The sequence below is a fragment of the Lithobates pipiens genome, unplaced genomic scaffold (genome assembly GCF_037356315.1).
Source record: "Lithobates pipiens isolate NorthernLeopardFrog02 unplaced genomic scaffold, aLitPip1_a1.2 Scaffold_25, whole genome shotgun sequence".
In the NCBI taxonomy this organism is placed as follows: Eukaryota; Metazoa; Chordata; class Amphibia; order Anura; family Ranidae; genus Lithobates; species Lithobates pipiens.
The window spans coordinates 244,047,342-244,119,430 of record NW_027507787.1 but is presented as its reverse complement, the minus strand read 5'-3'; the positions used below and the strand labels follow the sequence as shown (position 1 = coordinate 244,119,430).

Here is a 72,089-nt window from a genome sequence, read left to right as displayed (position 1 = left end):
ATGTATGGCACTATGGACACTGATGGGTGGCACTGCTGGGTGGCACTTTTATTAATAACTGGCTGGTACTGGCAGGGGGCAGGTGGGCACTGATAAGTTGGCCGTGATCGGGACTGATGTCCCAATCATGGCCGCCGGTGATCGGCTTTTTTTTTCTCTCCTTGCGCTGTCAGCGTGAGGAGGAAAAATAGCCGATTACCGGCTCTGTTTTGTCACATGATCAGCTGTCATTGGCTGACAGCTGATCACGTGATAAGGGGTCGGGATCGACCCCTTGCTCGGATCCGTGATCAGGCGAGTCTCATAGACTCGCCGATCACAGAGCGCGCTGCGCGCGCCCCTCAGGGGGCGCGCAGGCCGCTCGTGCACGGGACGACGTCAATAGACGTCGTCCCGCTAAGCAGGTCCGCGCTGTAGCCGTCATTTGGCTATAGCGCGGATCTCTAGTGGTTAAAGTGGTTGTAAACCCTGTAAAAAAAATAAATAAATAAAACCTGCAAGACAAAGGCATAATGAGCAAATATTCATAGCATACTAGCTCATTATTATTATTATACACAATTTTATATAGCGCCAACACAATTACAGTACAGTTCAATACAAAAGGTACAGGAGGGCCCGGCTCGTAGAGCTTACATTCTAAAGGGAGGGGGTGGTGGTACAAAAGGTAATAGCTGCAGAGAATGATTTGATGGGGGGTGGCTCGGGGGCAGTTAGGTGGGTGTGGGATAGGCTTCCCTGAATAAATGAGTTTTCAGGGATCTCCTAAAGATGGACAGGGTAGGGCAGGGGTTGACAAATTTGCTTGGAACCTAGGAGCCAGCTTAAAAAGTTAGGAGCCAGGTCCGTGACGACAATCCGGACCTGTCCCTGGCCTGACATGGAGACGAGTGAGGGGAAGATAGCAGCGCCGTCGCCGCCCCCCCGTCTCCAAGTCATTGCCCATAGCTCTTAGAGGGACATTTTATTTTTTTCAAATGACAATTTTTTTTTCAATTGCATTTTAGTGTAAATATGAGATGTGAGGTCTCTCTGACCCCAGATCTCATATTTAAGAGGACCTGTCATGCTTTTTCTATTACAAGGGATTTTTACATTCCTTATAATAAGAATAAAAGTGACACAACATTTTTTTTAAAAGAACAGTGGAAAAAAAAAAAGTTAAAATAAAGCAGAAAAAATAATAATTTTTAAACGCGCCCTGTCCTGCCCGCATATAAAAATCGGTGTTCGAACCACACATAGGAGGTAGCGCCGTGATCGGTAGAGCGAGAGCAATAATTCTACCCCAGACCTCCTCTGTAACTCAAAACGTGCAACCTGTAGAATTTTTTTAAACGTCGCCTATGGAGATTTTAAAGGGTAAAAGTTTGTCGCCATTCCATGAGCGGGTGCAATTTTGAAGCGTGACATGTTGGGTATCAATTTACTCGGCGTAACATTATCTTTCACAATATAAAAAATAATTGGGCTAACTTTACTGTTGTCTTATTTTTTTATTAACTAAATTATTTTTCCCAACAAAAGTGCGCTTGTAAGTCCGCTGCACAAATACGGTGTGACAGACAGTATTGCAACAACCACCATTTTATTCTCTAGGGTGTTAGAATAAAAAATATATATAATGTTTAGGGGGTTCTAAATAAAGGGAAGAAGAGGCAGGTAATATAATACAGGCAGAGGAATCTTCATTAACATTGCTGGTTTGTCATACCAACGGCGACCACAAGAGGGCGCCAGATTCCATAAGGAATCATAGGACCGCAGAAGGCCTCAAAGCCGCGGCCTAAATTTTCGGCCGCCGGCGGAACGGCCCGACGCGATCACGCTGGGGGGGTCCACAGACACAGGATACCCCCAGCTGTGCTGCCCCAGGCGCGAGGTCGCTATTTCTAGTCGCCAATGCGACCTGGCGACCGGGTTTTGTCGAGCCCTGGGGTAGGGGCTGTTTGGATATACTGGGGCAGGGAGTTCCAGAGGATGGGAGAGGGTCTGGAGAAGTCTTGAAGGCGAGCATGAGAGGAGGTAACAAGGGAGCTCATTATGAATTACTTACCTGAGATGGAAGCCCTCGCAGCGGTCCTTATTCACTGCTCCGGCGGCTGGCGACATCTCTCCAGGGGGGTCACTCCTGGGCTTGCACGTGGGAGCTTTTGGTAAGGCCTTGCTACAGTTTACGTAAAGCTGAGTTCCAATTTTTATCTTTCAAAAAGTGTCTCTCAGCACTAAACCTTTCATCTGATTTCTAAGACCTCTTTCACACCAGGGCGTTTTGCAGGCGCTATAGCGTTAGAAATAGCACCTGCAAAAGGCCCTAAAGAAGCTGCACCATTGTGTGTAGTGTGAAAGCCCCGAGGGCTTTCACACTACAGCGGTGCGCTGGCAGGACGTCAGAAAAAAGTCCTGCCAGCAGCTTCTTTGGAGCGGTGAAGGAGCGGTGTGTTTACCGCTCCTCCACCGCTGCTGCCCATTTAAATCAATGGGGCAGCGCTGTAATGCCGCTGGCAAAACGCCGCTATTGCCGGCGGTTTTAACCCTTTCGCGGCCCCTAGCGGGGGGTAAAAGCGCCCCGCTAGCGGCCGAAATGCGCCGCAAATCCGGCGGTAAAACGCTGCTAAAAATAGCGCGTTTTACCACCGACGCAAGGTGCGGTGTGGTGGGAAAGGGGTCTCAATTGCTGCATTTCTACATTTTAAAAGCCAATATAAAGGAATAGTAGTGGTAAAAAAAAGTACTTGTGGATTTAATTAACCCTTTTTTGGGTTAATTCTCCTTTAAAAGGGGCGTGGCAGGGGGCGTGCCCTATGTCTACATACATTTGTTAGTAGGTGTCCCTCATTCCCATCTCAAAATGTTGGGAGGTGTGCACCCCCCCCCCCCCCCCCCCCCCTTAAAGCAGAAGTTCCACTTTTGGGTAGAACTCCGCTTTAAAGAGGGATTCCACCTACAAAAAAAATATTAAAAGCCAGCAGCTATAAATACTACAGCTGCTGACTTTTAATAAATGGACACTCACCTGTCCCGGGGTCCAGCGATGCCGAGGCCGATCGATCGCTCGGCTCTCGGCTGCTGCCGCCACCATTCTAGGTGAGGGAATCAGGAAGTGAAGCGAATCGGCTTCACTTCCCGATTCCCTACTGCGCATGCGCGAGTCGCGCAGCGCAAAAGGAATTGTCCGCGCTGTCACTGGGACCCGTGTGTGCGGCAGGACAGGAAGAGGCATAGACTCCCACGGGAGTCTATGCCCGGAAGTGGGTGTAAATACCTGTCTTTGAGGTATCTCCACCCCCTCCCCCCTGTAAGGTGCCAATTGTGACACCGGAGGGGGGGAGGGTTCCGATCAGCGGAAGTTCCACTTTAGGGTGGAACCCCGCTTTAAGTGCGCATGTGCCGATGACGTCAGCACATGCAAATGCAGGGATATCTCCTAAACCGTGCAGGTTTAGGAGATATCCAATGTAGCTACAGGTAAGCCTAACTATAATAGGCTTGCCTGTAGTATAAAGTGTTCGTAAAGGGTTTACAGCAACTTTAATGCATAGAATGATAAAGATAAGATAAAAACAGGGGCGAACTGACCATTCGGGCACTCGGGCACTGCCCGAGGGCCCCATGCCACTAAGGGGCCCCGTCAGGGTTGCCAGCCTCAATAAAAGCAGGGACAGTATGTAAAAATCTGTGTTTTTTTTTAAATCCCAAGATTATAGCTGCTCCAGTACCTTTTCAGTGTGTGTATATGTATTCTGTGTGTGTATATTGTGTGTGTATATTGTGTGTCTGTGTGTGTATACTGTATGTGTGTGTGTGTGTGTGTATAGTGTGTGGCCCCATAATCTATTGCCTGGGGGTCCTATAATCTTCTATTGCCCAGGGGCCCCATAATCTCCTATTGCCCGGAGGCCCCATATTCTTCTATTGCCCGGAGGCCCCATAATCTCCTATTGCCCGGAGGCCCCATAATCTCCTATTGCTCGGGGGCCCCATAATCTCCTATTGCCCGGAGGCCCCATAATCTCCTATTGCCCGGGGACCCCATAATCTCCTATTGCCCGGGGACCCCATAATCTCCTATTTCCTGGGGGCCCCATAATCTCCTATTTCCTGGGGGCCCCATGAGTTGTCAGTCCGCCCCTGGATAAAAAGAAATCGGTGTCAGATTCTTGTCAGTTACATGGGGACAACAGAGCAGAGAGACGCTTGACAGACAATACAGCTGATAGCTGGACTCTGGTCTGGGCTATTTGCAGGAGTCATCCACTGCGACATTTCCAGAGGGATTTCCACATCGGAGCTGCTCTGGCGGCAGCCAATAGTTCTGGTGAGTTTGCAATTCACTCGATGGTGGCGGTTTATTCATTTTGAACACTCCTGCTGTACACCTTTCATTTCACTGGAATGGTGACATCACCAGGGGCGGACTGACCATTGGGCCACTCGGGCACTGCCCGAGGGCCCCATGCCACTAGGGGGCCCTATCAGGGTTGCCAGCCTCAGTAAAAACAGGGACAGTGTGTAAAAATTTGTTTTTTTTTTTTTTTTAAATCTGTCTCTGAAATGTCCCTTACCGACATCCTTTTGGTCTAAAAATCCCGAGATTATAGCTGCCCCGCCTCTCCAGTACCTTCTCAGCCAATAGAAACATGTCTGTGTATACTGTGTGATTGTATACTGTGTGTGTGTTTGTGTATATTGTGTGATTGTATACTGTGTGTGTGTTTGTGTATACTGTGTGGCTCCATAATCTCTGCTTGCCCTGGGGCCCCATGAGTTCTCAGTCCGCCCCTGGACATCACATTCATAATTTTTATCTTTTCATATATTTGGACAATTTTTTTTTTTTTTTATTTGGTACTACGTGTACTTAATTATAGACTATTTTATATATATATATTTATTATTATTATTATTATTATTATTATTATTATTTTTTTTTTTTTTATTGGCTATACTACTTATGTGTTAGCTGCCTCTTGGTATTATATTTTTATACACGGCTCAGATTTTATGCACTTTATCTGATAAAAAAGAAAAAAATCTTCATGCGTTTAGAACAACTTAAAGAGGAAGTAAACCCTGATGGTATACACATTACTGAGGACAGAAAAAAGAAGGGGAATAGCCAGTGGGTTTATATGCGGTTAGCTCATTACCGCATCTATATTGGTCTTAAGAGATATATATACATACATATATATATATATATATATATATATATATATATATATATATATATATATATATATATATTTATATATATATATATATATATATACCTTGGGATTTGTGTTTTTTTTTTTTTTGTTTTTTTATCTCTATAGATTGGCACATACTTTGCACAGGAGCACTTTGTAAGCATTCATTTAGATATATGTAGCAACATTCAGCACTTTATCTGAAGGGGATTTGCACATCTTGTATTCCTTTTTATGATATTATTTATATGATATTTATACACCAGCTTTGTTTTGCACGGTGCACTTTATTATTACTAGGCAGGTATAAGTACAATTGTCTGCAGTATTAGATATTGATTTACTATAATATTGAAGATCGTCACCATCATTTATCTGAACCTGGGTAATTTATGCTGTTTTGTACACTTACATTATTGAATATTGTCACTATTCTTTATGACTTATTTATCTAAGAGAATGACACAGTTACTGGCTTTTTGCAGATCTATCCCCTCTGGGCAGCGCAACATCATTATCTCCTTGAAGGTACCACTGTGCCGGTTCTTATTCTTACTGACCATAAGAATCTTACATTCTTGTACATTCTTGTCTGAGGCTAAGCGACTCTCTCCCAGAAGTGCGCGATGGGCTCTTTTCTTGTTGAGCTTTAATTACATTGTCTCATTCTTACCCGGTACTAAGAATGTAAGGGCTGATACCTTGTCACGACAATTTTCCTCCACTTCCAAGTCGGAGTCGGTTCCGGTTCCTATGATTCCTCCTGATCGTATCTTGGCTACGGTTCGCACCAGTCTTACTTCTCCTTTGGGTGACAAAATTCTTGCTACTCAGGTCCATGCTCCTCCTGAGAAACCTTGTGACCGCTGCTTTGTCCCAGAGAGTCTCCGTACTGCAGTGCTCCAGATTTACCATTCTCCCAAGGCAGCTGGCCATCCTGGGAAGAATCAACTCATTTGGGCCATTTCCCAACAATTCTGGTGGTCTAGTCTACGGGCTGATGTTACTGCCTCCGTAGCTGCCTGTCCCGTGTGTGCTCAGAGTAAGACTCCACGACACCTTCCAGTGGGCCTCCTACAACCCATACCCAATGGAGAGAGGCCCTGGATTCACCTGTCTATGCATTTCATTGTGGAGTTGCCCAACTCCCAAGGCAACACTGTTATCCTTATGGTGGTTGACCGGTTCTCAAAGATGTCCCATTGTATTCCACTTAAGAAGTTGCCCACCTCTAAGGAACTGGCTTCCATTTTTGCTCGGGAGATCTTTCGCTTACATGGGCTACCCAATATGATTGTCTCGGATAGGGGCAGTCAGTTTGTCTCCCGGTTCTGGCGAGCCTTTTGTGCACAGTTAGGAATCCAGCTTGCGTTCTCTTCTGCGTATCACCCGCAGTCTAATGGGGCTGCAGAATGAGCCAATCAGTCCTTGGAGCAATTCCTACGTTGCTATATTTCTGACCACCATAACAACTGGTCAGACCTATTACCATGGGCAGAGTTTGCTCACAACAGTGCCTTGAATTCTGCCTCCCAATTGTCTCCATTTATGGCGAATTATGGTTTCCCACCTTCCATGTTGCCTGACTCATTTGTTCCGCAGAGTATTCCTGCATTAGAGGAGCATCTCCGTGGTCTTCGTTCGACTTGGGTACAAGTCCAGGAGGCTTTGCGTCATGCTAATGATACGTACAGACTCCATGCTGACCGCAGACGCCTGCCTGCGCCTTCCTACCAGGTTGGGGACAGGGTCTGGCTGTCATCTCGCAACCTCCGGCTTCATGTTCCCACACTGCAGTTTGTACCTCGGTTTATTGGGCCTTTCTGTATCCTTCACAGGATTAAGCCAGTGGCTTACGCATTGGACCTTCCTCCTAGTACATAGTTACATAGTTACATAGTTACATAGTTAGCCAGGTTGAAAAAAGACACAAGTCCATCCAGTTCAACCTTAAAAACAAATAAATAAAATAAAAAATAATCGTACAATCCAGATACCCAATTTTATGCCCACAATTGATCCAGAGGAAGGCGAAAAAAACCCCCAGCAGAGCATGCTCCAATTTACTACAGCAGGGGAAAAAAATTCCCTGGATCAACTTTACCTATGTTAGTACCTAGTTATATTATGTACCATCAGGAAAGTATCCAAGCCTTTCTTAAAGCAATCTACTGAACTGGCCAGAACCACCTCTGGTGGGAGTCTATTCCACATTTTCACTGCCCTAACTGTGAAGAAACCTTTCCGTACTTGAAGCTGAAATCTCTTTTCCTCTAGACGTAAAGAGTGCCCCCGTGTCCTCTGGGTTGACCGTACAGAGAACAACTCAACACCAAGTTCACTATATGGACCCCTAATATATTTGAACATGTTAATCATATCCCCCCTTAATCTCCTCTTCTCAAGAGTGAATAAATTTAGTTCCTCTAATCTCTCCTCATAGCTGAGTTCCTCCATGCCTCTTATCCGTTTGGTTGCCCTTCTCTGCACTTTCTCCAGTTCCCCGATATCCTTTTTGAGAACTGGTGCCCAAAACTGAACGGCATATTCCAGGTGAGGTCTTACTAATGATTTGAACAGGGGCAAAATTATATCTCTTTCTCTGGAGTCCATACCTCTCTTAATACAAGAAAGGACTTTGCTCGCTTTGCAAACAGCAGCTTGGCATTGCATGTTGTTATTGAGCTTATGGTCTACCAAAACCCCCAGATCCTTCTCCACTATGGATTCCCCCAGTTGTACTCCCCCTAGCATGTATGATGCATGCATATTCTTAGGCCCCAAGTGCATAACTTTACATTTATCAACATTAAACCTCATCTGCCACATAGTCGCCCAATTAGACAGTGTATTGAGGTCGGCTTGTAAATTGGAGACATCCTGTAAAGACGTTATTCCACTGCATATCTTGGTGTCATCTGCAAAGACAGAAATATTACTTTTGATGCCAGACCCAATATCATTTATAAAGATGTTAAAAAGTAAGGGTCCCAACACTGAACCTTGGGGTACACCACTGATAACCTTAGACCATTCAGAGTAAGAGTCATTAACCACGACTCTTTGAATTCTGTCTTCTAGCCAATTTTCTATCCATTTACAAACTGATATTTCCAAACCTGTAGACTTTACCTTACACATGAGCCGTGTGTGCGGAACTGTATCGAATGCTTTTGCAAAATCCAAGTATACCACGTCCACCGCCACCCCTCTGTCCAAGGTTTTACTTACCTCCTCATAAAAAGAAATCAGATTTGTCTGACAACTTCTGTCTTTCATGAATCCATGCTGTCTGTTGCTTAAAGTGTTATTGTTCAGCAAGAACTCGTCGATGTGGTCTTTTATTAAACGCTCCAGTATCTTCCCAGCTATAGAAGTTAAGCTAACAGGTCTATAGTTACTTGGTAAAGACTTTGATCCCTTTTTAAATATAGGCACCACGTTCGCCCTGCGCCAATCCAGTGGGACTATTCCCGTCATTAATGAGTCCCTAAAAATTAGATACAATGGCTCTGAAATTACAGAGCTCAATTCTTTTAGGATCCGTGGGTGGATGCCATCAGGTCCAGGTGCTTTATCCACCTTTATTCTGTCTAAGTATTTCTGGACCATATCCCTTTTGAGCCATTGTGGATCATTTGGGGCTGTGTCACTACCACCCCCATTATGGACATGAGCTCCCCCATGCTCTTTTGTGTACACAGAGCTGAAGTATGCGCATCTCAAATGTGTTTCATGTCTCCTTATTGAAACGTTGGTCTGCAACCGATTTACCACCTCTGTGCCACGTCCTCACCCTATTCAGGTTGAGAACCATGAGGAGTATGAGGTACAATCCATTGTTGACTCCCGTAGGTTCTGTGGGCACATACAGTACTTGGTGCATTGGAAGGGGTACAGTCCGGAGGAACGCTCCTGGGTTTCATCCTCGGACGTACATGCCCCTGTCCTGAGTGTCCTCCTCCGCGAGTTCCATAGACGTTTTCCCCTCAAGCCCGGGGCCCTCCAAGGGAGAGGGGTCATTGAGGGGGGGGGGGTACTGTCAGGGCTGGCTTAGCTCTTCCTTCTCTGGGCTGGCTGCTCAGCTGTCCTCTAGTAGCCAGCTCTCATCTCTCTCCACAGGTACTCAGCTGTTCCTAATCCTGCTCATCTGACCTGCCTACTTAAAGCTGTCCAGCTCACTTCATCTCTGCCTTCGCCTTGGTCACATCACAAGAAACCATCTCCTGCGGTTCTGTTTTAAGACTGGTTTGCTGACATCCCTTCTGGCTCCTTATCCTGCTTGCTGTTGCTCCACTTGGATCCCTGGCTTCTGGCCTGGCTGATTACCCGATCTGGTTATTGAACTCTGGACTGACTGACTACTCGATCCAGTTACTGGACTCTGGCTATGCTTTAACTACGCTTACTCTATTTACCTTTTTATTTATTTTTATTTAATAAACAACTGTGATTTAATTGTACTTCTGTCTCGGTACAATTCATGGCTTCTGACATGTACGGGGAAAGAATTGAGACAGGCGGCCCCCACCTTGATTCTGGCATCACTTGGAATCTTTGGTGTTTTGGGCTGGAGCAGGAAAGAGCAAATTGCCTTTTTGCCTACCTCTGCAGTTCCTCCACTTCCTGCTGCGTTCTTTCTTAGCTTTTTGCTTATTTTGTCCCGATGGGCCTTCGAAAAAAATGTCTGTACCTTTCCCTTTTGGGTTTGACAGGAAATTTCTTGCCTTTCTTGAAGGACCTGGACAAAACATTATCAAGACCCAGCTCAAACAGTAAGGACCCTTCTAAGGGCAGACCATAACGTTTAGCCTTTGAAGTGAGGTCTTCTTCCCAGGCTTTAACCTAAATGGCTCTCCTGGCAGAGTTAATGAGGACGCCTGTCTTGGCTGATGCTTTTACTGCATCTGCCAGGAAGGCTACAGCCTTCCCTATTACTGAGAGGGAATCCAGAACTTATAGAGACTTATTACATTGTGAGAGGTGCTTATTAAGCCTCCCTATCCAGAAGTCTGCATTCCTGGCAACGCAGGTGGGGTCATAGCGGAGGAATTGGCCTCCCAAGCCTTTCTCAACAATGATTCTGATTTTTGATCCATAGCAGCTCGGATGTTTCCTGTGTCCTCAAAGAAGAGGTCAGGCCTTTTTGTCACCTGGGAGAGAGCGGCGTCCAATTTTGGGACCTTTAGGAATTTTTATGCTTCCTCCTCTTTGAAGGAGAATCTTCTCTTTCAAGTTTAAGGTTTGACCAGGCTCCTCTTAGGAGACTGCCATTCCTGAAGCACTAAATCCTTCAGGGACTGGTGTATGGGAAACACCCTTGACTGCTTTTTAACCAACCCCCTATACATCTTATGTCATGCCAAGGTTTCCTTAGTTGGTTCAGGGATCTCTTCAGTGGCATAAATCACTTGAAGGAGTCCCTGGAAGTCCTCTAGACCAAAGAGATGTCTGTTTAGTTTGACACCTTCCACGTCACTATCCAGGCCCCTATTGGTCTCTTCCTCTGAACTGGGCTCTGATTTCCTGATTTTCTGCTTCTTCTATCTCATCCTCCTCCCTAGCCTAAGCTAGGGGAAGGCCCTGAGAGTTTGGTAAAAAAGCTCTCCTGAGAGGAGGGGACTCTCTTTAGGGGGGGATCTCCTCAGCATCTGCCACCTGCCGCTTCAAGCGTCTCACAGGTCGCCCCAGGGTGTGGTGCAGGCGGTCTGAGTGTTACTAAGGTTTCCCCGCCGTTGCACGCCGCTCAGCAGGGGAGAACACTTCTTTGCTCCAAGCATCGCCAGAGGTGCGAAAAGATTGTATAGTGGCCAGCTTTTCTGTTAAAACAGATTTCAGAAAATCTTCCCGAGGCCTCTTTCCCAGCCAGTCTGTTAATACAATGGTAGCAAAATGGCTTGGTGTGAGATTTAGATAATCTTTCTCCGCAGTTACCGCACTTTTTAGTGGCACTAGTGCTAGCGGATATAGAAGGTGGTTTGTCAGCGACCTCCTGAGAGTCTGCAAGAGAGGAGGAGATAAAGGAAACATCACTCTTCCGGCCCCCTTCAGTGATGGCTGCAGGCCCAATTCCCCAGAGGTGGGAGCCAAGGGGTTTCCCACGGACTACTAAAGACCGGTGTCACTCTGCATAATAGGAAAAAAACACAATTGCCAGGCCCCGACTTGTGCTTGCCTGTCGCCACCTGTGCTGCCTTGTCATCCTCTTTTTTTCCCATGAGGTCGTTAACAGCAGACTCTTTGCAGCTCGATGGGTCCTGAGAGAACACAGGGAAGCTCCAGCCTCCACAGCCACGCGGGTTCGGCATCTCCTGCATGCTTTATTTCCCCTTCCTGTGTGGCGCCGGGCGTGCTCCGCCTCCTTCCTGCCCCGTCCAGAAGTCCCGGTTTCAGAGCGAGGCTTGGAGCGAAGAAGTGTCCTCCCCCTGGTGTCTTACTTCCTCTGGGCTCTGGAAAAATGGCGCCTGCTGCACACAGGGGGAGGATAGGAGGAGACCCCAGCTGCTGAGCGGCGTGCAATGGCGGGGGGAACCTTATGCCGCGTACACACGATCAGATTGTCCGGCGTACTTAGTCCGCCGAAACGCATTTCAGCGGACAATTCGATCGCGTGTGGGCTTCAGCGGACTTTTCCAGCGTGAAGTCCGGCGGACTAAGAAAGTTTTTGTGCAGTCCAATCTTCCCCAGTCTTCCCGTTGGATTTGGGTTTCAGCGGACAATACGTTCGTCAGTATGCTAGTACGGCGGACTAAAAATGACGCATGCTCAGAGGCAAGTACGAAAAAGGAAGCTATTGGCTACTGGCTATTGAACTTCCTTTTTCTAGTCCCGTCGTACGTGCTGTACGTCATCACGCAAGCGAACATTGGACTTTCTGTGTGTCCGTGTGTGGCCAAGTCCGTTGGGTAGAAAGTCCGCCGGATTGTATGTCGGACTAAGTACGCCAGACAATTTGATCGCGTGTACGCGGCATTAGTAACACTCAGATGGCCTGCACCACACCCTGGGGTGACCTGTGAGAAGCTCAAAGCGGCAGATTAGTGCAGCTTTCACCGGCATTCCTGAACCCGGCTCACAGGGGGTACCATCCGACTCTCTGTTTTTAGTCTTCTGGTTAGAGATAAATTATGAATGTTTTGCTGTAGGAGAAACACAATCAATAATGAGGGACAAGGGGGAAGGTGGGGCCTTTTAACAGCTGTGAACTGATTGCGTTTCCTGTAGGGAGGAGCCTATCATCTCTGGCGTTGTCGTCATTAAAAAAAAAAAATGTCTGGCAACGAAAGGGTTAAAGGCCCTGGATCATCACAGCTGGGCAGATGGAAATTTTTCGATATTTGTTGTGTTGTTTGCAGTGACAACTTGTTGCATGAATTCATAAAAAAAAAGGAATAAAAATCCAATAGTAATAAAGCTGTCAGTCCTTAGGCTCTCCGAAATGACAATGTAACACTTATTTTGAAGAATGGCGTTGTTGCCTATTTTGGGAGATAATCTACATTTTCATCACTTGTGCACAGCTTGGGTTTGTAAACAGAAGCGATAGAAAATGTTGAAAGACTATTTCTTATAACAATAACAGAACCTTCCACATAATATCATAATGGCGGAATGAGTCGCGTGCGCGCTCCCAATCTGCAAAACTCAAATTATTCAAATGACTTCAACCTCTGGACGGTGATATATATCCCGGCCTTATTTTAAGCTGATTATTTGCTTTACATGTATTATATTGTATTTCTGGGACTCGTAATACAATATTGCTTTAACCGCTTCAGCCCCGGAAGATTTTACCCCCTTGAATGAATGAATGAATGAAATACTTATATAGCGCACAATGCGAACTGAATCGCCTCTAGGCTTCCTGACCAGAGCACTTTTTTTTGCGATTCAGCGCTGTGCCGCTTTAACTGACAATTGCGCGCTCGTGCGACATTGTACCCAAACCAAATTGACATCCTTTTTTTCCCCCACAAATAGAGCTTTCTTTTGGTGGTATTTGATCACCTCTGCGGTTTTTATTTTTTTCGCTATATACAAAAAAAGAGCGACAATTAAAAAAAAAAAAAAAAAAAGCAATATTTTTTACTTTTTGCTCCAATAAATATCCCCCAAAAAGTTTAGGCCGATATGTATTATTCTACATATTTTTGGTTAAAAAAAATCACAATAAGCGTATATTGATTGATTTGCGCTAGGGTTGTTCCGATACCACTTTTTTAAGACCAAGTACAAGTACCGATACTTTTCTTCAAGTACTCGCCGATACCGATTACCAATACTTTTTTTTTTATGTCATGTGACAGTTTTCGAAGCACAATACAGATTAGGTGGCACTGACATGCAGCACTGATGAGCACTGATAGGATTAGATGAGCACTGACAGATGGTGGGCACTGATGGGGGGCACTGACAGGTGGCGGGCACTGACAGATGGCACTGATGGCTGGCACTGACAGGTGGCGCTGATGGTGGGCACAGGCAGGTGGCTGGCACTGACAGATGGCACAGGCAGGTGGCTGGCACTGATGAGCGGCACTTATGGACATTGGACACTGATAGGTGCCATTTATGAGCTCTGAAGGGCTGCCTGCGACGGCCCATCTTGATACACCTTGCACTCGGCCGCATAAAAGCAGCAGCGGGCCATCTTGTTACACCCAGCCTGAACTATATGGGCTGGGTGTAACAAGATGTCAGCTACTGGCTTACTGTGGCCGAGTGCAGGGTGTACCAAGATGGGCGTCGGGATATCCAACCGCCGACGTTGACACAGAGCGTCACTGTTCCCGCCCGCTGACTTCCGGTTGCGCCGGGTCGTTTTCCCGGGTATCGGATCTGGCATCGGGAGCATTTGTGCGAGTACAGGTACTTGCACAAATGCTAGTTATCGGTATCGGGACAACCCTAGTTTGCGCAAAAGTTATAGCATCTACAAAATAGGGGATAGATTTATGGTATTTTTATTATAAATTTTTTTCAATTAGTAATGACGGCGATCTGCGATTTTTATCATCACTGCGACATTATGGCAGACACATCGGACACTTTTGACACAATTTTGGGTCCATTGTCATTTATACAGCGATCAGTGCTATAAAAATGCTCTGATTACTGTGTAAATGACACTGGCAGAGAAGGGGTTAAACACTAGGGGGCGATCAAGGGGTTCAGTGTGTCCTAGGGAGTGATTCTAACTGTGGGGGGATGGGCTACTACTCTCATGACAGCGATCACTGCTCCCGATGACAGGGAGCAGTAGATCTCTGTCTTGTCACTAGGCAGAATGGACACGGAGCGGAACGGAGCACGAGGCGTGCGCGCGCACCCACAATGCTGCTTCATACCTGTGCGCCCATTTGCGCAGCCGTGCCATTGTGCCGATGTATATAGTCGTGTGCTGGTTGGCAAGCGGTTCATCATAAACATTCGAAATCCTGTTTTATCCGGTTTGTTTAACCACTTGACCACCGGGCACTTAAACCTTAGGCCGCGTACACACGCGGGGACTGTTCGCCCAACTTTGTCCGTCAAACAGTTTCAGCAAACAGTCCGCTCAAAATTAGCATGGACGGACATGGCCACACACGACGAACGAACAGTTTGCTGAAACCGTGCGCGATGACGTGAACGGCACGTACGACGGGACGAAAAATACGACGTCCTATACACTGCATTATAACTTTCGGCGTGTAAATCCTTTCTGAGCATGCGCGGAACTTAGTTTGACGAACAAGCCTACACACGAGGGGACTGTTCGCTGAAACAAAGTTTCAGCGGACAGTTTTACGGAAATTCCGAAAAACCTTGTTCAGCGGACTGTTCGCTGAAACTGTCCGCTGAAAGCCCACACACGAGCGGACTGTCCACCGAAACACTGTTCAGCGGACAAAGTTGGGCGAACAGTCCCCGCGTGTGTACGCGGCCTTAGTCTTCCTAACCAGACCAATTTTCAGCTTTCGGTGCTCTCATACTTTGAATGACAGTTACTCAGTCATGCAACACTGTACCCATATGAAATTTGTGTCCTTTTTTTCATACAAATAGAGCTTTCTTTTGGTGGTATTTAATCACCGCTGTTTTTTTTTTTATTGTTTGTAAATCAAAAAATACCGAAAATTTGGTAAAAAATTTAATAAAAATCTTTGTTTCTGTTAAAATTTATTGGCGAGTATTGGCGGAGTATTGGCGGAGTATTGGCAGAGTATTGCAGTGTTGGCGGAGTATTGGTGGAGTATTGGCAGTGTATTGCAGAGTGTTGGCAGGGTATTGCACATTATTGCAGTGTATTGCACAGTAGTATGGGCACAGAACAGCGCTGTGGGCACTACAGATCCAGCCCACAGTGCTGCTAAAAACGATCTCTCCCCTCTCCCCTCGCACTGTACAGATCGGTACAGAGAGGGGAGGGAGATCCATGATGTGCCGGGTCCGTCACTGATGTTTGCAGGAGTGCGCCCCAGAGGGCGCACGAGAGCAACATTATGTGAGGACGTCCATGGACGCCCTCCCAGAATAAGCCAACCATGCTGTAGCCGTCTTTCGGCTATGGCCCGGTCGGCATGTGGTTAAAAGAGAAGTCATATTTACCTAGCTGGATTCTGGATCTGAGAGCTGAGTGATGAAAGACCACTGATCGCTCAGTTCTCATTGCTCCATGTTCTCATTGCTCTGCCTCCCCCCACTCACTGAAGTGCTGGGCTGTGGAGGGTGTGCCGGTCCAGGCATCTGGGTGGATCCTGGCCATATGGTCGAAATCTTTTTCCCAGCCTGGACCAGCTCTGTGATGTCAGGCTGCAGCCTGCTGTCAGCTGTAAACGGGTCACTGCACTCCTGTGATCCACAGGAGAAGTGCAGCCAAACAAGCGTTGGCTGTACTTCTCCTTTAAAGGGGTTGTAAACCCTTGTGTTTTTTAATCCTATGCATTGAAAAAACTTTTGTCAGTCAGTGTTTTACCTCCCTGAGCCCCGTATTTCACGCGGCAGAGACACGATGTCCCTTTCTGCATGGGGTCTCAGCTCTTGATTGGATAGATTGATAGCAGCGCAGCCATTGGTTCCCGCTGCTGTCAATCAAAGCTAATAACAGGGGGGGGGGGGCGAGTCCGGCATTCGTGTGTATGGATGCCGAATGCTGGACTTGGGAGCACGCCCGCAAGGTAACCCCCCCCCTCCCGGGAGAGTGCTTCTCTAGGGGGTTACCTGATAGGAGGAGCCGCGAGAGCCGCCGGGGGACCCCAGAAGTCGAGAATCTGGGTCATTCTGTGCAAAATAAGCTGCACAGTGGAGGTAAGTATGATATGTTTGTTATTTTAAATAAAAAATAAAAAAACAGCCTTTACAATGACTTTAAGTCTTCTTTAGTCTATGGCAGCCATTCTGAACCAGGGTTCCCTTCAGGGGGTGGCCAGGGGTGCCTTGAGCTATGACTATTTGCCCACCCATCTGATAGTGTCTGCATAGTTCTGGCTCCAACACCACTCGGCAGAGCCAGTAGCATGGCACCAATGACCTTTTATCATGGTCAGGGGTCGAGCTTGGTGACCAGTAGCTATAGCAGTACAGAGGCTTCCACCAACCAGCTGAATAAGTATACAAGCAGGTTACCCCGGCACGGGCTCACCCATGGTGTGTGATCTAAGCACTAACCGGTGTTCACCAGAGCTCCTGATGGTGAAGATGGGTTTTGCTGCTTGTCAGTACCAGGCCACAGTCCTCAGGAGCGCCCCAACAGTAGCAGATTTAGTTGGGTAGGGATCAAGCAGAAGTGTAGTCAGTAAACAAGCCAAAGGTTGGTAACAAGTGGTTGCATGTTGGGATCAAACAGAATCATTTTCAAGGAACATACCAAAGGTTTGTAATGAGTGGTAGTGAAGATATGGATGGCAGCAGGAGAGACAAGAGCGAGATATTGGCTGGAGACAGCACAGTAATTTGGCAAACAAAAAATGCAAAGCCTAAAATAGGAAGTTCATGGGAGGAGAAAAGGGTTCAAGGTTCAAGAGCAACAAGGTTCAAGGCAAGATCGTTTATGAAAGTGTCCAGAGAGTTGTCCAGCATCTCAGGTGGCTCAGCAAGAAGAGATACTGCCAGACACAGCAGAGGTTGCAGGTTCAGAACTAGGCTCAGGGCTGACTGTAGGGGTGGCTATCTAACCATTGGCCATCACTGTAAGGGGGATTTTGCTAATGACCCCTAATGGACCCCAAGGGTTTTGAAGTTCCTGCCTGCTCCAGGAGTCCAGAAAGAGTCCCAAAAGTCCAGTAGGGTCTTAGCCGATAAATAGACTACAGCACCCTCACACTGTGTACTCTTCCACACAACACATCATCGACCTGCTGGCTGCTACCTTCCCCTTTCTGGCCTGTTTCACAGGTGGGTTTAAATCCAAATACTCCAAAACTGCTCTTAAGAAACATGGGCACCAAACTACCCATCGGCCATGAGATTTCTCCTCCCAGGACAGCAACCGACCCTTGCCATAGACAACCTCTGTGCTGCTGCTGGGGGATCACATGATGTGATCCAGCAGCTGGCACAGAGAAGAGCCCAGGGCAGAAGGGCAGATCACAGTGAGGGTAAGGTACCCATGGCCCCTGGTCACTCTAAACACACTTCTTAGCACAAACTCCAGACCGTGCTCCCAAGGAAACTACTTCCAACAGAATGGCAGAGCACTTCCAATACTGATCTCAGGGCGGGACCTAGTGTAGGATTATCCCAAGCAGGGGGTGAAGGTTGGCAGTAGCTGTCCCTCCTGAATGGCTAGCTGGGTATGGCTGCCTGTGTTCTATGGGCTTTGGGTGATGAACAGGCAGAGGTCACTCAGTCCTTTAAAATCCTGCAGCAAAGATGGTAACTTCTAGTCAGGCCTCCTGCTGAACAGGTCACACTTGCTTCCAGGGTGTCTCATCCAAGCCTGTCTATGGCTGAAGGGGGTGAGAGAGTTCCTCTCAGCTTCCTTCCTCTCTCTTCTCCACCCCCCCTCTCCAGAATAGTTATGGGCCATCTCTCCACCTTTTGTGCCATTCATACCCAGGGATTGGTAGAGATCCCATAAATATTGAGTACTTGCTCTCTGTCCCTCCACCCTATAAGTTCTGGAACCTTCAAGAAGATTTCAGAAGCCAGGGGGAGGCGACAGAGACTCAGCCCTCAGAGCCTGCCAGCAAAATAACCCTGTCTCCATTACCTACAGTGGAGCCCAACTAAATTTTTCTGCACTATAACTATGTGCTACACAGAGGCGTACCAAGGGATTAGCCAGACCGACGCCCGCCATCGGTGCAGTCGCTCAGACCGAGGGGGGGGGGGGGGGGCGCTGCACCGCTGTGTCACTGACTTCTCTATTTCAAGCTGCCCGTGTCCCCTGTGAATGATTGCGATCTGGCCGGCGCCCGCCGCCATGTTGCACCCTGTGATTGGGCGAATTTGGTGGTCTTGTGTGGTGGTCATGTGTGCTGTCGCTGTGCTGTGGCGTGGCCTGCGGCGTGGCTGCCCAGTTCTTGAAGGTGGGCGGCGCAAGGCACGGCTGCTCTGCCTCCCCCTGGAGTCCCACCCAAGCTTGTTAGCAGCCGCCGCTGTCTCCTCCACTCTTCCTCCTCCTGAGTCAGTGAGTCACCGCGCCGGAATCCGGATCTGGAAGTGGGACTTCATCTGGGAGTCAGACTGTCTGGGATCCCTGTCAGCAGTGTGGCAGGTGAGTGTGTGTCATGTTGTGAGGTTCATTCATTCATGGCAATATAGTGAGTGCTGCATGATTGATGGCAATATGGTGGGTGCTGCATTCATGGCAATATGGTGGGTCAGGTGCTGCATTCATGGCAATATGGTGGGTGCTGCATTCATGGAAATACGGTGGGTGCTGCATTCATGGAAATACGGTGGGTGCTGCACTCATGGCAATACGGTGGGTGCTGCATTCATGGCAATACGGTGGGTGCTGCATTCATGGCAATATGGTGGGTGCCTCATTCATGGCAATGGAGTGGGTGTCGCATTCATGGCAATATGGTGGGTGCTGCATTCATGGCAATATGGTGGGTGCTGCATTCATGGCAAAACGGTGGGTGCTGCATTCATGGCAATACGGTGGGTGCTGCATTCATGGCAATACGGTGGGTGCTGCATTCATGGCAATACGGTGGGTGCTGCATTCATGGCAATAAGGTGGGTGCTGCATTCATGGCAATACGGTGGGTGCTGCATTCATGGCAATACGGTGGGGGCTGCATTCATGGCAATACGGTGGGGGCTGCATTCATGGCAATACGGTGGGGGCTGCATTCATGGCAATACGGTGGGGGCTGCATTCATGGCAATATGGTGGGTCAGGTGCTGCATTCATGGCAATGTGGTGGGTGCTGCATTCATAGCAATACGGTGGGTGCTGCACTCATTGCAATATTGTGGGTGCTGCATTCATGGCAATATGGTGGGTCAGGTGCTGCATTCATGGCAATGTGGTGGGTGCTGCATTCATGGCAATATGGTGGGTCAGGTGCTGCATTCATGGCAATGTGGTGGGTGCTGCATTCATGGCAATACGGTGGGTGCTGCACTCATGGCAATATGGTGGGTGCCTCATTCATGATAATGGTGTGGGTGTCGCATTCATGGCAATATGGTGGGTGCTGCATTCATGACAATACGGTGGGTAGAATGGCACGGGCAGGCAAATTGGCGTACAGGTATATCCATTTAAAATTGGCGCCGTGCCATTGCGTGCACGCGTGCTGGTCGGGACCCCGTGAGTCCGGTCGCGGGTCCCGCGGACTCAATCGCCGCGGGGATACCCACAATCACCTCACGGGGAGGCTGAACGGGGAGATGCAGAAGTAAACAGTATCTCCCCATTCTGCCTAGCAACAAGTGACATTGATCTCTGCTCCCTGTGATTGGAACAGAGATCAGTGTTCACTAACACACAGCCACGCCCCCCCCCCTCCACAGTTAGTAGCACGCCCCTAGGACACACTTAACCCCTACACTGCCATTCCCTGGTTAATCCCTTCACTGCCAGTGTCATTTACACAGGAATCAGTGCATTTGTATAGCACTGATTGCTGTATAAATGACAATGGTCCCAAAAATGTGTCAAAAATGTCCGATGTGTCCGCCGTAATGTCGCAGTCAAAATAAAAATCACTGATCCATTTCATATATTAAATTATATTAGTAATATTACCATTACTAGTAAAAAAAAAATTATTAATAAAAATGCCATAAAACTAACCCCTATTTTGTAAACGCTATAAATTTTGTGCAAACCAATCAATAATCGCTTATTGCGATTTTTTTTTAACCAAAAATATGTAGAATACGTATCGGCCTAAACAGGAAAAAATTGTTTTTATATATTTTTGGGGGATATTTATTATAGCAAAAAGTAAAAAATAATGCATTTTTTTCAAAATGGTCGCTCTTTTTTTCTTTATAGCGCAAAAAAGAAAAAACGCAGGGGTGATCAAATACCACCAAAAGAAAGCTCTATTTGTGGGAAAAAAAGGACGTCAATTTTGTTTGGGAGCCACGTCGCACGACCGCGCAATTGTCAGTTAAAGCGACGCAGTGCCGAATCGCAAAAAGTGGTCTGGTCTTTGACCAGCAAAATGGTCTGAAAGTGGTTAAGAAACACTAAAAAATAATCCATTCATAATTAATTGTAAATGTATCTGGGGCAGTATCTTTTTGTAGCCTGTATCCCTCTGAAAATAAGTCTTCTTTTCTATTTTGGGGTATAATGGGCAGTCTATTTCTGTAAGCATTCTCTGGCAATGGGCACAGACAGAGTTCAAATATAGATCTATATAAATTAACAAGCAGAACACTGATGCCGTCACCAATATAAAACCAACTTTAATATAATCAATAGGGGATTCACATCATATAATCTCGTCTGTCTACCTCTGGTTCTGAGTCCATGACCTCTGCTTCATCCGGATGTAGCTCTCCTTGCTGAGCCATCTAAGATGGTGGACAGCAACCTGTCTTGAACCCTTGGATAATCTTGCCTAATACCTTGTTTCTGGTGAACCTTGAATTCTTTGCTTTGCTCCTCCCATGAACTTCCTATTTAAGCCATGTCTCTGCACTTCCTGTTTTCCGGATTATTGTGCTCTCTCCAGTCGATATCTTGCTCCCTTGCATACCTAGAGCTGTCCTTATCTTCACTACCACTCGTTACTGACCTTTGCTTGTTCCTCGACTACACTTATGCTTGATCCCAACCTGCAACCACTTGTTAATGACCTTTGGCTTGTTTACTGACTACGCTTCTGCTTGATTCCAACCTGCTTCATATATCTGCTCCAGGACCCCGGTGGAGTAATTCTAAGCCCTTGTACACACGGGTCGGACATTCCAACAACCAAATCCGTCGGATTTTGTCCGAAACTGTTGCATACACACAGTCGGACAAAGTTGTCAGAAAATCCGATCGTACTTAACGTGATGACGTTATTTTGTTAGGACGGGACTACGTTCAGGCTAGTAGCCAATAGCTTTGGTCTAGGAATTTGATCTGAGCATGCGTGGCACTTTGTCCGATCGGAATTCTCTACACATGATCGGACAAAGTCCAATCGGATCATGTTATCGGAAAATTTTATAGCCCTGCTGGAAAACTTGGTCCGTAGGATATTCCGACGGAAACAGTCCGATGGAGCCCACACACTTCCCCTGCGATTATCCGACAACACGGTCCTATCGGACACTGCCTGTCAAACAGTATTGCGGGCTTATCTGGGACTTTTCTGACTTTTAAACGCACTTTGCAATAAAAATCATATGGGTCATCAGCATTGACTGCATATAAAACTTTCACTGGCCACTATCAAGTTATTTTGTAGCAGCGGACCTTTCTGGTCACATCATCCACTTCACATCTATTAGTTGCAACCATAATGTGAAATAACAACGAATTGTGCTGGTTGGAGAGAGGCTTAATTGGAAGCTTATGGCTGAGAACATCCAGGAGCTATTTAATATCTGATGTGCCTATTTTTAACCGTAGTTTTGGTAAGTGCATTACCATTGGAAGCGTCACTGTGCACAGAGTTTTCACAGTTTGGTGGATGGCTTGGAAAAGGACTCTTTTCTCTTCCTCTGAATATTAATTGAAGCACTCTACCCACAACTTAAAGTGGTTGTAAACCCTTACAAACCACTTTGACCTACAGGTAAGCCTAGATTAAGGCTTACCTGTAGGTCCAAGAAATATCTCCTAAACCTACACGGTTTAGGAGATATTTGCCCGAAGACAGGAACCGCTGTCTACGGCGCATGCGCCGTAGACAGCGGCGCGCAGGCGCACTGAGCGCGGCGTTCTCAGCGACGGAGCTCCCGCGCGTGTCGGCTCCCGTGCGCATGCGCGGGAGTGACGTCATCGCGGCTTCACCGAATGACAGCGGCGGAGCTGCGAGACCCACCAACAAGATGGATGCGCCGGACTACAGGGGACAGCGGCGACTTCGCTGGCTCCTGTGTCAGGTAAGTGTCAAGTGTCAAGGCTCGGCCTTGCTTTTATTCCTACTCTATGTCCACTTGGATGGTGGGGCTAGAACCTGGACTCGTGGCACAGGCGCCGTTCATCCTCGGCTATTTTCGGAATCTGTGTTGCTGTGTACTGCGCATGCGCAGTACACAGTGGACACTATCTAATGGGGGACCTTATATGATGGGACACCGGGATCTGGGTGTGTAAACACACCGTTTCCGGGTTCTCTGAGGGGAGAACAGACAGATCGTCTGTTCATACACAGTATAAATAGCGATCTGTCATCTCCCATAGTCAGTCCCCTCCCCACTTCAGTTAGAATCACCTCCCAGGGAACACAGTTAACCCCTTCATCGCCCCACCAGTGTTAACCCCTTCCCTGCCAGTGACATTTTTACAGTAATCAATGCTTTTTTTTTTTATAGCATTGATCGCAACATTAATGCCAATGGTCTCAAAAATGTGTCAAAATTGTCCGATGTGTCCGTCATAATGTCGCAGTCCCAATAAAAATCGCACATTGCTGCCATTACTAGTAAAAAAAAAGAAAAAAAAAGAATAAAAATAACCCCTATTTTGCAGACCCTATAACTTTTGCGCAAACCAATCAATATACGCTTATCGCGATTTTTTTATTTTACCAAAAATATGTAGAACAATACGTATCGACCTAAACTAAGGAAAAAAATATTTTTTATATATTTTTGGGGGATATTTATTATAGCGAAAAGTAAAAAATATTGCTTTTTTTTTTAAATTGCCGCTCTTTTTTTGTTTATAGTGCAAAAAATAAAAACCGCAGAGGTGATCAAATACCACCAAAAGAAAGCTCTATTTATGGGGAAAAAAAGGACGCCAATTTTGTTTGGGTACAATGTCGCACGACCGCGCAATTGGCAGTTAAAGCGACGCAGCGCCGAATCGCAAAAAAGTGCTCCGGTCAGGAAGGGGGTACATTGCGGTTAACTAGTCTTGACACCCATGCTGCACCGACGCTGGCAAACCTGTGTATAAACAGGTTTATGCTTACCAATATTCAGCCCGCTGTATGGATGAAATCACCGGGTGACGTCGCTGCTCCCAGAATTCCCAGCTGTCCCTGCTCTCCCCTGCAGCTGCTCTCCCTTGCGCTGCTGGCTGACGCAGAGGATCACATGACCAGACCGGAGTGGTCTGAAAATAGGTACCTTTCTTACAAAGGGTAGTCGGCATAGGTGTTAGGAGGGGACATTTTGACCACTTGCCGACCAGTACTTACACTGTGATGGGATGGCGCGTGCAGGCAAAAATCACATACATGTACTGTATGTAATTTTGCCTGTTCCGATTTTTAGGGGCGTGCTGAGCACTTCCCCTGCGACCGGGATTGCAGATTCTGGTACTCGAAGGGGGGGGGGGCCCAGTGGTCATGTGGGCGCATAACGCTCACATGATCACAATATCAATAAAGCTGTTATGAACAGATTCATTCATAACAGCTGTGTTTCCTATGCTGTGATTGGCCCCACAGCTATCACATGGCAACTGGGCCAGTCACAGCATCCTGTACCATGTGATTAGCTGTAGCCAATCACAGATCACTAGTAATCACAGCTGTCGTGAATGTAACGCATTCTTGACAGTACAAAACGTTGCTATTACAATTATCTCCATTGTAACAGCAAGAAAAGTGTGAAAAAAAATTACCCCCCCCCCCCCAATAACCCAGAGTAGTACAGTGTTACTATGGAGACATGGAGCGACTCTAATGAAAGTATGTAAGAAAAAATAAATAAATTGTGTGTATATATATATATATATATATATATATATATATATATATATATATATATATGTGTGTATATATATATATATATATATATATATATATATATATATATAGAGATAGATATATATAGATAGATATCTATATAGATATATATATATATATATACACACAAAGTAAAATGTTAAAAAAATATATTAAAAATGTTTAAATAATTAAAAATTTAATAAAAAAAAAATTATATTTTGTTGAACATATTGTCGCCAGTCAGTATACCTGGAAGTGGTGAAGACTTAGTTGGGTTTCCACTGGAATTCTACTCTAAATCTTACAACATAATGCCACAATACAAGTAAGGGGGGCTGAGAAGTCGTTTTCTTGGCTGTAGCTATAGAAGGAAATCCTTTTACATTGTGACGTCATAGAAAGCATTTTCATTTTCTATATGGCTCCGGCGACTTCCCGCTTTATAGGGTTTGGGTAATAGGCAGCGCACTATTTCTGTATTCTCCAGCTACACCACCCCCTCAATACACCAACAGTGTTCTGCATCACCATTTCACTGCATTCGTGGATTTGGCCTTCCCGTCCATCAAAAATGAAATTAAACATCAATCTGTCAAATAATCAACATATAAAAACGCAAGACAGCTGCACACAGACTCCATATTATTGTTTGTTTATTTATTGTACTAAATAAATATACAGACACGCACATGGACTTCAATGACATCCCAGTCTTATTCCGTAGGGTTCAATATTGAGTTGGCTCCGCCTTTTGCAGCTATAACAGCTTCAACTCTTCTGGGAAGGCCGTCCACAAGGTTTAGAGGTGCATTTGTGAGGTTGGCCCTGATGTTGGAGGAGAAGGCCTGGCTCGTGTCTCCCCTCTAATTCATCCCAAAGGTGTTCTATCAGATTGAGGTCAGGACTCGAGTTCCTTCACCCCAAACTCGCTCCTCCATGTCTTTATGGACCTTGCTTTGTACACTGGTCCACACCATTTGGTGGAGGGGGGATTATGGTGTGGGGGGTTGTTTTTCAGGGGTTGGGCTTGGCCCCTTAGTTCCAGTGGAGGGAAATCTTAAGGCGTCAGCATACCAAGACGTTTTGGACATATTCATGCTCCCAACTTTGTGGGAACAGTTCGGAAATGGCCCCTTCCTGTTCCAACATGACTGTGCACCAATGAACAAAGTAAGGTCCATAAAGACATGGATGAGCAAGTTTTTTTTTTTTGGACAATTCCACCACCCCAAACCCGCTCGTCCATGTCTTTATGGACCTTGCCTTGAAGATATCATGGGAAGTTGGGGGGTGGGTGACTCCAGCTGAGGCAGCCATCTTGTGAGATTGTGTTGGCCGGGAATTGAACCCGGGTCAACTGCTTGGAAAGCAGCTATGCTCACCACTGCACCACCAACACAAAGTAGCATGTTTTTGGAGTGTGGGAAGGAAACCGGAGTACCCGGAGGAAACCCACGCAAGCACAGAGAGAACATGCAAACTCCATGCAGATAGTGTCCTGGTCAGGATTTGAACCATGGACCCCAGTGCTGCAAGGCTAACCACTAAGCCTCTGTGCTGCCCATATACGGCCTCAGTTCTCTAAGGCCCGTCCCGGCTGAGCGGGGTAAATCAGTGATGTCCACTCTAAACGCTTACGAGGTGAAACAGCCATCTTGGGCGTACTGAAAGGAGCCATTTAACCTACCAGCAGGTCTTTGGACTGTAGGAGGAAACCCACACAAGCACATGGAGAACATGCAGGCTCCATGCAGACAGTGTCTTGGTCAGGAGATGAATCAAACACCCCAGTGCTGCAAGGCAGAAGTGCTAACTACTAAGCCTCTGTGCTGCCCGATCTTAAAGAAGAACTTCTCCTATAAGTGGAAGTTACACTTTAACTCTTCTTCCTCCTTCAGCTTTAATTTTCCTAAAGGAGCTGGAGATACAGGTCCATATTGTAGAGTTATGAATCTTTCATATTCTGTCCTGTAGGTGGAGACTCTGAACGGTTCTCTTTCCATCCACGCTACTCATGAGCCGTCCATATTTCCCCTTCATTCTCCTTGGGTGACGATATTCTTCGGTGACCTAGAGATGCAGATCCTTTTTGTAGAGTGACCTGGAGCTACAGAATCCTTCAGCTGTTGTCGGCCTCAGTGACCTTCAATATTGGTGATGTCCTTTGTGTGGAATGGGATAAATACATGTCCTCTGGTCTGTATAGTGTCTCTACTCCATGGATAGGATCTGTCTTATGTAAGAGGACATGAGCTAGCCATGGGGGTGACCTGAAATGTAGACAGGCAGGGACAGGACAACTCATTTAAATGTGGAAGCCTGGCTCTTCATTCTTCTAGGAACAGCCAATTGTCTTGTCTCTCACTACCCCCTCTCTTCCTACACCCCCCTCCCCCACTTCTTACACCCCCTCCACCTTCTCTCACTACCCCCTCTGTTCCTACACCCCCCCCCCACTTCTTACACCCCTCTCCCACTACCCCCTCCCCCTCTCTTACTACCCCTCTCTTCCTACTCCCCCCCCTCCCCAACCTCTCACTACCCCCCACTTCTTACACCCCCTCCTTGTCTACTTTTTTTAAATTCCCAGCATGGATTTCCTTTTCTGGTAATACAGCACCACTCAACGTTGGAAATTGTCCATAGATCTTTTCACATTTTTCCTACGACGTGCGACGCTTGGATGGACAGTAAATGTAGTCCATCGTGGCCTATGGCCAGAACCCATCGCTGAGGTCATGTATGTGGCTAGAAAGCTCTCATTACTCCAAGGCCCAGTGTTATTCCTCTTAGGTGCGACGCTGGCAATGGGAAATCTGGTCTCCTCCATAGTGCTCTCTGCAATTTTGCTTGGTGGAAGGATGACAGCATTTGCTGGAAGAATGATGTCACTTGGTGGAATGCTGTCATCACTCACTGAGATGATGCCACTCTTCGTTCCCTGGCGTAGCGGGTCACATAGGTAATCCTGAGGAGATGCATGTTTGGAAACAGGTACATCTGTCTCTTCTATAGTGCTGGCCACATTTTCACTTGGTGGAATGGTGTCCTGGCTTGTTGGGACTATGCTGCCAACCTTGATCACTTTGGATGGCCTGCGCTTCTTTACTGAACGGCATAAATCCCGTACATGGGCACGGATGAGATCCCTTGGAGGAGCGACTCTGGGAATAGGAAAGTCAGCCTCCTCCATGCTGCTCTCTTCATCTTCACTTGGTGGAATAGTGTCCTCAGTTGCTGGTAGAATAGCGTCACTTGGTGGGGTGATGTTGCTACTTGTTGGTTGTAACAGTTGGTAGAATGGCTTGAAATATATTACGAGCAGTACCACCAGCATGGCGATAAACCCCACTAAGCATTCTGACTGGTGCTCAGTAACAATTTTTATAAGTACGGGTAGGACTGTGTTCTCTAGGGTCACCCACCCCTTGGACCCGACTGACCAGAGCCCAGTGACCACCCATTGGTACCATTCACCAGCATTTATGAGCAGGGGTGGGACTGTGTTCTCTAAGGCTGCCCACCCCTTGGACCCGACTGACCAGAGCCCAGTGACAACCCATTGGTACCATTCACCAGCATTTATGAGCAGGGGTGGGACTGTGTTCTCTAAGGCTGTCCACCCCTTGGACCCGACTGACCAGAGCCCAGTGACCACCCATTGGTACCATTCACCAGCATTTATGAGCAGGGGTGGGACTGTGTTCTCTAAGGCTGCCCACCCCTTGGACCCGACTGCCCAGAGCCCAGTGACCAGCCATTGGTACCATTCACCAGCGATTATAGGCAGGGGTGGGATTATGTTCTCCAAGGCTGGCCCCCTGTTGTTCCAGATATAGATCAGTAGATGTATGAATCCTCTCAGCTGCAGGAACTTCAAATAGTATCCTAATATTCTGGCCAGGAAATTTTGGTGCAGAATGTTCTTCAGAATGTAAATACATATCATGACAGCCCATGGGAACAAGATTCTAAAAATCAATGGAATCTGCACCGGCTGCTGCGTTGTTTTCGTGATCCCCTCCTTATGTTCCATGCGGATCTCTGGGGACTCTCTGATGTCATTTCTGGGTACAGCCCATGGGTACAAGATTGTAAAAACCAATGGAATCTGCACCGGCTGCTGCGTTGTTTTCAGGATCCCCTCCTTATGTTCCATGCGGATCTCTGAGGGGTCATTCTCCAATTGTCTGACCATTTCCTTCACGGGTTCTTGGGTCATCTTCATGTCTCCCTCCATGTGGAACTCTGGGGAGTCTTTGATGTCATTTCTGTGTACTTCCCATGGAAGCATTACTATAAAAAAGATGGCAAGGATAAAATTCCTCATTTTTTTTTTTTTTATATAGAGTAATTGAGAAATAAATTCAATTATAGTCGCTAGATAAGTAGTAAATGTCAATAAATGCCAATCACTACAGAAATCAGAACGATTACGCTGAGTCTTCTGAGATATAAAGCAATGCAAATACAGGAACTCTGTAAGGAAGCAGCTTACTCTGGTGAAAGCAAATCTCAACTGACACTTATGGCTCTGCACACACTATTTATAACCGCCAGAGGTCAGGTGTCACTATGACAACACAGTGTGCCAGGTCATGTGACCAGCACAGTGTGACATCATAGGGGGTTGTCTTGTGGGCCAATAAGATTGCAGCAGGGGAAGCTGAACAGTGGCTGCTGCAATCTGATTGGCTACATATTGGATAAACAAGAATGTTTCCTATTGGGAATCCATAGGTATAATAAGAGACTTTATGAGAATAATGGAGTCATGGGAGGAATATTAATATGATTTATAGTCTGTAGGGGCAAATTACACAGAAATACATAAATATAGTTATTAGAAGATCAGATCATCATTTATTATTAATATTATCATAAACTATTTTATTAGAAATAAACTATTATTTTAATCAAATAAATAATAATTATAATACATTTAAATGTATTAATAATAATAATAATAATAATAATATATATATATATATATATATATATATATATATATATATATATATATATATATATATATATATATATATATATATATATATATATAATTAAATTTAAATGTATTAAAATTATTATTACTATTTATTTTATTATATATATATGTTATATTGTTATTGGTATAATATAAATTGTAATAATATGTATTATTTTAAATAATTGAATATTATGGTAAATCTTTCCAGAAATAATAAGATTAGTAAGTGGAATAATAATAATGATATAATAAAACAGTTGCCTGTACATCCTCGGGTGTAATGCACACAGGTGCAGGTAGAGGGCAGCAACATTCATCTCCTCCTGTAGGATCCCATCACCATAGATATCCTCCTGTAACACCCATCACCATAGAACTCCGGCAGATCGGTGTGCCCCGGTGGTCGGGGTGGATGGAAGGTGGGGGTGGGGAAGCTGCGCCCCGGGGTGGCCGGGAAGGGGAAGTGCTGGAAGAAGGGACACAGCAGTGAGTGGAACCCCTGAGGGGAGGAGACACCGGGGGAGAGGGGGGAGGGGAGGAGTCATTATTGTTATTGTCTGTCATCATTATTATCAATAAAGATTTGTAATCCACACCATGTAATAATAGAATGGTGCATTGTATGTCATGTGATCAGCTTTGCCCATCCCCCACCCACCTCTTATTACCCACAATCCTCATTATTATTCTCATTAGTATTATTTGTACATTTATATATGGGGGGCTCCTTGTCCTCCTGACCCCCCTATTCCTGGAAGGTCACAACTGCTGTTTTTACCTCTTGTTTGTGATAACAGCGAGGACTGTTGCTCCTCTAAAAAACAACCCACACAGATCGCTCTTCGGAGGCATTTGTCAGGCGGTAAAGAAGCGATATGTTGCCTCCTCAGCTGTTCTAAGCCGGTAAATGCCTCATCACCGTGCAATGCACACAGCTGTAGGTGGCAGTGCAGCCCCATTCACCCCGGGTACACCCCCAGCTAAAGGGGGGGCAGTCGGGGGGTAAAACCATCTCCACCATGTGGTTTTACCACCCCTCCGACTTGACATGTGAACAAGCCCTTGGCTCACCTCTGTGTGGCTGCATGTTATTTATTTCTTTACTAGTAATGGTGGAGATCAGCGACTTATAGCGGGATGTGATATTGCGGGGGACAAATCACACACTAATGTCGCGTACACACGAGAGGAAATTCCACCAGCAAAAGTCCGATGAGAGCTTTTGGTGTGAAAATGTGACCGTGTGTACGCTCCATCGCACTTTTACTGGCGGAGTTGATGGTCGTAAGTTCAGTAAACTTTTGTGTGACTGTGTGTATGCAAGCCAAGCTGTGCCCCATAGCAAGGGGCAAAGTATAGTATAGAGTGCCCCATAGAAAGGGGCAAAGTATAGTATAGAGTGCCCCATAGAAAGGGGCAAAGTATAGTATAGAGTGCCCCATAGAAAGGGGCAAAGTATAGTATAGAGTGCCCCATAGCAAGGGGCAAAGTATAGTATAGAGTGCCCCATAGCAAGGGGCAAAGTATAGTATAGAGTGCCCCATAGCAAGGGGCAAAGTATAGTATAGAGTGCCCCATAGCAAGGGGCAAAGTATAGTATAGAGTGCCCCATAGCAAGGGGCAAAGTATAGTATAGAGTGCCCCATAGCAAGGGGCAAAGTATAGTATAGAGTCCCCCATAGGAAGGGGCAAAGTATAGTATAGAGTGCCCCATAGAAAGGGGCAAAGTATAGTATAGAGTCCCCCATAGGAAGGGGCAAAGTATAGTATAGAGTGCCCCATAGAAAGGGGCAAAGTATAGTATAGAGTGCTCCATAGAAAGGGGCAAAGTATAGTATAGAGTGCCCCATAGAAAGGGGCAAAGTATAGTATAGAGTGCCCCATAGAAAGGGGCAAAGTATAGTATAGAGTGCCCCATAGAAAGGGGCAAAGTATAGTATAGAGTGCCCCATAGAAAGGGGCAAAGTATAGTATAGAGTGCCCCATAGCAAGGGGCAAAGTATAGTATAGAGTGCCCCATAGCAAGGAGGGATCTTGAGGAGGTAAGGGGAGGCTATAATGGGGACTTTGATTTTATTGACCCTCAAATTTTTGTAAACTCTACAATGTGGCCCTTGTACTGGAAAGTTTGGACACCCCGGGCCTAGTAAATACGTGAAAAGGAGCCGAGTGCTCCACCTACAGGCTGAAAATGGGAACACAAAACAATCACATCCCCCCTGCAAGGATTCAATTCTTTAAAAGTGTTTAATAAAATCTATACAAACATACGACACATTCACTTCATTGGTTTTGGTTTACATTTTATTCCATCATTAATAGATTCTCAATACTCGTGACTTTTCCCTCTTGGGACACAAAGCACCTATAAGGAAAGGAAGAAATCTTGTGAGATTGTGTTGGCTGGGAACTGAACACGGGTCAGCTGCTGGAAAAGCAGCTATGCTCACCACTGCACCACCAACACGAAGTAACATGTTTTTGGATTGTGGGAGGAAACCGGAGTACCCGGAGGAAACCCACGCAAGCACAGGGAGAACATGCAAACTCCATGCAGATAGTGTCCTGGTCAGGATTTGAACCATGGACCCCAGTGCTGAAAGGCTCACCACTAAGCCTCTGTGCTGCCCACATGCGGCCTCTGTTCTCTAAGGCCGCCCCCGCTGAGCGGGGTAAATCAGCGATGTCCACTCAAAGCACTTAAGAGGTTAAACAGCCATCTTGGGAATGAATGGAGCCATTTAACCTACCAGCATGTCTTTGGGCTGTAGGAGGAAACCCACACAAGCACATGGAGAACATGCAGACTCCATGCAGACAGTGTCCTGGTCAGGATATGAACCAAACAGGCAAACACCCCCGTGCTGCAAGGCAGAAGTGCTAACTATTAAGCCTCTGTGCTGCCCGATCCTAAAGAAGAACTTCTCCTATATGTGGACTTATTGTTCAGTCCTCTTCTAGGAACAGACAATTGTCTTGTCTCTCACTACCCCCTCTCTTCCTACACCCCCTCCCCCTACTTCTTACACCCCCTCCCCCTACCCCACTTCCTACACCCCTCTATCACTACCCCTCTCTTCCTACACCCCCTCTCTTCTTACATCCCCTCCCCCCACTTCTTACACCCTCTCCCACTACCCCCCCCATCACTACCCCCTCTGTTCCTACACCCCCTCCCCCCACTTCTTACACCCCCTCCCCCTACCCCACTTCCTACACCCCTCTATCACCGCAGTATAGTTCAATTTTAAGGCTTCTGGCAGACCTGAATTTTGGCCTGCGCTTCTTCTTTAGCCGCAATAAATTCCGTAGGTGCTAACGGATGCGATTCCAACCCCAGAACTCGATAATTTGCTGATAATTGTTCACTGATCGATGTGATGGTCACTGATTGATAGGAATGTAGCATCAATCTGTGGGATGATGTCACTTGTCGATGGGATGCTATCATAGCTCTGTGAGATGATGTCACTCATTGGACTGCACGTCTTCTTTAGCAACAATTCAATCTGTATGTGAGAACGTTTGCGATGCCTAGGAGGTGCAACGCCGGGATGGACAGTCAGTTGGTCAACTTCAGAACTGATGTCATCACTCGATGGTTGGATGATGTCACTGATTGATAAGAATGTTCCATCAATCTGTGGGATGATGTCACTCATTGGACTGCACGTCTTCTTTAGCAACAATTCAATCTGTAGGTGAGAACGTTTGCGATGCCTAGGAGGTGCAACGCCGGGATGGACAGTCAGTTGGTCAACTTCAGAACTGATGTCATCACTCGATGGTTGGATGATGTCACTGATTGATAAGAATGTTCCATCAATCTGTGGGATGATGTCACTTGATGGGATGCTATCATCGCTCTGTGAGATGATGTCACTCATTGGACTGCACGTCTTCTTTAGCAACAATTCAATCTGTAGGTGAGAACGTTTGCGATGCCTAGGAGGTGCAATGCTGGGATGGACAGTCAGTCGGTCAACCCCAGAACTGATGTCATCCCTCGATGGTTGGATGATGTCACTGATTGATAGGAATGTTCCATCAATCTGTGAGATGATGTCACTCATTGGACTGCACGTCTTCTTTAGCAACAATTCAATCTGTAGGTGAGAACGTTTGCGATGCCTAGGAGGTGCAACGCCGGGATGGACAGTCAGTCGGTCAACCCCAGAACTGATGTCATCCCTCGATGGTTGGATGATGTCACTGATTGATAGGAATGTTCCATCAATCTGTGAGATGATGTCACTCATTGGACTGCATGTCTTCTTTAGCAACAATTCAATCTGTAGGTGAGAACGTTTGCGATGCCTAGGAGATGTGACGCTGGGATGGACAGTCAGTCGGTCAACCCCAGAACTGATGTCATCACTCGATGGTTGGATGTCACTGATTGATAAGAATGTTCCATCAATCTGTGGGATGATGTCACTTGTTGACGGGATGCTATCATCGCTCTGTGAGATGATGTCACTCATTGGACTGCACGTCTTCTTTAGCAACAATTCAATCTGTAGGTGAGAACGTTTGCGATGCCTAGGAGGTGCAACGATGGGATGGACAGTCAGTCGGTGAACCCCAGAACTGATGTCATCACTCGATGGATGGATGATGTCACTGATTGATAGGAATGTTCCATCAATCTGTGGGATGATTTCACTCATTGGACTGCACGTCTTCTTTAGCAACAATTCAATCCATAGGTGAGAACGTTTGCGATGCCTAGGAGGTGCAACGCTGGGATGGACAGTCAGTTGGTCAACCCCAGAACTGATGTCATCACTCGATGGTTGGGTGATGTCACTGATTGATAAGAATGTTCCATCAATCTGTGAGATGATGTCACTCATTGGACTGCATGTCTTCTTTAGCAACAATTCAATCTGTAGGTGAGAACGTTTGCGATGCCTAGGAGATGTGACGCTGGGATGGACAGTCAGGCGGTCAACCCCAGAATTGATGTCATCACTCGATGGTTGGATGATGTCACTGATTGATATGAATGTTACATCAATCTGTGAGATGATGTCACTCATTGGACTGCACGTCTTCTTTAGCAACAATTCAATCTGTAGGTGAGAACGTTTGCGATGCCTAGGAGGTGCAACGCTGGGATGGACAGTCAGTTGGTCAACACCAGAACTGATGTCATCACTCAATGGTTGGATGATGTCACTTTTCGATGTGATGGTCATCGATCGGTGATCATCACTCTGTTGGAAGATGGCACTTATCCTTAAAAACATTTTGCCATGCCTGAACTCCTTGGTTGGCCTGCGCCTCTTCATTAGCCGGCATAAATCCCGTAGGTGAGCACGGATGTCATCCCTAGGGGTTGCAACGCTTGGAATGGGAAAGTCCATTTCCTCCATAGCGTTGTCTGCATTTTCATTTTTTGGTGGGATGGTGTCACCACCTTCAGGGTGAATGACATCATTTGCTGGTGGGGTGGAGTTGCTACTGGTCGGTCGGAACAGCCGGTAGAACGCTTTGAAATATATTAGGAGCAGTAGCAGCAGCATGGTGACAAGCCCCAGCAAGCATTCTGACCGGTGCTCAGCAACAATATTCATAAGCATGGGTGTGATTGGGCTTTCTAAGGCCACCCACCCTCTGGACCAGACTGACTGGAGCCCAGCAGTCGTCCATTGGTACCAATCACCAGCTTTTGTAAGCAGGGTTAGGACTGTGTTCTCAAAGGCTGGCCCCCTGCTGTACCAGAGATTGTACCCATGATAAATCAATTCAATCATCTGCAGGAACATCAAACATTGTCCTAGTATTGTGGCCAGATTATTTTGGCGTAGGATGTACCTCAGAACGAGAACACATATGAGGAGTGTCCCATTAAGCCAGTTTGTAATGTTGGCCAGGAGTGAAAACCAACTGATGGGTTCCGGAGGCTCCTTCTCCAATTTTCTGATCGTTTCCTCCACTGGCTGTTCTGTCATCTTCATGTCGTCCTCCTCCTCCTGCATGAGGATCTCTGGGGACTCTCTGATGTCATTTCTGGGTACAGCCCATGGGTACAAGATTGTAAAAATCAATGGAATCTGCACCGGCTGCTGCGTTGTTTTCAGGATCCCCTCCTTATGTTCCATGCGGATCTCTGAGGGGTCATTCTCCAATTGTCTGACCATTTCCTTCACGGGTTCTTGGGTCATCTTCATGTCTCCCTCCATGTGGAACTCTGGGGAGTCTTTGATGTCATTTCTGTGTACTTCCCATGGAAGCATTACTATAAAAAAGATGGCGAGGATAAAATTCCTCATTTTTTTTTTTTATATAGAGTAATTGAGAAATAAATTCAATTACAGTCGCTAGATAAGTAGTAAATGTCAATAAATGCCAATCACTACAGAAATCAGAACGATTACGCTGAGTCTTCTGAGATATAAAGCAATGCAAATACAGGAACTCTGTAAGGAAGCAGCTTACTCTGCTGAAAGCAAATCTCAACTGACACTTATGGCTCTGCACACACTATTTATAACCGCCAGAGGTCAGGTGTCACTATGACAACACAGTGTGCCAGGTCATGTGACCAGCACAGTGTGACATCATAGGGGGTTGTCTTGTGGGCCAATAAGATTGCAGCAGGGGAAGCTGAACAGTGGCTGCTGCAATCTGATTGGCTACATATTGGATAAACAAGAATGTTTCCTATTGGGAATCCGTAGGTATAATAAGAGACTTTATGAGAATAATGGAGTCATGGGAGGAATATTAATATGATTTATAGTCTGTAGGGGCAAATAACAAAGAAATACATAAATATAGTTATTAGAAGATCAGATCATCATTTATTATTAATATTATCATAAACTATTTTATTAAAAATAAATTATTATTTTAATTAATCAAATAAATAATAATTATAATACATTTAAATGTATTAATAATAATAATAATAATAATATATATATATATATATATATATATTATTAAATTTAAATGTATTAAAATTATTATTACTATTTATTTTATTATATATAATGTTATATTGTTATTGGTATAATATAAATTGTAATAATATGTATTATTTTAAATAATTGAATATTATGGTAAATCTTTCCAGAAATTATAAGATTAGTAAATGGAATAATAATAATGATATAATAAAACAGTTGCCTGTACATCCTCGGGTGTAATGTACACAGGTGTAGTTAGAGGGCAGCAACATACATCTCCTCCTGTAGGATCCCATCACCATAGATATCCTCCTGTAACACCCATCACCATAGAACTCCGGCAGATCGGTGTGCCCCGGTGGTCGGGGTGGATGGAGGGTGGATGGAGGGAAGCTGCGCCCCGGGGTGGCCGGGAAGGGGAAGTGCTGGAAGAAGGGACACAGCAGTGAGTGGAACCCCCGAGGGGAGCAGACACCGGGGGGGAGGGGAGGAGTCATTATTGTTATTGTCTGTCATCATTATTATCAATAAAGATTTGTAATCCTCACCATGTAATAATAGAATGGTGCATTGTATGTCATGTGATCAGCACTGCCCATCCCCCACCCACCTCTTATTACCCACAATCCTCATTATTATTATTTGTACATTTATATATGGGGGGCTCCTTGTCCTCCTGACCCCCCTATTCCTGGACGGTCACAACTGCTGTTTTTACCTCTTGTTTGTGATAACAGCGAGGACTGCTGCTCCTCTGAAAAGCAACCCACACAGATCGCTCTTCAGAGGCATTTGTCAGGCGGTAAAGAAGCGATATGTTGCCTCCCCAGCTGTTCTAAGTCGGTAAATGCCTCATCACCGTGCAATGCACACAGCTGTAGGTGGCAGTACACCCCCAGCTAAAGGGGGGGGCAGTCGGGGGGGGGTAAAACCATCTCCACCATGTGTTTTTACCACCCCTCCGACTTGACATGTGAACAAGCCCTTGGCTCACCTCTGTGCGGCTGCATGTAAGGCGGCCTATTCATTTCAATGGGCTTGCCTACCCGCAGGAACGCCGGGAGAGAAGTCCCCGCCCCCTTTTTTTTCATTAAATTGCGCCGCACCAAAAGCCCCCCGTGTTTACCAATGTGTGGGGTACCATTAATAATGAATGGCGCCCCTAAAGAGCACAACATTTGTCGGGGTGTCGGGAAGCGAACGACACACAATAACGAGATCCGAGCCTTGGACAGGGGCGCCCCCAAGACTGAAAATACTTAAAAAAAAAAAAATTCTTAGTTTCTGTTGGTAAAGTTTGTAAATGGCACTGATTGGTGTCACTGACGGGTGGCACTGATAGGCGGCACTGATGGGCACTGATGAGGTGACACTGACTGGCATCACTAATGGGCACTGATTGGTGTCACTGATTGGTGGCACTGATAGGTGGCACTGACAAATATACATGTGGCGCTGGTACTGAACAGATCCTCCAGTACTGAAGTCCAAGTGGCCAGTGATCTGCTATGCAGCCTAAAAATAGTCTATTAATTCAGGGCAGCCTTAGCAGGGAAGCAGAAGCGATCTCCAAGATATGCAAAGAAAAACAAATGCAGGCGCCTCTGAGTCAGACTGTAAAGTGTGTATTCATAAAAACACTATGGGGGATGATTTACCAAAACTGGAGAGTGTAAAATCTGGTGCAGCTGTACATGGGAGCCAATCAGCTTCTAGCGTCATCTTGTTCAATTCATCTTTCACAATAAATCCTGGAAGCTGATTGGTTTCCTTTACAGACCTGCACCAGATTTTACACTCTCCATTCTTAGTAAATCACCCCCTGTGTGTTTTTATTAACCACTCGCTTGCCGGGAACTTAAACCCCCCTCCTGCCCAGACCAATTTTTTAGCTGTCAGCGCCGTTGCACTTTGAATGACAATTGCGCGGTCGTGCTACACTGTACACAAATTACATGTTTATTGTTTTTTTCACACAAATAGATCTTTCTTTTGCTGGTATTTAATCACCATTTGGGTTTTTTATTTTTTGCTAAACAAACAAAAATAAACAAAACTTTTTGAAAAAAACAAAACAAAAAACGTTTCATAGTTTGTTATAAAATGTTGCAAACGGGTAATTTTTCTCCTTGGTTGTTATTCGCTGATGAGATGGCACTGATGAGCTGCCCTAATGGGCACTGATGGGCTGCACTAATGGGCACAGATAAGGCAACACTGATGGACACTGATAAGGAGGCACTGGGTGGCACTGGTGGGTGGTACTGATAGATGTCACTGATGGGCACTGATAGCTGGCACTGATTGGCACTTGTAGGTGGCACTGATGGGCACTGGTAGGTGGCACTGATGGGTGGTACTGTGAGCACTGGTAGGTAATATTGATAGGCAGCACTGGTAATGACACACTGTAGGCACTGATAGGTGGCACTGGTGGGCACTGGTAGGTGGCACTAGCAGCCACTGGTAGGTGTGGCTAGTGGGCACAGAAACCTCTCCACGATCGGGACCGATGTCCCTCTTGCAGCTACCGGCTCTGATTAGATCACATGATCAGCTGTCATTGGCTAACAGCTGATCACGTGGTAAGGCACGGATTGGCACTTGTAGGTGGCACTGATGGGCACTGGTAGGTGGCACTGATGAGTGGTACTGTGAGCACTGGTAGGTGATATTGATAGGCAGCACTGGTAATGACACACTGTAGGCACTGATAGGTGGCACTAATGAGTGGCACTGGTAGGTGTGGCTAGTGGGCACAGAAGCCTCTCCACGATCGGGACCGATGTCTCTCTTGCAGCTACCGGCTCTGATTACATCACATGATCAGCTGTCATTGGCTAACAGCTGATCATATGGTAAGTACTCGGGTACTGAGATGGGCTGTGACAGGTACTCAGATGGACTGTGACAGGTACTCGGGTACTGAGATGGGCTGGGACAGGTACTCAAATGGACTGTGACAGGTACTCGTGTACTCAGATGCGGTGTGACAGGTACTCGTGTACTCAGATGTGGTGTGACAGGTACTCGGGTTCTCAGATGGGCTGTGACAGGTACTCGGGTACTCAGATGGGATGTGACAGGTACTCGGGTACTCAGATGGACTGACAGGTTGTCAGGTACTCGGGTACTCAGTAGACATGTGCGATTCATTCCGTACGAATCTCAAATTCGGGAGGATCTGAAATATGAATTGCCGTGCGTCCGAATTCTGTACGGAATACAAACTTTTGTTTACGAATTCCGGATCTCAGTCATTATGCTTATTATGACTTGCAGAAGACTTCTGTGATAGAAGTCAATGTAAGTTGCCTGAAGACATCAGTGAAGGACTTTCCTCCTCTCTGGGCTGTCAAGAAAAGAACAAAGTGATACAATGTTTCTTCTTCAATGGGCTGAACTCAGTGTGTAGAAGTTCTCAGTTTAACCATTTAAAGACTAAATCTTTTCTGACACTTGTTGCTTACAAGTAAAAATCCAGTATTTTCTGCTAGAAAATCACTCAGAAGCCCCAAAAATTATATATATATATATATATTTTAGCAGACACCCTAGGGATTAAAATAGCAGTTGTTGCAATATTTTATGTGACGCGGTATTTGCGCAGAGGCCTTTCAAACGCAAGTTAGCCCTTTTTTTTCCGGTCGAGCTCTAGAGAGCACTGACATTAGCAGCGTGACATACAGCAATGACACCTGCACCGTGACATAACACATGTATGAGGTGAATCTGGGATCGACAACTACAAGCATTCTTTTTTTATATGTGAAATTCTGAAAATTCAGGAATCTTGAGATAAAGGAGGCGAGGGAAGGTCAGGGAAGGTAAAGAAGAGGGTGCAGGAGATGATCACCAGCATCGTGATATAGAGCACAGACACCTGCACCGTGATAGAGTGATCTGACACCAGCCCCGTGACATAACACATGTATGAGGTGAATCTGGGATCGACAACTACAAGCATTCTTTTTTTATATGTGAAATTCTGAAAATTCAGGAATCTTGAGATAATGGAGGCGAGGGAAGGTCAGGGAAGGTAAAGAAGAGGGTGCAGGAGATGATCACCAGCACCGTGATATAGAGCACAGACACCTGCACCGTGATAGAGTGATCTGACACCAGCACCGTGACCTAACACATGTATGAGGTGAATCTGGGATCGACAACTACAAGCATTCTTTTTTTTATATGTGAAATTCTGAAAATTCAGGAATCTTGAGATAATGGAGGCGAGGGAAGGTCAGGGTAGGCAAAGAAGAGGGTGTAGGAGATGATTCTTTGCCTACCCTGACCTTGAAGTTTTGCCTACCCTACCCTGAAGTTTTCTGCAAATCATAATAAGCATAATGAGCAATGTTTTTGCCTTTAAATTCATCGTAAAGAACGTTTGTACACGTTAACGAAAATTTGTATTTCGTACGAAACAGAACGGAATTTCGGACACGAAATACAAATTACGAATTAATTTTATTACGAATCGAAACGGAACAGAACGAAACAAATTTTTTGACGGCGCCCATGTCTAGTACTCAGATGGGCTGACAGATACTCAGGTACTCGGGTACACAGATGGGCTGACAGATACTCAGGTACTCGGGTACACAGATGGGCTGACAGATACTCAGGTACTCGGGTACTCAGATGGGCTGTGACAGGTACTCGGGTACTCATATGGGCTGTGACAGGTACTCGGGTACTCAGATGGGCTGTGACAGGTACTCGGGTACTCAGATGGGCTGTGACAGGTACTCAGGTACTCAGATGGGCTGGGACAGGTACTCGGGTACTCAGATGGGCTGGGACGGGTACTCGGGTACTCAGATGGACTGTGACAGGTACTCGGGTACTCAGATGGGGTGTTACAGGTACTCAGGTACTCAGATGGGGTGTGACAGGTACTCAGATGGGCTGACAGGTACTCAGGTACTCAGATGGGCTAGGACAGGTACTCGGGTACTCAGATGGGCTGGGACAGGTACTCAGGTACTCAGATGGGCTGTGACAGGTACTCAGGTACTCGGGTACTCAGATGGGCTGGGACAGGTACTTGGGTACTCAGATGGACTGACAGGTTCTCAGGTACTCGGGTACTCAGTAGACATGTGCGATTCGTTTCGTAAGAATCTCAAATTCGTACGAATTTTGAGAAATTCGTACGTTCGGGAGGATCCGAAATATGAATTGCCGTGCGTCCGAATTCTGTACAGAATACAAACTTTTGTTTACGAATTCCGGATCTCAGTCATTATGCTTATTATGACTTGCAAAAGACTTCTGTAATAGAAGTCAATGTAAGTTGCCTGAAGACATCAGTGAAGGACTTTCCTCCTCTCTCTGGGCTGCCAAGAAAAGATCAAAGTGATACAATGTTTCTTCTTCAATGGGCTGAACTCCTTGTGTAGAAGTTCTCAGTTTAACCATTTAAAGACTAAATCTTTTCTGACACTTGTTGCTTACAAACAAATATCCAGTATTTTCTGCTAGAAAATCACTCAGAAGCCCCAAAAATTATATATATATATTTTAGCAGACACCCTAGGGAATAAAATAGCATTTGTTGCAATGTTTTATGTGACGCAGTATTTGCGCAGAGGTCTTTCAAACGCAAGTTAGCCCTTTTTTTTCCGGTCGACCTCTAGAGAGCACTGACATTAGCAGCGTGACATACAGCAATGACACCTGCACCGTGACATAACACATGTATGAGGTGAATCTGGGATCGACAACTACAAGCATTCTTTTTTTATATGTGAAATTCTGAAAATTCAGGAATCTTGAGATAATGGAGGCGAGGGAAGGTCAGGGAAGGTAAAGAAGAGGGTGCAGGAGATGATCACCAGCACCGTGATATAGAGCACTGACACCTGCACCGTGATAGAGTGATCTGACACCAGCCCCGTGACATAACACATGTATGAGGTGAATCTGGGATCGACAACTACAAGCATTCTTTTTTTATATGTGAAATTCTGAAAATTCAGGAATCTTGAGATAAAGGAGGCGAGGGAAGGTCAGGGAAGGTAAAGAAGAGGGTGCAGGAGATGATCACCAGCACCGTGATATAGAGCACTGACACCTGCACCGTGATAGAGTGATCTGACACCTGCACCGTGACATAACACATGTATGAGGTGAATCTGGGATCGACAACTACAAGCATTCTTTTTTTATATGTGAAATTCTGAAAATTCAGGAATCTTGAGATAAAGGAGGCGAGGGAAGTTCAGGGTAGGCAAAGAAAAGGGTGCAGGAGATGATCACCAGCACCGTGATATAGAGCACTGACACCTGCACCGTGATAGAGTGATCTGACACCAGCACCGTGACCTAACACATGTATGAGGTGAATCTGGGATCGACAACTACAAGCATTCTTTTTTTTATATGTGAAATTCTGAAAATTCAGGAATCTTGAGATAATGGAGGGGAGGGAAGGTCAGGGTAGGCAAAGAAGAGGGTGTAGGAGATGATTCTTTGCCTACCCTGACCTTGAAGTTTTGCCTACCCTACCCTGAAGTTTTGCCTACCCTACCCTGAAGTTTTCTGCAAATCATAATAAGCATAATGAGCAATGTTTTGCCTTTAAATTCATCGTAAAGAACGTTTGTACACGTTAACGAAAATTTGTATTTCGTACGAAACAGAACGGAATTTCGGACACGAAATACAAATTACGAATTAATTTTATTACGAATCGAAACGGAACAGAACGAAACAAATTTTTTGAAGGCGCCCATGTCTAGTACTCAGATGGGCTGACAGATACTCAGGTACTCGGGTACACAGATGGGCTGGGACAGGTACTCGGGTACTCAGATGGGCTGTGATGGGTGATGACAGGTACTTTGATGGGTGGTGAATCAGTGTGTGAGGAGCGAGAGCCGGCGATGAGAGATGATCTCATATGTTCACATATGAGATCATCTCTCATTGGACACGCCGGTCTCTCTGTAAACGGCCGCTGTGATTGGCCATTTACAGCGATCTGTGACTGGCTGTGTCCAAGGGACACGGCCAGCACAGAACTTCCCCGATGCGCGCCCACGGAAGTAAACAGGAGGATGTCCAAGGACGGCCTGCCGGCAATTGGCGTCCGCGCTGCGGCCGTCTTTTTACAACATAATGGCAGAATACAAGTAAGGGGGGCTGAGAAGTCGTTTTCTTGGCTGTAGCTATAGGAGGAACATTGTGACGTCATAGAAAGCATTTTCATTTTCTATATGGCTCCGGCGACTTCCCGCTTTATAGGGTTTGGGTAATAGGCAGCGCACTATTTCTGTATTCTCCAGCTACACCACGCCCTCAATACACCAACATTGTTCTGCATCACCATTTCACTGCATTCGTGGATTTGGCCTTCCCGTCCATCAAAAATGAAATTAAACATCAATCTGTCAAATAATCAACATATAAAACGCAAGACAGCTGCACACAGACTCCATATTATTTATTGTACTAAATAAATATACAGAGAGGAGGCTAAATGAGACGTCATCATGAAGGAGCTATATACAGCACAATGAAAAAATAATATCCACTATATTGCCAAAAGTATTGGGACACCTGCCTTTACACGCACATGGACTTCAGTGGCATCCCAGTCTTAGTCCGTAGGGTTCAATATTGAGTTGGCCGGCCTCTATGCAGCTACAACAGATTCAACTCTTCTGGGAAGGCCATCCACAAGGTTTAGAGGTGCATTTGTGAGGTTGGGCACTGATGTTGGACAAGAAGGCCTGGCACCACCCCAAACTTGCTCATCCATGTCTTTATGGACCTTGCCTTCTGCACTGGTGGGCAGTCATGTTGGAACAGGAAGGGGCCGTCCCCAAACTGTTCCCACAAAGTTGGGAGCATAAAATTGTCCAAAATGTCTTGGTATGCTGATGCCTTAAGAGTTCCCTTCACTTGGAACTAAGGGGCCAAACCCAACCCCTGAAAGACAACCCCCCACACCATAATCCCCCCTCCACCAAATGACTTGGACCAGTGCACAAAGCAACGTCCATAAAACATGGATCAGAGAGTTTGGGGTGGAGGAACTTTACTGGCCTTCACCCGATAGACCACCTTTGGGATGAATTAGAGTGGAGACTTGCGAGCCGAGCCTTCTCATCCAACATCACTGCCTGACCTCACAAATGCGCTTCTGGAAGAATGGTCAAGCATTCCCATAGACACACTCCTAAACCTTGTGGATGGCCTTCCCAAAAGAGTTGAAGCGGTTATAGCCAAAAGACCTGGCTAAAACCTTTGCACAGTACTGAAGAGAGAACATTGTATATACAGATATCATGGAAAGTTGGGTGACACCAGCTGAGACAGCCATCTTGTGAGATTGTGTTGGCCGGGAATCGAACCCGGGTCAACTGCTTGAAAAGCAGCTATGCTCACCACTGCACCACCAACACAAAGTAGCATGTTTTTGGAGTGTGGGAGGAAACCGGAGTACCCGGAGGAAACCCACGCAAGCACGGGGAGAACATGCAAACTCCATGCAGATAGTGTCCTGGTCAGGATTTGAACCATGGACCCAAGTGCTGCAAGGCTCACCACTAAGCCTCTGTGCTGCCCACATGCGGCCTCTGTACGTGGCCTACAATATTGGTGATGTCCTTTGTGTGGAATGGGATAAATACATGTCCTCTGGTCTGTATAGTGTCTCTACTCCATGGATAGGATCTGTCTTATGTAAGAGGACATGAGCTAGCCATGGGGGTGACCTGAAATGTAGACAGACAGGGACAGGACAACTCAATTATATGTGGAAGCCTGGCTCTTCATTCTTCAAGGAACAGCCAATTGTCTTGTCTCTCACTACCCCCTCTCTTCCTACACCCCCCTCCCCCACTTCTTACACCCCCTCCCCCTTCTCTCACTACCCCCTCTCTTCCTACACCCCCCTCCCCCTCTTCTTACACCCACTACCCCTTCTGTTCCTACACCCCCCCACTTCTTACATCCCTCTCCCACTACCCCCTCCCCCTCTCTTACTACCCCTCTCTTCCTACTCCCCCCTCCCCAACCTCTCACTACCCCCCACTTCTTACACCTCCTCCTTGTCTACTTATTTTAATTCCCAGCATGGATTTCCTTTTCTGGTAATACAGCACCACTCAACGTTGGAAATTGTCCATAGATCTTTTCACGTTTTTCCTACGACGTGCGACGCTTGGATGGACAGTAAATGTAGTCCATCGTGGCCTATGGCCGGAACCCATCGCTGAGGTCATGTATGTGGCTAGAAAGCTCTGATCACTCCAAGGCCCAGTATTCTTCCTCTTAGGTGCGATGCTGGCAATGGGAAATCCGGTCTCCTCCATAGTGCTCTCTGCAATTTTGCTTGGTGGAATGATGACAGCATTTGCTGGAAGAATGATGTCACTTGGTGGAATGCTGTCATCACTCACTGACATGATGCCACTCTTCGTTGGCTGGCATAGCGGGTCACGTAGGTAATCCTGAGGAGATGCATGTTTGGAAACAGGTACATCTGTCTCTTCCACAGTGCTGGCCACATTTTCACTTGGAGGAATGATGTCCTGGCTTGTTGGGATTATGTTGCCAACCTTGATCACTTTGGATGGCCTGCGCTTCTTTACTGACCGGCATAAATCCCGTACGTGAGCACGGATGAGATCCCTAGGAGGTGCGACTCTGGGAATAGGAAAGTCAACCTCCTCCATGCTGCTCTCTTCATCTTCACTTGGAGGAATGATGTCCTCAGTTGCTGGTAGAATAGCGTCACTTGGTGGGGTGATGTTGCTACTTGTTGGTCTGAACAGTCTGTAGAATGGCTTGAAATATATTACGAGCAGTACCACCAGCATGGCGATAAACCCCAGAAAGCATTCTGACTGGTGCTCAGTAACAATTTTTATAAGTACGGGTAGGACTGTGTTCTCTAGGGTCACCCACCCCTTGGACCCGACTGACCAGAGCCCAGTGACAACCCATTGGTACCATTCACCAGCATTTATGAGCAGGGGTAGGACTGTGTTCTCTAGGGTCACCCACCCCTTGGACCCGACTGACCAGAGCCCAGTGACCACCCATTGGTACCATTCACCAGCATTTATGAGCAGGGGTGGGACTGTGTTCTCTAAGGCTGCCCACCCCTTGGACCCGACTGACCAGAGCCCAGTGACAACCCATTGGTACCATTCACCAGCATTTATGAGCAGGGGTGGGACTGTGTTCTCTAAGGCTGCCCACCCCTTGGAGTAGACTGCCCAGAGCCCAGTGACCACCCATTGGTACCATTCACCAGCGATTATAGGCAGGGGTAGGATTATGTTCTCAAAGGCTGGCCCCCTGTTGTTCCAGATATAGATCAGTAGATACATGAATCCTCTCAGCTGCAGGAACTTCAAATAGTATTCTAATATTCTGGCCAGGTAATTTTGGTGCAGAATGTTCTTCAGAATGTAAATACATATCATGACAGCCCATGGGAACAAGATTCTAAAAATCAATGGAATCTGCACCGGCTGCTGCGTTGTTTTCGTGATCCCCTCCTTATGTTCCATGCGGATCTCTGGGGACTCTCTGATGTCATTTCTGGGTACAGCCCATGGGTACAAGATTGTAAAAACCAATGGAATCTGCACCGGCTGCTGCGTTGTTTTCAGGATCCCCTCCTTATGTTCCATGCGGATCTCTGAGGGGTCATTCTCCAATTGTCTGACCATTTCCTTCACGGGTTCTTGGGTCATCTTCATGTCTCCCTCCATGTGGAACTCTGGGGAGTCTTTGATGTCATTTCTGTGTACTTCCCATGGAAGCATTACTATAAAAAAGATGGCAAGAATAAAATTCCTCATCTTTTTTTTTTTTTTATATAGAGTAATTGAGAAATAAATTCAATTACAGTCGCTAGATAAGTAGTAGATGTCAATAAATGCCAATCACTACAGAAATCAGAACGATTACGCTGAGTCTTCTGAGATATAAAGCAATGCAAATACAGGAACTCTGTAAGGAAGCAGCTTACTCTGCTCAAAGCAAATCTCAACTGAGAATTCTGGTTCTGCACACACTATTTATAACCGCCAGAGGTCAGGTGTCACTATGACAACACAGTGTGCCAGGTCATGTGACCTGCACTCTGTGACATCATAGGGAGTGGTCTTGTGAGCCAATAAGATTGCAGCAGGGGAAGCTGAGCAGTGGCTGCTGCGATCTGATTGGCTACATATTGGATAAACAAGAATGTTTCCTATTGGGAATCCGTAGGTATAATAAGAGACTTTATGAGAATAATGGAATCATGGGAGGAATATTAATATGATTTATAGTCTGTAGGGGCAAATAACAAAGAAATACATAAATATAGTTATTAGATCAGATCATCATTTTGTTACTAATATTATCATAAATTATTTTATTAAAGTGTACATACATATATATATATATATATATATATATATATATATATATATATATATATATATATATATATAAATTATTTTATTAAAAATAAATAACTTTAGTTTATTAATAAAATAAATAGTAATAATAATTTGAATACATTTAAATTTAATAATAATAATAATAATAATAAAATATATATATATAATTGTTGTTGGTATAATATAAATTGTAATAATATGTATTATTTTAAATAATTGAATATTATGGTAAATCTTTCCAGAAATAATAAGATTAGTAAGTGGAATAATAATAATGATATAATAAAACAGTTGCCTGTACATCCTCGGGTGTAATGCACACAGGTGCCGGTAGAGGGAAGCAACATTTATCTCCTCCTGTAGGATCCCATCACCATAGATATCCTCCTGTAACACCCATCACCATAGAACTCCGGCAGATCGGTGTGCCCCGGTGGTCGGGGTGGATGGAGGGTGGGGGTGGGGAAGCTGTGCCCCGGGGTGGCCGGGAAGGGGAAGTGCTGGAAGAAGGGACACAGCAGTGAGTGGAACCCCTGAGGGGAGGAGACACCGGGGGAGAGGGGGGAGGGGAGGAGTCATTATTGTTATTGTCTGTCATCATTATTATCAATAAAGATTTGTAATCCTCACCATGTAATAATAGAATGGTGAATTGTATGTCATGTGATCAGCACTGCCCATCCCCCACCCACCTCTTATTACCCACAATCCTCATTATTATTCTCATTAGTATTATTTGTACATTTATATATGGGGGGCTCCTTGTCCTCCTGACCCCCCTATTCCTGGACGGTCACAACTGCTGTTTTTACCTCTTGTTTGTGATAACAGCAAGGACTGCTGCTCCTCTGAAAAGCAACCCACACAGATCGCTCTTCAGAGGCATTTGTCAGGCGGTAAAGAAGCGATATGTTGCCTCCTCACCTGTTCTAAGCCGGTAAATGCCTCATCACCGTGCAATGCACACAGCTGTAGGTGGCAGTGCAGCCCCATTCACCCCGGGTACACCCCCAGCTAAAGGGGGGGCAGTCGGGGGGGGGTAAAACCATCTCTACCATGTGTTTTTACCACCCCTCCGACTTGACATGTGAGCAAGCCCTTGGCTCACCTCTGTGCGGCTGCATGTAAGGCGGCCTATTCATTTCAATGGGCTTCCCTACCCGCAGGAACGCCGGGAGAGAAGTCCCCGCCCCCTTTTTTTCATTAAATTGCGCCGCACCAAAAGCCCCCCGTGTTTGCCAATGTGTGGGGTACCATTAATAATGAATGGCGCCCCTAAAGAGCACAACATTTGTCGGGGTGTCGGGAAGCGAACGACACACAATAACGAGATCCGAGCCTTGGACAGGGGCGCCCCCAAGACTGAAAATACGAAAAAAATAAAAAATTCTTAGTTTCTGTTGGTAAAGTTTGTAAATGGCACTGATTGGTGTCACTGACGGGCGGCACTGATAGGTGGCACTGACAAATATACATGTGGCGCTGGTACTGAACAGATCCTCCAGTACTGAAGTCCAACTGGCCAGTGATCTGCTATGCAGCCTAAAAATAGTCTATTGATTCAGGGCAGCCTTAGCAGGGAAGCAGAAGCGATCTCCAAGATATGCAAAGAAAAACAAATGCAGGCGCCTCTGAGTCAGACTGTAAAGTGTGTATTCATAAAAACACTATGGGGGATGATTTACCAAAACTGGAGAGTGTAAAATCTGGTGCAGCTGTACATGGGAGCCAATCAGCTTCTAGCGTCAGCTTGTTCAATTCATCTTTCACAATAAATCCTGGAAGCTGATTGGTTTCCTTTACAGACCTGCACCAGATTTTACACTCTCCATTCTTAGTAAATCGCCCCCTGTGTGTTTTTATTAACCACTCGCTTGCCGGGCACTTAAACCCCCCTCCTGCCCAGACCAATTTTTTAGCTGTCAGCGCCGTTGCACTTTGAATGACAATTGCGCGGTCGTGCTACACTGTACACAAATTACATGTTTATTGTTTTTTTTCCACACAAATAGATCTTTCTTTTGCTGGTATTTAATCACCATTTGGGTTTTTTATTTTTTGCTAAACAAACAAAAATAAACAAAACTTTTTGTAAAAAAACAAAACAAAAAAACGTTTCATAGTTTGTTATAAAATGTTGCAAACGGGTAATTTTTCTCCTTGGTTGTTATTCGCTGATGAGATGGCACTGATGGGCTGCACTAATGGGCACAGATAAGGCAACACTGATGGGCACTGACCAGAAGGCACTGGGTGGCACTGGTGGGTGGTACTGATAGATGTCACTGATGGGCACTGATAGCTGGCACTGATTGGCACTTGTGGGTGGCACTGGTAGGGGATATTGATAGACAGCACTGGTAATGACACACTGTAGGCACTGATAGGTGGCACTAATGGGTGGCACTGGTGGGCACTGGTAGGTGGCACTAGCAGCCACTGGTAGGTATGGCTAGTGGGCACAGAAGCCTCTCCACGATCGGGACAGATGTCTGTCTTGCAGCTATCAGCTCTGATTACATCACATGATCAGCCGTCATTGGCTAACATCTGACCACGTGGTAAGGCACTGATTGGCACTTGTAGGTGGCACTGGTAGGTGGTACTGTGAGCACTGGTAGGTGATATTGATAGGCAGCACTGGTAATGACACACTGTAGGCACTGATAGGTGGCACTAATGAGTGGCACTGGTGGGCACTGGTAGGTGGCACTAGCAGCCACTGGTAGGTGTGGCTAGTGGGCACAGAAGCCTCTCCACGATCGGGACCGATGTCTCTCTTGCAGCTATCAGCTCTGATTACATCACATGATCAGCTGTCATTGGCTAACATCTGACCACGTGGTAAGGCACTGATTGGCACTTGTAGGTGGCACTGGTAGGTGGTACTGTGAGCACTGGTAGGTGATATTGATAGGCAGCACTGGTAATGACACACTGTAGGCACTGTCATTGGCTAACAGCTGATCACGTGGTAAGGGGTCGGGACCGACCTCTTACTCAGATCTCTGATCAGCTGAGTCTCATAGACTCGCTGATCACAGAGGGCACCACACGCCCACCCTGCAGGGAGCGCGCATGCCAATCAAGCGCCGGATGACGTCCAAATTAAGTCTGCACTGTAGCCGTCTTTCAGCTATAGCGCGGACAGGAAGTAGTTAATACACACTTTACAGTCTAACCCAGAGTCGCCTGCATTTGTTTTTTCCTGATAGTTGGCATTGATGGGCAGCACTGACTGGCATCACTGATGGGCACTGCTAGGGCTGTACTGTAATCAGTGCCCTGATTACCTGTACAGGTCTCCCCTGCCAGGAGAGAAAATAAACGGCACTTCCTTGTTTACATGTGAACGGCTGTGATTGGACACAGCCGATCACATGGGTAAAGAACCGCTTCATCGGCTCTTTACCGAGATCAGGGGCAGACCATGTCCTAGGAACAATTCTGTTAGGATTAGGAACCCATTCTGTATGAAGAATGGCCAGTACTGGCGTCACATCCGGTCCAGGCTGCAGGTAAATACTTTTTTTTTTTTTTTTTTAAAGCAATTTTTTTTTGGTTCTTAACCACTTCAATACCGGGCATTTATACAGATTCCTTAGCAGACCAATTTTTAGCTTTCAGCGCTCTCACACTTTGAATGCCAATTACTCACACTGTACCCAAACAACATTTTTATCATTTTTTTCATACAAATAGAGCTTTCTTTTGGTGTTATTTAACCACTTTCAGACCGGACCAATTTGCTGGTCAAAGACCAGACCACTTTTTGCGATTCGGCACTGCGTCGCTTTAACCACTTCAGGACCGCCGTATTGCCAATGTACGTCAGCACAATGGCACAGGCAGGCACAATCACGTACATCTACGTGATTGCCTTCCAGCGGGTGGGGGGTCCGATCGGACCCCCTCCCGCTGTTTACGGCGGTCCGATTCGGTCCAGGAGCGCTCCGTGATGAGGGGATGGCCGTTGGTTTTCGGCCACCCCCTCTGGATCGCTCCTGGCCAATGAGAAGCTTCCTCCCCTGTGTATTGTTTACACAGGAAGGAGGAAGTGATGTCATTCTCCTCGGGGCGGTCTTTTTGACCGGACTACGAGGAGAAGACTAATAGTAAGTGTGCACCAACACTACACTGACATGTAGGTACACACAGGCACACAAACCCCCCCCCCCGATCGCCCCCTGATCCCCCCCCAGCCCCCCCTCACCCCCCAGTCACAGTGTCACTGATTGCATTGATCATTTCTTTACTGATCAATGCATTCAGTGTCAGTTGTGACAGTAAAAACTGTCAGGACAGTTAGTGTTAGGTCCAGGGTAGCCCCCTATCACCCCCCAATAAAGATTTAACCCCCTGATTGCCCCTAGAGTTAACCCTTTCACCCCCTTTTGCCAGTGTCACTAAGCGATCATTTTTCTGATCGCTGCATGTGTCGCTAGGTAGCTAGTTATTTTTTTAGGTTCACCGCCAGGTTTTTATATCGCTAGGTACCCCGATATACTACCCAATAATGGTTTTAACCCCCTGATTGCCGCTAGTTAACCCTTTCACCCCCTTTTGCCAGTGTCACTAAGCGATCGTTTTTCTGATCGCTGCATTAGTGTCGCTACAGTCGCTAGGTAGCTAGTTATTTTTTTAGGTTCACCGCCAGGTTTTTATAGCGCTAGGTACCCCGATATACTACCCAATAATGGTTTTAACCCCCTGATTGCCGCTAGTTAACCCTTTCACCCCCTTTTGCCAGTGTCACTAAGCGATCATTTTTCTGATCGCTGCATGTGTCGCTAGGTAGCTAGTTATTTTTTTAGGTTCACCGCCAGGTTTTTATATCGCTAGGTACCCCGATATACTACCCAATAATGGTTTTAACCCCCTGATTGCCGCTAGTTAACCCTTTCACCCCCTTTTGCCAGTGTCACTAAGCGATCGTTTTTCTGATCGCTGCATTAGTGTCGCTACAGTCGCTAGGTAGCTAGTTATTTTTTTAGGTTCACCGCCAGGTTTTTATAGCGCTAGGTACCCCGATATACTACCCAATAATGGTTTTAACCCCCTGATTTCCGCTAGTTAACCCTTTCACCCCCTTTTGCCAGTGTCACTAAGCGATAATTTTTCTGAACGCTGCATCAGTGTCGCTAGGTAGCTAGTTATTTTTTTAGGTTCACCGCCAGGTTTTTATAGCGCTAGGTACCCCGATATACTACCCAATAATGGTTTTAACCCCCTGATTGCTGCTAGTTAACCCTTTCACCCCCTTTCACCAGCGATCACAGTATAAGTGTCACTGGTGACGCTGGTTAGCCAGTTAGTTATTTAGGTTCCCCGTCAGGTTTTTATATAGCGCCAGGGACCCCCATATACTACCTAATAAAAATTTGAACCCCCTGATTGCCCCTAGTTAACCCTTTCACCACTGATCACCGTATAAGTGTTACGGGTGACTCTGGTTAGTTTGTTTTTTATAGCATTTTATATTCAAATCCGGAAGGCAGTGCTTGGTTTTCGGGGTCCCGTACGTGGCTAGGCTCCTAAAAAGTCCCCCACATGTGGTATCCCCGTACTCGGGAGAAGCAGCAGAATTTATTTTGGGCTGTAATTTGACTTCTGCCCATAGCATGTGTGACCAATATATCATTTAGTGACAACTTTGTGCAAAAAAAAAAAAGTTTGTAATATTCCCGCAACTTTTGGCAAAATATAAAATATTCCATGGACTCAACATGCCTCTCAGTAAATAGCTTGGGGTGTCTACTTTCCAAAATGGGGTCATTTGGGGGGTTTTGTGCTATTTTGGCATTTTATGGCCTTCGAAACTGTGATAGGTAGTGAGGAGTTAAATCAAAAATTTGCACCCTTAGAAATCCTGAAGGTGGTGATTGGTTTTCGGGGTGCCGTGCGCGACTAGACTCCCAAAAAGTCCCACACATGTGGTATCCCCATACTCGGGAGAAGTAGTGGAATATATTTTGGGGTGCAATTCCACATATAACCATGGCATGTGTGAGCAATATATCATTTAGTGACAACTTTTTGTAAAAAAAATTTTTTTTTTTTTTTTTTGTCATTATTCAATCCCTTAGGACAAAAAAAATTAATATTCAATGGGCTCAACATACCCATCAGCAATTTCCTTGGGGTGTCTACTTTCCAAAATGGGGTCATTTGGGGGGGATTTGTACTGCCCTGCCATTTTAGCACCTCAAGAAATGAGATCGGCAGTCATAAATTAAAAGCTGTGTAAATTCCAGAAAATGTACTCTAGTTTGTAGACGCTATAACTTTTGCGCAAACCAAAAAATATACGCTTATTGACATTTTTTTTACTAAAGACATGTGGCTGAATAAATTTTGCCCTCAATGTATGACTAAAATTTAGTTTATTCGATTTTTCTTATAACAAAAAGAAGAAAATATCATTTTTTTTCAAAATTTTCGCTCTTTTTCCATTTATATCGCAAAAAATAAAAATCGTAGAGGCAATCAAATACCATCAAAAGAAAGCTCTATTTGTGGGAAGAAAAGGACGCAAATTTCGTTTGGGTGCAATATTGCATGACCGCGCAATTACCAGTTAAAGCAGCGCAGTGCGAAATTGCAAAAAGACCTCTGGTCCTTAAGGTGTTTATTTGTCCGGAGCTGAAGTGGTTAACTGACAATTGCGCGGTCGTGCGACGTGGCTCCCAAACAAAATTAACGTCCTTTTTTTCCCACAAATAGAGCTTTCTTTTGGTGTTATTTAATCACCACAGGGGTTTTTTATTTTTTGCGGCATAAGTGAAAAAAGAGCGAAAATTTTGAAAAAAACCAAAACATTTTTTTTTGTTTCTATGATAACATTTTGCAAATAAGTCATTTTTGTTCATAAATTTGGGCCAAAATGTATACGGCTACATCTCTTTGGTAAAAATAAAACAAATTAGTGGATATTATTTAGTCTCTTTAAAAGTTATAGAGTCTACAAGCTGTGGTGCAAATCATTGAAAATTGGTCACACCTGATGCACTGACGGCCTATCTCATTTCTTGAGGCTCTGAAATGTCAGGAAAGTACAAATACCCCCCAAATGACCCCTTTTTGAAAAGTAGACAGTCCAAGGTATTTAGTAAGAGGCATGGTGAGTTTTTTGAAGTTGTAATTTTTCCCCACAATTCTTGGCAAAAAGAAGAATGTTTTTTTTGTTTTGTTTTTTTACAGAATTGTCATAATAACAAGTTATTTCTCATACACGGCATATGCATACTTCCAATTACACCCCAAAATATATTCTACAACTCTTCCCGAGTATGGCGATACCACATGTGTGGGACTTTTACACAGCCTGGCCATATACAGAGGTCCAACATGGAAGTGGTACCTTCAGGCGTTCTAGGAGCATAAATTACACATCTCTTTTCGTTCCTACCTATCACACTTTTGAAGGTCCTGGAGCACCAGGACAATAGAATTACCCACAAAATGACCCCATTTTGGAAAGCAAACACCCCAATGTGTATTCTATGAGGCATGGGCTGCAAATAGGTACTCGGATACTCCGACAGGCTGGTGACAGGTACACGGGTACTCCGATGGGCTGGTGACAGGTACTCGGGTACTCCGACAGGCTGGTGACAGGTACACGGGTACTCCGACGGGCTGGTGACAGGCACTCGGGTACTCCGATGGACTGGTGACAGGTACTCGGGTACTCCAAAGGGCTGGTGACAGGCACTCGGGTACTCAGATGAACTGTGACAGGTACTCAAATGGGCTGGGACAGGTACTCGAGTACTCCGATGGGCTGGTGACAGGTACTCGGGTACTCTGATGGGCTGGTGACAGGCACTCGGGTACTCCGACGGGCTGGTGACAGGCACTCGGGTACTCAGATGGACTGTGACAGGTACTCGGGTACTCAGATGGACTGTGACAGGTACTCGGGTACTCAGATGGACTGTGACAGGTACTCGGGTACTGAGATGGGCTGTGACAGGTACTCAGGTACTCATATCGGCTGGGACAGGTACTCGGGTACTCAGATGGGCTGGGACAGGTACTCGGGTACTCCGACGGGCTGGTGACAGGCACTCGGGTACTCAGATGGACTGTGACAGGTACTCGGGTACTCAGATGGACTGTGACAGGTACTCGGGTACTCAGATGGACTGTGACAGGTACTCGGGTACTGAGATGGGCTGTGACAGGTACTCAGGTACTCATATCGGCTGGGACAGGTTCTCGGGTACTCAGATGGGCTGGGACAGGTACTCGGGTACTCAGATGGGGTGTGACAGGTACTCGGGTACTCAGATGGGGTGTGCAAGGTACTCAGGTACTCAGATGGGCCGTGACAGGTAATCGGGTACTCAGATGGGATGTGACAGGTACTTGGGTACTCAGGTACTCAGATGGGCTGACAGTTACTCAGATGGGCTGACAGGTACTCAGGTACTCAGATGGGCTGTGACAGGTACTCAGGTACTCAAATGGGCTGTGACAGGTACTCGGGTACTCAGATGAACTGTAACAGATACACGGGTACTAAGATGAACTGTGACAGGTACTCGGGTACTCAGATGGACTGTGACAGGTACTTGGGTACTCAGATGGACTGTGACAGGTACTCGGGTACTCAGTTGGACTGTGACAGGTACTCGGGTACTCCGATGGGCTGGTGACAGGTACTCGGGTACTCTGATGGGTTGTGACAGGTACTCGGATACTCTGATGGGTTGTGACAGGTACTCGGGTACTCCGACGGGCTGGTGACAGGTACTAGGGTACTCAGATGAACTGTGACAGGTACTCGGGTAATCAGATGGACTGTGACAGGTACTCGGGTACTCAGATGAACTGTGACAGGTACTCGGGTACTCGGATGGGCTGTGACAGGTACTCGGGTACTCAGATGGGCTGTGACAGGTACTCGGGTACTCAGATGGGCTGTGACAGGTATTCGGGTACTCAGTTGGACTGTGACAGGTACTCGGGTACTCCGATGGGCTGGTGACAGGTACTCGGGTACTCTGATGGGTTGTGACAGGTACTCGGGTACTCCGGGCTGGTGACAGGTACTCGGGTACTCAGATGATCTGTGACAGGTACTCGGGTAATCAGATGGACTGTGACAGGTACTTGGGTACTCAGATGGGCTGGGACAGGTACTCGGGTACTCAGATGGGCTGTGACAGGTACTCGGGTACTCAGATGGACTGTGACAGGTACTCGGGTACTCAGATGGGCTGGGACAGGTACTCGGGTACTCAGATGGGCTGGGACAGGTACTCGGGTACTCAGATGGACAGTGACAGGTTCTCGGGTACTCAGATGGGCTGTGACAGGTACTCAGGTACTCAGATGGGCTGGGACAGGTACTCGGGTACTCAGATGGACTTTGACAGGTACTCGGGTACTCAGATGGACTTTGACAGGTACTCGGGTACTCAGATGGGCTGGGACAGGTACTCGGGTACTCAGGTGAACTTTGACAGGTACTCGGGTACTCAGGTGGGCTGTGACAGGTACTCGGATACTCAGATGGGCTGTGACAGGTACTCGGGTACTCAGATGGGCTGTGACAGGTACTCGGGTACTCAGATGGGCTGTGACAGGTACTCGGGTACTCAGATGGGCTGTGACAGGTACTCAGGTACTCAGATGGGCTGGGACAGGTACTCAGGTACTCGGGTACTCAGATGGGCTGGGACGGGTACTCGGGTACTCAGATGGACTGTGACAGGTACTCGGGTACTCAGATGGGGTGTTACAGGTACTCAGGTACTCAGATGGGGTGTGACAGGTACTCAGATGGGCTGACAGGTACTCAGGTACTCAGATGGGCTAGGACAGGTACTCGGGTACTCAGATGGGCTGGGACAGGTACTCGGGTACTCAGATGGGCTGGGACAGGTACTCAGGTACTCGGGTACTCAGATGGGCTGGGACAGGTACTTGGGTACTCAGATGGACTGACAGGTTCTCAGGTACTCGGGTACTCAGTAGACATGTGCGATTCGTTTCGTAAGAATCTCAAATTCGTACGAATTTTGAGAAATTCGTACGTTCGGGAGGATCCGAAATATGAATTGCCGTGCGTCCGAATTCTGTACAGAATACAAACTTTTGTTTACGAATTCCGGATCTCAGTCATTATGCTTATTATGACTTGCAAAAGACTTCTGTAATAGAAGTCAATGTAAGTTGCCTGAAGACATCAGTGAAGGACTTTCCTCCTCTCTCTGGGCTGCCAAGAAAAGATCAAAGTGATACAATGTTTCTTCTTCAATGGGCTGAACTCCTTGTGTAGAAGTTCTCAGTTTAACCATTTAAAGACTAAATCTTTTCTGACACTTGTTGCTTACAAACAAATATCCAGTATTTTCTGCTAGAAAATCACTCAGAAGCCCCAAAAATTATATATATATATTTTAGCAGACACCCTAGGGAATAAAATAGCATTTGTTGCAATGTTTTATGTGACGCAGTATTTGCGCAGAGGTCTTTCAAACGCAAGTTAGCCCTTTTTTTTCCAGTTGACCTCTAGAGAGCACTGACATTAGCAGCGTGACATACAGCAATGACACCTGCACCGTGATAGAGTGATCTGGCACCAGCACCGTGACATAACACATGTATGAGGTGAATCTGGGATCGACAACTACAAGCATTCTTTTTTTATATGTGAAATTCTGAAAATTCAGGAATCTTGAGATAATGGAGGCGAGGGAAGGTCAGGGTAGGCAAAGAAGAGGGTGCAGGAGATGATCACCAGCACCGTGATATAGAGCACTGACACCTGCACCGTGATAGTGATCTGACACCAGCACCGTGATAGTGATCTGACACCAGCACCGTGACATAACACATGTATGAGGTGAATCTGGGATCGACACCTACAAGCATTCTTTTTTTATATGTGAAATTCTAAAAATGCAGGAATCTTGAGATAATGGAGGCGAGGGACGGTCAGGGTAGGCAAAGAAAAGAGTGCAGGAGATGATCACTGAGATCATATCATGTAAAAAAAAAGAGAAATAAAATAAAATAAAAAACTTTAAAAATAGTTTTTTTTTATTATTCTTCATACTGTTATTAATATATTATTAATCTTTTTAAAATGAGGATTATTCATTTAATGTTATTATTTTTACATTATATTTTTTTTTTTTATTAGGTAAAATTATATATAAAAAAAATCCTGATCACTTTCTAGTAGTGTGGGCTATCTTGTTACTATGGCAACACTGTATTATACTCTGGTTACGGTATGAAAAAAAAGAGAAAAAAAATGAACAAAAAACCCTTTAAATATATATTTTGTTTATTATTCTTAATACTGTTAATATATTAATAATTATTAATCTTACTTTTAAAATGAGGATTATTCATTTAATGTTATTATTTTTATAACAAAAAATCAAAACAAAAAATAATAATAATCCTCCACTGAGTAGTATGGTGTTACTATGGTAACACTGTATTACTCTGGTCACAGTGTGCAAACAAAAAAAATAAAGAAATAATGAAATAAATTGACTTTTAATTATTTTTTATTATTATTCTTAATATTGTTATTACTATGTATTCCCCCCCCCCTACAATTATTATAAATCATTAATTATTAATGTTATTTTTAAAATAAGGATTTAATATTACATTTTTTTTTTTTTTTTTTTACATGATATTTTCTCATTTTTATTAGGTAAAATTGAAAAACAAATCCTGATCATCTCCTCAGAGTATAGTACGGTATTACTCTGGTTACAGTATGCAAAAATAAATAAAATAAATAAAAACATGCTCATCTCCTCAGCATAGTATGGTGTTACTATGGTGACATTGCATTACTCTGGTTACAGTATGCATAAAAAAAAGCAACTCGCTCCTCCATGTCTTTATTACTCAAAACCCTAAAACTGTGTGTGTGTGTTAGGGCTGCAACAATTAATTGATGATGAAAATCGTTGTCAACGATTTTCAGTATCGACTGGTTGGTCCAACGTCACCTTCCTCCCTGTACATACTGCCCACTGTCTCACCCTCCACACTACTCTCCATAGTGCTCACTGTCATACCCTCCACACTCCTCTCCTGTACATACTGCCCACTGTCTTACCCTCCACACTCCTCTCCTGTACATACTGCCCACAGTCTTACCCTCCACTCTCCTCTCCTGTACATACTGCCCACTGTCTTACCCTCCACACTCCTCTCCTGTACATACTGCCCACTGTGATATCCTCCACACTCCTCTCCTGCACATGCTGCCCACTTTCATACATTTCACATGCTTCTCCTGTATATACTGCCCACTGTCTTACCCTCCACACTCCTCTCCTGTACATACTACCAGAAAAGCAGGGGGGCAGATGAGCAGGAGGTACAGAGAAGATTCGGTGTTAGGACAGATGAGAAGATGGTTCAGTGGTGAGACAGAAGAGTATGGGGGTACGGCGGTGGAGCAGATGTGCAGGGTGGGGCAGATGAGAAAGGGGAAACATTGGTGTGGCAGATGAGCAGGGGATTACAATGGTGGGAAAGAAGAGCTAGGTGGTACAGTGGTGGGGCAGATGTGCACTGCAGATGTACTTGAAAAGGACCTGAGTGCTCCACCTACTGGCTGAAAAGGGGAACACAAAACCATCACATCCACACCTGCAAGAAATCTGTTATTCAAAAACGTTTAATAAAATCCATACAAACATACGACACATTCACTTCATTAGTCTTGGTTTAAATTTTATTCATATATATTCAGCACTTAATTTGTATAGGCTGATATCTTGGAGATGGCGTTGGCTGGTCATCTGCGTAGAAAGCAGCTATGCTCACCACTGCACCACCAACGCAAAAGTAGCATGTCTTATAGTGTGGGAGGAAACCGGAGTCCCCGGAGGAAACCCACGCAAGCACAGGGAGAACATGCAAACTCCATGCAGATAGCGTCCTGGTCAGGATTTGAACCAATGACCCCAGTGCTGCAAGGCTAACCACTAAGCCTCTGTGCTGCCCATATATGGCCTCTGTTCTCTAAGGCTGGATTCACACCTATGGCAGTTTAAGTGCTTTTTTGCATTTTGCAGATTTGCATTACAGAACTTGTTCCATAGGAAACCATGTTAAATGGACTGTAGTGCAAATCTGCAAAATGCAAAAAGCATTAAAACTGCATTGGTGTGAATCCAGCCTAAGGCCCGGCCCCTGCCGCGTACACATGATCGGACTATCCGGCGGACTTTGAAAGAAGGCTTGACTAAAAATCCCCAAAGCACACCCCCCCATGTTGAGGGCATGCAGCCTGGTACGGTTTGGGGGGGGAGGGGGTCACTCGCTCGTCCCCACCCCCTTTCCTGACTGGCCGGGCTGCGTGCTCGGATAAGGGTCTGGTATGGACTTTGGGGGGACCCCCTCGCTGTTTTTCGGCGTAGGGGTTACCATTAAAACCCATACCAGGTGACGGGGCTCGCAAGGTGTCAATCTCGCCTATGGAAGCAGCTACATTGACTTCCTTCGCTAGTCCCGTCGTCCCGGAAGTCACGTTCAAAATGAATGGACTTTAGCCGCTCGTTTGGAAATTCTGGCGGACCTCCGCTGCAAAGTCTGACCATGTGTACGCAGCAACAGAGATCAGAGATGATACTAAGGAAGAGAGAAGGAACGAGAAAGAAAGATGGAGGGGGAGAGAGGCAAGGAAAAAAAGAGGGATGGAGAGAAAGAGGGAGGGAAATAAAGAAAGAAAGAGGGATGGGGAGATCGAAAGATGGAGGGAGAAAGAAAGAAAGACCAATTCACACTGCCTGCTGTGTGAACTGGTCTCTCTCTCTCTCTCGATGGATGGTGAGGTGGTTCAGAGGGACACTTGACTGGACTTGCCTCCCAGGCCTAAGTCTGCCAGCCCTCCCACCACCATGATTGACTGTAGACAAGACAAGCTTGTCTTGTACTCCTCACCTGGTTGCCACCACACACACTTGACACCATCTGAACCAAATAAGTTTATCTTGGTCTCATCAGACCACAGGACGTGGTTCCAGTAATCCATGTCCTTAGTCTGCTTGTCTTCAGCAAACTGTTTGCAGGCTTTCTTGTGCATCATTTTTAGAAGAGGCTTCCTTCTGGGACGACAGCCATGCAGACCAATTTGATGCAGTGTGCGGCGTATTGGAAGGACCCTTGAAGTCACTTGATATATATTGTGGTTGGCAAGTGACTTCAAGGGTCCTTCCAATCCGATGAAAACCTCTCCAGGGTTGTGATACCACAACTCCAGCGCTGTGCAGCCGACCCACACCTGTGCCATTGGTTGATGTTCATATTTCTGCTCTCCAGGGAAGAGTGATCTGACGGCAGATGCTGTAAAGCTGCAATGACCTGCAGGCGGGTTTCCTGTCCATATAGAAGCAGTCAGAGGAAGAAATGGGCATCACAGAAAGATCCGGGGCCACCTTCCTCAGCGGCCTCTCCGACTGCACCGACCACACCTTCAGCAAAGTCCAGAGATTCTGGGAGTCCAACTCAGCCGCTCACAAGGAGGTGGGTGACCATACTACCCCCCCCCCCATACCTCCCGTACCCCCCCCAGGGGCAGGCAATAACTGCAGAACAGGAGATCTCAGCAGCGCCCTCAGACTTCATTGAGAACTACAAGCTGACTGCAGCCATGGCAGACGGGACTTGTAGTTCTTTCATCCATAGAATGAATGATGCAGCTGTGTGGGCGGAGCCTTTTTAAAATGATGACAGTGGGTAGAGCAAGCGACCTACCGGTATGTCTCTGCCTACTTCCGGGTTTAGGGCACTGCACATGAGCGACCCCCACCCCCCCCCCCCTCGCTATGATTGTACACAGCAGGCCTATCAATAAGTCCTGTCCAATGATTGATGTCTGGGACCTGCTGATCGGCTGTGTCCACTCACAGAGCTTACAGAGCCCTGTACAGAAGGGGGGGATCTGTCAGTTTCATTGAGAGATTTATTGGTAAAAAGCAGCACACATTGCTAGGCTCACATTAAACCCTTTGGCTATCCTAGGTGTTAAACCCTTCAAAGCCAGTGTCATTAGTACAGTAACAGTGTATAGTATTAGCACAGATTACTGTCAGTTAGTTCACCCTCCAGAGTTAATTAGTGTCAGATTGTCAGCCGCACTATCGCATATTGGCCAAAATGTATGAACTCCACCTGCCTGGGTTGTCTAACCCCATTACCACCAATGCCTGTGTCTAACCCCATTACCACCAATGCCTGTGTCTAACCCCCTACTACCCCTGCATGTGTCTAACCCCCCGACACCCCTGCCTGTGTCTAACCCCCCTACCACCCCTGACTGTGTCTAAACCCCGCCCCCCTTTTCTGTGACAAACCCCCGCCACCCTTTTCTGTGACAACCCCCCCCCCCCCCCCTGCCTGAAATTGGTACCTTGAGGCCTCCTGGCCAAAGCTGGCAGTGGCTCTGGGACACCATTGCACTGGAGCGCTATGCAAAGTAAAGATCCGGTTTAAGACTCCTGGCCATCCTCCTTGGTTGGCCTATGATTCTTCACTAGCTGGAATAATTCCCGTAGGTGAAGATGGGTTTGATCACTACGAGTTTCGATGCTGGGATCGACAGCCAGTGATGTCCTTTGTTGACTAATGAAGTCCAATAGCATATTGATGTCATCAGTCACTGGTGACATAAGTGAACTCGGTAATGAGCGGATACCACCATTCTGTGGGATGATGTTGCTGTGATCCCTAGGAGGCGTGACGCTGGGAATTTGAACGTCAGTCTTGTCCATAGCCCTGTTCACATTTCTCCTACGACGTGCGATGCTGTGATGGATAGTAAATGTACTACTCCGTTGCCTAAGGCCGGAACCCATTGCTGGGATCATGGATTTGCTTGGAAAGCTCTCATCACTCCAAGGCCTTGTGGTATTCCTGGTAGGTTCGACTCTGGGAATATTAAAGTCCATCTCCTTCATGGTTCTCTCTGCATTTTCTCTTGTTGGAAGGATATCCTTGTTTGTTGGGATTATGTTGCCATCGTTGAACGCTTTGGTTGGCCAGTGCTTCCTCTTTCGTGGAAAGAAATATTTGCGCCTGACCACCATTGGTGGTTTACATCTCTTCATTTTCAGGCGTAGCGGGGCACGTAGGTAATCCTGAAACGCGTTTCTATCCCTAAACACTTTGGATAGCCTGTGCTTCTTCACTGGCCGGCATGATTCCCGTATGCGAACCCAGATGTTAACCCTAGAAGGTGCGACTCTGGGAATGTGAGAGTCAGTCCCCTCCATAGCACTCTCTGCATTTGTGCTTGGTGGAATGATGACAGCATTTGGAGGTAGAATGACATCATTTGGTGGAATGGTGTCATCCCGCCGTGGGATGATGGCACGCTTTCGTAGGGAGATACGTTTTTTGCGCCTTCTTACCAATCGTGGTCTACGTCTCTTCGTTTTGCGGCGTAGCTGGACACGTAGGTAATCCTGATTTTCACATGTGGGTGGAATGGTGTCATCAGTGGTTGGTAGAAAGACGTCACTTGGTGGGGTGATGTTGCTACTTGTTGGCTGGAACAGTCTGTAGAATGGCTTGAAATATATTACGAGCAGTACCACCAGCATGGCGATGAACCCCAGAAAGCATTCTGACTGGTGCTCAGTAACAATTTTTATAAGTATGGGTAGGACTGTGTTCTCTAGGGTCACCCACCCCTTGGACCCGACTGACCAGAGCCCAGTGACCACCCATTGGTACCATTCACCAGCATTTATTAGCAGGGGTGGGACTGTGTTCTCTAAGGCTACCCACCCCTTGGACCCGACTGCCCAGAGCCCAGTGACCACCCATTGGTAGCATTCACCAGCACTTATAGGCAGGGGTGGGATTATGTTCTCCAAGGCTGGCCCCCTGTTGTTCCAGATATAGATCAGTAGATGTATGAATCCTCTCAGCTGCAGGAACTTCAAATAGTATCCTAATATTCTGGCCAGGTAATTTTGGTGCAGAATGTTCTTCAGAATATAAATACATATCATGACAGCCCATGGGTACAAGATTCTAAAAATCAATGGAATCTGCACCGGCTGCTGCGTTGTTCTCGTGATCCCCTCCTTATGTTCCATGCGGATCTCTGGGGACTCTCTGATGTCATTTCTGGGTACAGCCCATGGGTACAAGATTGTAAAAACCAATGGAATCTGCACCGGCTGCTGCGTTGTTTTCAGGATCCCCTCCTTATGTTCCATGCGGATCTCTGAGGGGTCATTCTCCAATTGTCTGACCATTTCCTTCACGGGTTCTTGGGTCATCTTCATGTCTCCCTCCATGTGGAACTCTGGGGAGTCTTTGATGTCATTTCTGTGTACTTCCCATGGAAGCATTACTATAAAAAAGATGGCGAGGATAAAATTCCTCATTTTTTTTTTTTATATAGAGTAATTGAGAAATAAATTCAATTACAGTCGCTAAATAAGTAGTAAATGTCGATAAATGCCAATCACTACAGAAATCAGAACGATTACGCTGAGTCTTCTGAGATATAAAGCAATGCAAATACAGGAACTCTGTAAGGAAGCAGCTTACTCTGCTGAAAGCAAATCTCAACTGAGAATTCTGGTTCTGCACTCACTATTTATAACCGCCAGAGGTCAGGTGTCACTATGACAACACAGTGTGCCAGGTCATGTGACCTGCACTGTGTGACATCATAATGGGTTGTCTTGTGAGCCAATAAGATTGCAGCAGGGGAAGCTGAGCAGTGGCTGCTGCGATCTGATTGGCTACATATTGGATAAACAAGAATGTTTCCTATTGGGAATCCGTAGGTATAATAAGAGACTTTATGAGAATAATGGAGTCATGGGAGGAATATTAATATGATTTATAGTCTGTAGGGGCAAATTACACAGAAATACATAAATATAGTTATTAGAAGATCAGATCATCATTTATTATTAATATTATCATAAATTATTTTATTAAAGTGTGTATATATATATATATATATATATATATATATATTATTTTATTAAAAATAAATAACTTTATTTTATTCATAAAATAAATTGTAATAATTTTAATACATTTAAATTTAATAATAATAATAAAAAAAGTGTATATATAGAATTGTTGTTGGTATAATATAAATTGTAATAATATGTATTATTTTAAATAATTGAATATTATGGTAAATCTTTCCAGAAATAATAATAAGATTAGTAAGTGGAATAATAATAATGATATAATAAAACAGTTGCCTGTACATCCTCGGGTGTAATGCACACAGGTGCCGGTAGAGGGAAGCAACATTTATCTCCTCCTGTAGGATCCCATCACCATAGATATCCTCCTGTAACACCCATCACCATAGAGCTCCGGCAGATCGGTGTGCCCCGGTGGTCGGGGTGGATGGAGGGAAGCTGCTCCCCGGGGTGGCCGGGAAGGGGAAGTGCTGGAAGAAGGGACACAGCAATGAGTGGAACCCCTGAGGGGAGGAGACACCGGGGGGAGAGGGGGGAGGGGAGGAGTCATTATTGTTATTGTCTGTCATCATTATTATCAATAAAGATTTGTAATCCTCACCATGTAATAATAGAATGGTGCATTGTATGTCATGTGATCAGCACTGCCCATCCCCCACCCACCTCTTATTACCCACAAATCTCATTATTATTATTTGTATATTTATATATGGGGGGCTCCTTGTCCTCCTGACCCCCCTATTCCTGGACGGTCACAACTGCTGTTTTTACCTCTTGTTTGTGATAACAGCGAGGACTGATGCTCCTCTGAAAAGCAACCCACACAGATAGCTCTTCAGAGGCATTTGTCAGGCGGTAAAGAAGCGATATGTTGCCTCCTCACCTGTTCTAAGCCGGTAAATGCCTCATCACCGTGCAATGCACACAGCTGTAGGTGGCAGTGCAGCCCCATTCACCCCGGGTACACCCCCAGCTAAAGGGGGGGCAGTCGGGGGTGGGGGGGTAAAACCATCTCTACCATGTGTTTTTACCACCCCTCCGACTTGACATGTGAGCAAGCCCTTGGCTCACCTCTGTGCGGCTGCATGTAAGGCGGCCTATTCATTTCAATGGGCTTCCCTACCCGCAGGAACGCCGGGAGAGAAGTCCCCGCCCCCTTTTTTTCATTAAATTGCGCCGCACCAAAAGCCCCCCCGTGTTTGCCAATGTGTGGGGTACCATTAATAATGAATGGCGCCCCTAAAGAGCACAACATTTGTCGGGGTGTCGGGAAGCGAACGACACACAATAACGAGATCCGAGCCTTGGACAGGGGCGCCCCCAAGACTGAAAATACGTTCCAATGGCGCCCCCGACTGGAGAATCCGCTACTTATCACCAGACCCCGAGATCAACATTTCTATTCACCCACTTCCATACCGGGCACTTTTACCCCCCTTCCTGCCCAGGCCAATTATCAGATTTCAGCGCTGAGTGACAATTGTGCGGTCAGATAACACTGTACACATGTGACATTTGTATCATTTGTTTTCACACAAATAGAACTTTCTTCTGGTGGTATTTATAATCACTGCTGAGGGTTTTATTTAAAAAAAAATTAAAAATAAAATTAAAAAGACTGAAAATTTAGCAAAAAAAGTTTCTTACTTTCTGTCGGTAAATTTTGTAAATAAGTTCTTTTTCTCCTTCACTGAAGAGGAGACACTAATATTCCCCACTAATGGGCACTGATAGGTGGCACTGATGGGCACTGATGAGGTGACACTGACTGGCATCACTAATGGGCACTGATTGGTGTCACTGACGGGCGGCACTGATAGGCGGCACTGACAAATATACATGTGGCGCTGGTACTGAACAGATCCTCCAGTACTGAAGTCCAAGTGGCCAGTGATCTGCTATGCAGCCTAAAAATAGTCTATTGATTCAGGGCAGCCTTAGCAGGGAAGCAGAAGCGATCTCCAAGATATGCAAAGAAAAACAAATGCAGGCGCCTCTGAGTCAGACTGTAAAGTGTGTATTCATAAAAACACTATGGGGGATGATTTACCAAAACTGGAGAGTGTAAAATCTGGTGCAGCTGTACATGGGAGCCAATCAGCTTCTAGCGTCAGCTTGTTCAATTCATCTTTCACAATAAATCCTGGAAGCTGATTGGTTTCCTTTACAGACCTGCACCAGATTTTACACTCTCCATTCTTAGTAAATCACCCCCTGTGTGTTTTTATTAACCACTCGCTTGCCGGGCACTTAAACCCCCCTCCTGCCCAGAGCAATTATTTAGCTGTCGGCGCCGTCGCACTTTGAATGACAATTGCGCGGTCGTGCTACACTGTACACAAATTACATTTTTATTGTTTTTTCACACAAATAGATCTTTCTTTTGCTGGTATTTAATCACCATTTGGGTTTTTTATTTTTTGCTAAACAAACAAAAATAAACAAAACTTTTTGAAAAACAAAAAAACAAAAAACGTTTCATAGTTTGTTATAAAATGTTGCAAACGGGTAATTTTTCTCCTTGGTTGTTATTCGCTGATGAGATGGCACTGATGAGCTGCCCTAATGGGCACTGATGGGCTGCACTAATGGACACAGATAAGGCAACACTGATGGGCACTGATAAGGAGGCACTGGGTGGCACTGGTGGGTGGTACTGATAGATGTCACTGATGGGCACTGATAGCTGGCACTGATTGGCACTTGTAGGTGGCACTGATGGGCACTGGTAGATGGCACTGATGAGTGGTACTGTGAGCACTGGTAGGTGATATTGATAGGCAGCACTGGTAATGACACACTGTAGGCACTGATAGGTGGCACTAATGAGTGGCACTGGTAGGTGTGGCTAGTGGGCACAGAAGCCTCTCCACGATCGGGACCGATGTCTCTCTTGCAGCTACCGGCTCTGATTACATCACATGATCAGCTGTCATTGGCTAACAGCTGATCACGTGGTAAGGGGTCGGGACCGACCTCTTACTCAGATCTCTGATCAGCTGAGTCTCATAGACTCTCTGATCACAGAGGGCGCCACACGCCCACCCTGCAGGGAGCGCGCATGCCGATCAAGCGCCGGATGACGTCCAAATTAAGTCTGCACTGTAGCCGTCTTTCAGCTATAGCGCAGACAGGAAGTAGTTAATACACACTTTACAGTCTAACTCAGAGTCGCCTGCATTTGTTTTTTCCTGATAGTTGGCATTGATGGGCAGCACTGAGTGGCATCACTAATGGGCACTGATTGGTGTCAGTGATGGGTGGCACCGATGAGCACTGAAAGGCAGCACTGACTGGCATCACTGATGGGCACTGCTAGGGCTGTACTGTAATCAGTGCCCTGATTACCTGTACAGGTCTCCCCTGCCAGGAGAGAAAATAAATGGCACTTCCTTGTTTACATGTGAACGGCTGTGATTGGACACAGCCGATCACATGGGTAAAGAACCGCTTCATCGGCTCTTTACCGAGATCAGGGGCAGACCATGTCCTAGGAACAATTCTGTTAGGATTAGGAGCCCATTCTGTATGAAGAATGGCCAGTACTGGCGTCACATCCAGTCCAGGCTGCAGGTAAATACTTTTTTTTTTTTTTAAAGCAATTTTTTTTTTTTGTTCTTAACCACTTCAATACCGGGCATTTATACAGATTCCTTAGCAGACCAATTTTTAGCTTTCAGCGCTCTCACACTTTGAATGGCAATTACTCACACTGTACCCAAACAAAATTTTTATCATTTTTTTCATACAAATAGAGCTTTCTTTTGGTGTTATTTAATCACCACAGGGGTTTTTTATTTTTTGCGGCATAAGTGAAAAAAGAGCAAAAATTTAGGGAAAAAAACAAAACATTTTTTTTAGTTTCTATGATAAAATTTTGCAAATAATTCATTTTGTTCATAAATTTGGGCTAAAATGTATACGGCTACATCTGTTTGGTAAAAATAAACCAAATTAGTGGATATTATTTAGTTTCTTTAAAAGTTATAGAGTCTACAAGCTATGGTGCAAATCATTGAAAATTGGTCACACCTGATGCACTGACGGCCTATCTCATTTCTTGAGGCTCTGAAATGTCAGGAAAGTACAAATACCCCCCAAATGACCCCTTTTTGAAAAGTAGACAGTCCAAGGTATTTAGTAAGAGGCATGGTGAGTTTTTTGAAGTTGTAATTTTTCCCCACAATTCTTGGCAAAAAGAAGAATGTTTTTTTTTTTTGTTTTTTTTTTTTACAAAATTGTCATAATAACAAGTTATTTCTCATACACGGCATATGCATACTTCCAATTACACCCCAAAATACATTGTGCAACTCTTCCCGAGTATGGCGATACCACATGTGTGGGACTTTTACACAGCCTGGCCATATACAGAGGGCCAACATGGAAGTGGTACCTTCAGGAGTATAAATTACACATCTCATTTCGTTCCTACCTATCACACTTTTGAAGGTCCTGGAGCACCAGGACAATAGAATTACCCACAAAATGACCCCATTTTGGAAAACAAACACCCCAATGTGTATTCTATGACATTCTGGTGACAGGTACTCGGGTACTCCGATGGGCTGGTGACAGGTACTCGGGTACTCCGATGGGCTGGTGACAGGTACTCGGGTACTCCGATGGGCTGGTGACAGGTACTCGGGTACTCAGATGAACTGTGACAGGTACTCGGGTACTCAGATGGGCTGTGACAGGTACTCGGGTACTCAGATGAACTGTGACAGGTACTCGGGCACTCAGATGGGCTGTGACAGGTACTCGGGTACTCAGATGGGCTGTGACAGGTACTCGGGTACTCAGATGGGCTGTGACAGGTACTCTGGTACTCCGATGGGCTGGTGACAGGTACTCGGGTACTCTGATGGGTTGTGACAGGTACTCAGGTAATCAGATGGACTGTGACAGGTACTTGGGTACTCAGATGGACTGTGACAGGTTCTCCGGTAATCAGATGGGCTGTGACAGGTACTCGGGTACTCAGATGGACTGTGACAGGTACTCGGGTACTGAGATGGGCTGTGACAGGTGCTCGGGTACTCAGATGGGCTGGGACAGGTACTCGGGTACTCAGATGGGCTGTGACAGGTACTTGGGTACTCATATGAACTGTAACAGGTACTCGGGTACTCAGATGGACTGTGACAGGTAGTTGGGTACTCAGATGAACTGTGACAGGTACTCGGGTACTCAGATGGACTGTGACAGGTACTCGGGTACTCAGATGGGCTGTGACAGGTGCTCGGGTACTCAGATGGGCTGGGACAGGTACTCGGGTACTCAGATGGGCTGTGACGGGTACTCAGATGGACTGTGACAGGTACTTGGGTACTCATATGAACTGTGACAGGTACTCGGGTACTCAGAAGGCTGTGACAGGTACTCGGGTACTCAGATGGGCTGTGACAGGTACTCGGGTACTCAGATGGACTGTGACAGGTACTCGGGTACTGAGATGGGCTGTGACAGGTGCTCGGGTACTCAGATGGGCTGTGACAGGTACTCAGATGGACTGTGACAGGTACTCGGGTACTGAGATGGGCTGGGACAGGTACTCGGGTACTCAGATAGGCTGGGACAGGTACTCAAATGGACTGTGACAGGTACTCGTGTACTCAGATGCGGTGTGACAGGTACTCGTGTACTCAGATGTGGTGTGACAGGTACTCAGGTACTCAGATGGGCTGTGACAGGTACTCGGGTACTCAGATGGGCTGTGACAGGTACTCGGGTACTCAGATGGGCTGTGACAGGTACTCGGGTACTCAGATGGGATGTGACAGGTACTCGGGTACTCAGATGGACTGACAGGTTGTCAGGTACTCGGGTACTCAGTAGACATGTGCGATTCATTCCGTACAAATCTCAAATTCGTACGAATTTTGAGAAATTCGTACGTTCGGGAGGATCTGAAATATGAATTGCTGTGCGTCCGAATTCTGTACGGAATACAAACTTTTGTTTACGAATTCCGGATCTCAGTCATTATGCTTATTATGACTTGCAGAAGACTTCTGTGATAGAAGTCAATGTAAGTTGCCTGAAGACATCAGTGAAGGACTTTCCTCCTCTCTGGGCTGTCAAGAAAAGACCAAAGTGATACAATGTTTCTTCTTCAATGGGCTGAACTCAGTGTGTAGAAGTTCTCAGTTTAACCATTTAAAGACTAAATCTTTTCTGACACTTGTTGCTTACAAGTAAAAATCCAGTATTTTCTGCTAGAAAATCACTCAGAAGCCCCAAAAATTATATATATATATATATATATATATATATTTTAGCAGACACCCTAGGGATTAAAATAGCAGTTGTTGCAATATTTTATGTGACGCG

At 45.9% G+C, this 72,089-nt stretch overlaps 2 non-coding genes across 2 annotated transcripts; both read right to left on the bottom strand.

Annotated features, from left to right (window-relative positions):
- Nucleotides 1–25,808: 25,808 nt before the first annotated feature.
- On the bottom strand, nt 25,809–25,880 carry TRNAG-UCC (transfer RNA glycine (anticodon UCC)). Its single transcript has one exon. It is a non-coding gene; the product is annotated as a tRNA-Gly (tRNA).
- An 18,850-nt stretch (nt 25,881–44,730) lies between these two features.
- On the bottom strand, nt 44,731–44,802 carry TRNAE-UUC (transfer RNA glutamic acid (anticodon UUC)). Its single transcript has one exon. It is a non-coding gene; the product is annotated as a tRNA-Glu (tRNA).
- Nucleotides 44,803–72,089: the final 27,287 nt, after the last annotated feature.